A 72,089-nucleotide genomic window follows, 5' to 3' on the forward strand; every position below is an offset into this window, starting at 1 on the left:
GAAGGCCACTTGGAGACAAAACCCAGCTTTTAGGTTCTTTCTGGGGCTCAGGTGTTTTTATCCAGGGAAGCTAGAGATGTATGGAAAATACCAACTACCCCAGATGTTCCCGCACTAGGTTGCACCCCACCTTTTGCACATCTCAGGAGATGAATTAAATAGGCTACAGTTTAAATGAAGTGGAATAGATTTCAATCAGTGTGTGGTTTCATTTTGTCGTTGTTGGTCAGCAATATATGCAAAACTTTGTAATATAGATCTTCATACAAAATTGTCCAAAATATATTAACACATATTTTGAGGGACTATTTTTGTATTTTACTAAAAAAAAAAGTCTAACAACACCCTTTGTAATCTAATTAATCAACCAACATGAATAGATGTAACTGTAAGAATTTGCTGAAGAAAAAAACAGAAAAGCTAATTCTGATTTTCACTAGAATAAATCATATTGGATTCAATAGGGATGAAATTGCCGATTTTAAAAGAAAGAATAGATTCAAAGAATCAGCAACCAGATTCCTTTTGCAAATTTCTTTTTACCAGGTTTCTTCAGACAGCTCAGTTTTCAAAAATGACATTCAGATTAGTATAACTGATATGCAAAAGTTTTCCCGTTTATGATTATTTTGACAAAAGCATAGTGTGCAACAATATTAGGTTGTTAAGGGGGATGTCTAGACCTGGACAGGATTGCCACTGGATTTTGGTAAACTGCCATCCTAGTTCACCAAAGATTTGCTAAGGCAGTACTGAAATGTTCTGTTCTATACTGGCTCAAACAGAACTGAACAGTGTCCTGAACTGAAATGAGTTTACTGTGTTGTCAAAATTTTGCAAAAATAAAAGGAGGATTGAAGTTATTATTGGAAATCCTATCACGCCACCACCCTCTATCCAAATTATGTCCAGTTATGACATATACTCATATGAAGAATAAAGGCAAAAGCCACAATTATTTAACATTTTAAGTATGAAAAAAAAGATTGGATCAGAGGGAAAGAAGCAAAGCTAATTCTAATCAGAATCCAGCCTTCCTAAGAATGAAAGATTCTTCAATAACTTTAATTGACTCTGATCAAATGTTTTTTTCTAATTAGTCATTTTCAAAAAATTTATTTTAAAAAATCAAAACTTTGCAACACTATCAAGCAAACATGGACAAACAATATAGGAGCAGAGCATTGAATACAGTCACTCACTATTGCACCAAGCTAAACATGATTATTAATGAACTAAGACCATCATTAATAAGCTAGAGGTCATATTTAGTCAACAGCTCTCTCTCTCTCTCTCTCTCTCTCTCTCTCTCTCTCTCTCTCTATATATATATATATATATATATATATATATATATATATATGTCAGCTCACCACAGCCGCTCCTGAATGAACACACAAGACTCTCTGTGATATCACCCGAAACTTTTACTGTAGGAAACATGAACATCAGAAAAGCCAAGAATGGGAGGCTCCGGCCAACCATCCTTTATATACCCTCCCCCTCATTTGAAAAGTCTCTTCCCGCTCAGCAAAACCCCGCGCAAATTCCCCGCCAAGTCCAGCAGCCGTTTCTTCTCCGAGTCCTGAGCCGCAGGTGTCTTATCAATGTCAGTGACCCTGAAACTCAGAGCCACATCCAGGCTCTAGTAGCAGGGTTCTGACATGGCGTCCTCCTCCCCTTCGTCCTGGAAGGAAAAGATTAAACACAACTATTGTTCTCCGCTGTCCAGAGTTCCTTTATACTTTTTTAACAGGCTGCAATGGAATACCGGGTGTACCTTTCCTAGGTCCTTGGGTAGCCTCAGCTCATAGGTCACTTCGTTTATTCTTTTTGCTACCCTGAACGGCCCTATATAGCGTGGAGCCAATTTTTTAGATGGGAACCCCAATTTCAGGTTTTTTGTGCTCAGCCAAACCAGATCCCCTTCGCCCAATTTGTCCCCCTCTCGGCGCCTACGATCTGCAAAGAGCTTGTACTTCTTTTGTGTTTCCCGCAATGCCTCCACCACGGTCTGCCACCCTTGCTTAATTTTGGCCGGCCATTCCTTGTCGGTCTGGCCCTCTCCTTCCTTCCACTCGGGTAGCCTGGGGAAAGGTGCCACCTCCTGTCCGTATACTATTTCGAATGGGGCACGACCTGTGGCCGAATGTACGGCCCCGTTAAAAGCCATCTCAGCAAACGGTAGAAGGTCCGCCCAATCGTCCTGTCTATAATTGGTGTACATCCTTAAGAATTGGCACAGTGTCTGTTGGGTACGTTCGACCCCCCCGTTGGTCGCGGGATGAAAGGCCGAGCTCAGGTTCCTTTCTGCTCCTAACAGCTGTAAGAATTTTCCCCAAAATTTTGCAGTAAATTGGACTCCCCGGTCGCTAATTATTTTGTCGGGACACCCATGTAGGCGATATACATGCTTCACATACAAATCAGCAAGTTTTTCAGCTGAAGGGAGTTTCGGCAGGGCCACAAAGTGTGCCTGTTTTGAGAATAGGTCCAATATTGTCCAAATGTATCTGTGGCCTCTGCTGGGGGGTAGTTCGCCTACAAAATCCATGGCCACGCATTCCCATGGCCTCATGGGCTCCACCACCTTCTGCAATAGCCCCTGGGGCTTCCCCGGTGGTGTTTTTCCCTCTGCACATACTTCACACTGCGTGACGTACCCCCTGGCGTCTTTCCTCATTCCGGGCCACCAGCATTGTTTGGCCAACAGTTTAATAGTCCTGGTGGGGCCTAGATGACCCGCACCCTTGTTATCGTGGCACTTCCTTAACATTTCTCGTCTTAAACATTCAGGAATATACAATTTCTTATTTACAAACACCAAATCCCCACACAATTCTCCCTTTTCCTTGTTAGTTTGTAACCATTTGTCCATTCCATACGCTCGCTTCAACTCTTCCTCCCATATTTCTCCTCCCCCCGTGGAAATGGCAGTACGTTTGTTTTCTTTGGCCGCTTGTGCTCGAGTTAGTACTGCCAGGCCCCATTGCTTATCTAGGAACAGGCTCCCTTCAGATTCCTGAATTCCTCCCCCGTGCTGAGGCATCCGAGAGAGAGCGTCAGCGAGTATGTTATGTTTCCCCTGGAAGAATCTGAGTCTGAAATCAAAACGGCTGAAATATTGGGCCCATCTAATTTGCTTCGCCGATAGTTTACGAGGGGATCTTAGATACTGTAAATTTCTATGATCAGTCCACACCTCAAACGGTGTTCCACTTCCTTCCAGAAAGTGTCTCCAGCACTCTAGTGCTTTTAGAATAGCTAAGGCTTCTCTCTCCCAAATTGGCCAGTTTTTTTCTGTATCGCTAAACTTTTTTGACAGATAGCCACATGGCTTCAGGTTCCCCCCCTCGTCTTTCTGTAGCAGAACTGCCCCATATGCCCGGTCTGACGCATCGCAATGTAATACAAAGGCTTTAGACATATCAGGGTGCTGTAGGACAGGCTCCTCAGTAAAACGCTTTTTAAGGGCTTCGAAAGCTTCCTGGCCTTCTATTGTCCAGGTCAGTTTGGCCCCTGGGGCCTTCACTTTGGCTGTTTCTCCCCTGCCTTTAGTCTTTAACAAATCCGTTAATGGCAAAGTGAGGCGCGCAAAGTCCTTGATAAATGTTCTATAGAAGTTTGCGAACCCTAGGAAGGATTGCAGCTGCTTCCGTGTTTTGGGGGCTTCCCACCCCCTCACGTCTTCTACCTTCGCAGGGTCCATCGCCACTCCCTGGGAGGAAATCCTATACCCCAGAAAGTCTATCTGGTCTTTATTGAACTCGCACTTGGCAAGCTTCGCATACAGTTTTGCTTCTCTCAACTTTTGCAGGACTTCCCTGACTAGTTCTATGTGTTGCTCCTTAGTCCGAGATATTATCAATATGTCATCTAAAAAAACAAAGACTCCCTTGTACAACAATGGATGCAACACTTCGTTGATTAATTGCATGAACGCGGCACCTCCGCCGCACAAACCGAAGGGGAGCACACGATAATTGAATAATCCGAATGCACAGGAGAAGGCCGTCTTCCACCTGTCCTCTGGTTTGATCTGCAATTTATGGTACGCTTCAATTAAGTCCAATTTAGTGAATATCTGTCCCTCCGATAACTGGGCGATCAAGTCCTTCACTAAGGGTAGGGGGTATTTATTTACAGAACTGATTGCATTCAGGCCCCTGTAGTCAATGCAGAGCCTCAGCGTTTGGTCCTTTTTCCGCCTGAACAACACAGGCGCCCCTAAAGGGGAATTTGAAGGCTCTATGAAACCCCTCGCTAGGTTTTTATCAATGTATTTTCTCAGTTCCTCCTTTTCCCTAGCCGACATTGGGTATATTTTTGCCTTGGGAAGCTCTGCTCCTGGGACTAGCTCTATCTTCACTTCAACTCTCCGCTTCGGTGGGAAATTGTCTGCTTCCTTCTCATCAAATACGTCCACAAAATCCCGATACTCTGGGGGTAATTTATCTGCCAGTTCTGCTATCCTGATAGAGTCTTCCTCCCCCCTTTTCCCCGGCTCCCTCTCCACTTCCTGGTTCCCTTCTTCCAACTTCATCCTGAAGATCATGCTCTTATCCTCCCAGTTGATTTGCGGGTTGGCCTGCCCCAGCCATGGCATGCCTAGTATAACATTATAGCTGGCTATTTGTGATATCACAAATGACACCTTTCCTTCCCAACTCCCTATCTTACACTTTACATCTTCGGCACTGTACTTAGCTAATGATCCCGATGCTGTGGATCCGTCCAACTGCGAAAAAGCTATTGGGGATTCTAGGTTCGTTCTTTCGCATCCCAATCCCTCGGCTAATTCAGGGGAGATGATGTTCCTGGAACATCCACAATCCACAAATGCTCTGCAGGTTGCTTGTTTGCTGCCACTTTCAAGCTGAATGGGGACCACTATCATGGCTTTGTCCTGACTTACCAACCCCCCCGAGTGGTGCCTCATCGGTGGTTCTTCCTCGGCGCGTTTCCCTGCCACGGCTCTTGGTTTGGGCGGGCCTCCGCCTTCCCCTTTTCTCTGCCAGCACTCGGCAGCCCTGTGGCCCAAACGGCCGCACACGAAGCAGCCCCTCCTGCTGGTGCTCACGTTCCCTGTCGGCTCCGTTCTCCTCCCGGCTGGGGTTGATCCCTCCTTCCGGCTCCCCTCTTTCATCTGCGGCCGTTGCTGTAGCCCTCCTCGGTGCCTCCTCGCCTGGGCCAGCGATGTCTCGATGCGCCCCGCCAGCTGAATCCATCCGCGCAGTGTGTCAGGCTCATCACGATGCACCGCCCAGGAGAGGATCTCCCGCCTGAGCCCCTCTTTGAAGAGTTCTATCTTTGTCACTGCAGACCATTCCGGCACCTTTTCAGCGAGGCATTGGAACTCCTCCGCATACTCAGATACCGACCTCTGCCCCTGGGAGACGGTCTTCAACTTCTCCCTCGCCCGGATCTGCTCCAGTGGATCTCGGAAACGGGTCTCCAGGGCCCCCATAAAGCGTCGGAGTGACCCCAGACATGGGTCGCGCCGCGCGTGCAGTTGAACGTACCAGCTGGCCGCTCCCCTCTTCAACATTGCGCCAATGGCCCGTACCCGGCTGGATTCCGTTCTAAAAGTGTGAGCATTGTCCTCCATATAGCCCCTCACCGTGGTCAGGAAAAAATCCAGTTCAGAGGACTCTCCCCCAAACTCGATCCTTAGTTCCTCTCGTCTCGGTAGGGGTCCCTGTGGTGGCAATCCCCAATTCTCCGCCCGTCGCAAGCCCCCTTGCGGACCAGTGGGCCCCGCTGCTGCTTCCCTTTGCCCTGTGCCACGCCCGGCATTCGCCAGGGGCACCAGGGTCTCAGTTGGGAGCGTAGCCGGGATTCTCGGAGGCTTTTCCCCTTCGTCGTCACTCTCCTCCACCCGCGTCAGGCTTGTTTGGATCTTGGGCCGGGCACCGGGCTCCTTTCGCATTTCCCTTCCCTTCGGTGCTGGGAGGTCTGCAAAGCCCTGGCTGCTTCCCATGCTCACGTCCCACATTGAGCTAGCCCGAAGTTCCCTTCCTCTCTCCGGCTCCGCCAAAACCGCCAGGCGCTCCATCGCCCTCGACATCACTGCCAGGGTGGTCTCCATCGCCGACATCCTCTCCTCCAGAAACACCATCCTTTGCGGGCCTGGGGAAGGTGAACCTTCCTCTCCTCCGGTGCTATCTCCCCGCACCACTCCGCGCCTCTGGGTTACCCCATTTGGCTGGGCATAAGCGGTGGATGACGCCAGGGCCGCCAGCTGGTGGAACTCAGCGTCCGGCTCGGGAGTGGCCCTTTCCGACCTTCCTCCTCCTGCGCCCAAGAGCTCTTCATCCTCCACTTGCATGTTACACCTCACCGCTACAGCGGGATGGTGTCCGTATTCTTGGCTTAGTAGTGTCAGCTCACCACAGCCGCTCCTGAATGAACACACAAGACTCTCTGTGATATCACCCGAAACTTTTACTGTAGGAAACTGTGATGACCCATGGGCCTTGTAGTCCTGCTCAGGACATTGTAATCCCTGATGAAGATGAAAACTTGGGGTTTTTACCTTCCCAGTCTGAACTGGATTCCTCTCAGCCAGATCTTTCCCAGGCCGATCTGGGAACCTTGCACCTGCAAGAAAGTTGTCTCCCAGAAGTATGTCAAACAACCCCAGAGCCTACTTCTCCCGTGTTCTTGCGCCGGGAGTTTTGTAAACAACAGAGAAGTTTGGAATCAGCTTCGCGCAGGAGTGCGAGGATAGCAGCTAAGAATGTGGCCAATTAAGTCTGCTTCTCGTGAGAATCTTTGGGGAGTCTCACATCTGGTCTCAGAGTTTGCTTTCGGTTCTGATTCCCAGAGAACTGCTTCGGCGGGAAAGTTAGTCTCTATTTAGGTGTTTTACCCGCGTAGTAACTTCGCGGAGTCAATTCGTCAGCCTACGGAGCAGGTCGTGTCTGGACAGCGCGCTCCGATTCAAGCCTCGCTCACGCTCAAGCCTTGCCTTGCTATCCAGCCTTCGCCTTGCTTCCCAGCCTTTGTTTACCTACGGACTTTGCCTTGTTTCCCAGGACCAATCCTTGCCTTGTACCACGGATTTTACCAAGTTATTCCACGGACCTTGTTCTTGTTTCTAGTTACCTTGTTCCACGTTTTAAGCCTTGTTTCAAGTATCAAGTTATTTCCTAGCTTTGCTCAATTTTATGGACTAAAGGACCTTGTCATCTCCCCTCACTTTGCTTGGCAAAGTGAGTGTTTCGGTTATTGGATTACAACTTTGGACCTTAATATTTCATATTGGACATTATTTCCTTGGACTAATTTTGACCTTTCCTGGAAGATCTGCTTCTGGACTATCTTTTACATTTGCTTTTACTAACTTTTTATATTTCCTTAATAAAGATATTAGATAGATTCTGGCCTCTGCGTATGGTTATTGGTGCTCTGTAGCCTGGGTCGTGACAGTTTGACTCCGCCGCCCTAAGCACCAATTAACCTCGGCCAGAATGTCTACCGGAGTCGTACCTGGGCCGAGCGGCCAGCCGATTACCTACACCATCGACAAGGAAGAGGTGGACCGAATCCGTGATAAGCTCAATGCACAGGATGGAGAAATAAGGGGTTTGAAGGAACGCGGAATTCGTCTTCCGGCCATGGCGTTGCCAACCAAGTTTACTGGAGAAGCTTCTAAGGTTCATGTCTTCCGTCGCCAATGTCAAGCTTATCTTGAGGCCCGTGCTGCCGAGTTTCCCCAAGAAGACATCAAAGTGGCATGGGTTTACAGTCTTCTAGACGGGCCAGCGGCCAACTGGGCGACGGCACTGTTCGACCAAGCCTCTCCACACCTAAGATCAGCGCAACACTTCTTGGACCACCTCAAGGAGACCTGGGGAATCGAGGACAATTTGGAGGCAGCCGGTCACAAACTCCGTCGCCTTTTCCAAGGAGACAGACCTATGTCTCAATATATAGCCGAGTTCCGAGTGCTGGCCCACAACACCGGCTGGAACGATGTAGCCCTCAGGGGACAATTCCGGGAGGGTCTCAACATTGAAATGCTGGAAGAAATCTCCAAGGTGGATCCTCCCCAGACCCTCGAGGCACTCATTGATCAATGTTTACGGGCTGAAGTCATGATTGCCAACAGGAAACAGTGGGTTCGAGGCCAGGGCAGTAGAGCCGGGGCAAAACCCCCCGCTCCCGCCAGCGTTCAGCCACGTCCGGTGTGGAGACCCCCACCGCCGACCCCATACCCCAGAGGAGGCGAGGAGGTGCCGATGCAGTTGGGCAATGTGCGTCCCAGACTAGACGCCGCCGAGAAGGCCCGTCGCCAACGCTTAAACCTCTGCTGGTACTGCGGGAACGGGGGCCACTTCGCCAGAGAGTGCCCAGCCAAGGGGAAGCCTGCCGCCCGTCTTGCGGCGGCGTCCTCCACGGAGACGAAGGCGTCTGAGCCGACTGGCACACAGCCGGCGGGGGAAGCCAACGACCGGGTGTAGAGAGGCTCGCCAACCCGGTCAAAAAATCCATCCAAGAGCCGCCAACCGGGGTCCTGTTCCTTCTCGTGGTCACATTATGGTCAGCAAAAAGGGGACCCGTCATGATCCACGCCATGATAGACTCTGGAGCTACCAACAATTTCATCGATAGAGAGTATGCCGACTCTCTGGGATTACAATATCATGATTTCAAGAATGCCCGTGTGGTGCAAGCCATAGACGGCCGCCCCCTCAAGACGGGCCCCGTAAGTCAGTGGTCGGAACCCACCAGGATGTGGATAAGGGAACATATGGAAGAGATTTCCTTCTTTGTTACCGAGGTTCCCCATTTCCCTGTGATTTTGGGAATTCCATGGCTGACTCTCCACGACCCTAACATCTCCTGGTCCAACAGAGAACTGCAGTTTGCTTCACCGTACTGCCAAAACCATTGCCTCGTAGCCAAGGTATGCCATGCCACAGACACCGAGCCCATCATCACCTTGCCAAAGAAGTACTCCGAGTACTGGGATGTATTCAATGAGAAAGAAGCCGAAAAATTACCCCCACATAGACCTTATGACTGTGCCATTGACTTGGTGGAGGGGGCCCCGATCCCGCGAGGGCATCTCTACTCCCTGACTGAGCCAGAGCAAGAAGCTCTCAGGGAATTCCTAGAGACAAACCTTCGCAAGGGATTCATCAGACCCTCTCAATCCCCAGCCGCCTCCCCAGTGATGTTTGTGAAGAAGAAGTCAGGGGAACTACGCTTGGTGGTGGACTACAGAGCATTGAACAATATCACCAAGCGGAACAGCTACCCCCTGCCCTTAATCTCGGATCTACTGGATCGGCTTCGAGGAGCCAAGGTTTACACCAAGCTGGATCTCCGGGGGGCTTACAACTTAGTTCGCATCAGGGAAGGGGACGAGTGGAAGACCGCCTTCCAGACCAAATTCGGATTATTCGAGTCCCGAGTTATGAATTTCGGTTTATGCGGAGCCCCCGCAACGTTCCAGCATTTTGTCAATGACATTTTTCAGGACTATCTAGACAGGTTCTTGATAATCTACCTGGACGATTTTTTGGTGTTTTCTAGATCACAATCAGAACATGAGAACCACGTCAAAATGGTGTTACAACGACTGCGGGATCATGGACTTTATGCCAAGCTGGAAAAATGCGCCTTTGATCTACAAGAGGTAGATTTCCTTGGTTACCGCATCTCGCCTCTAGGGCTTTCCATGGATCCAGCCAAGGTTTCAGCAGTATTGGAATGGCGGGCGCCAACTAACAAGAAAGAGGTGCAGCGTTTCTTGGGGTTCGCGAACTATTACCGCAAGTTCATTCCAGATTTTGCCCGCTGGTCCGACCCCATCACTAACTGCATCCGTGGGAAGCAGCCTTTCCGCTGGACTGATCAAGCAGAGAAAGGGTTCCAGCAACTAAAGAAACTATTCACCTCCCAGCCAATTCTACAGCACCCAAATCCTGGAACCCCTTTTGTGGTGCAAGCGGACGCTTCTGATGTGGCAATTGGGGCTGTACTCTTACAACCGGTGGGAGATCACCTCCATCCCTGTGCCTTTTACTCTCGTCAACTAACCACACCAGAGAGGAATTACACCATTTGGGAAAAAGAACTACTGGCCATAAAGGCAGCCTTTGAAACTTGGAGACATTGGCTAGAAGGGGCCAAATTTCCCATTGAAGTCCACACTGATCATCGTAATCTAGAACATCTAAGAACTGCCCGCAAACTAAATCAGAGGCAGCAACGTTGGGCTTTATTCTTTGAACGTTTCAACTTCCAGATCCATTATGTGACCCCAGCCCAAACCAAGCAAGCAGACGCCCTGTCACGTAAACCGGAATACGCCGCAGGACGCAAGGAGACCTTTGAATCCCAACTGCTACAACCCGAGAACTTTGCCACGCTCACGGTGGGGAACACTAAATCCATTCCCATTGGTTCAACTTCCCCTACTCCAGGACCCATCTGTGCTCAAGAAATCAGGGCTAGTCAGCAAGCAGATGCCTGGGCGCAGGACCAACTTCGCCAAGGTCTGCACTTTCCCTTTTCGCTTAAAGATGGGCTGCTCTGCTATAGAAATCATGTTTACATCCCACCCGGACCGGGCAGGGAAAAAACGCTTCGTCTGTGTCATGACTGCAAACCAGCAGGACACTTCGGACTATTTAAAACTATGCATTTGATCCTAAGGGATTTTTGGTGGCCCAGGATCCGCAAGGATGTGGAAAAATACGTCAACACCTGCCCAGTATGCCAGCGCTCCAAGATACGAAGGGAGAAGCCCTCAGGGCTTTTACACCCCCTTCCTACCCCATCTCGCCCATGGGAAATAATTTCCGCGGATTTCATCACTGACCTACCACCTTCCTGTGGATTCACCACGATCTTAGTGGTGGTGGACCTTTTCACCAAGTTAGCCCATTTCATTCCCTGCCAAGGCCTCCCCACGGCCAAGGAAACTGCGGATCTATTTCTTCAACATGTTTTCAGACTACATGGATTGCCCAAGAGTTTAGTCACAGACCGTGGATCTCAATTCACCTCTCGTTTTTGGAAGGCACTACAAAAACTATTGGGCATAGACTCTCGCTTATCTTCAGCCCACCATCCCCAAACAGATGGGCAAACGGAGCGCACCAATGCCACTTTGGAGCAGTATCTTCGCTGTTATGTAAACTACCAACAGGACAATTGGGCTTCTCTGTTACCACTGTCTGAGTTTGCCTACAACAATGGAGTTCAAGCTTCTACAAAAGAAACGCCGTTCTTTGCAAACTACGGCTTCCATCCACGTTTCTTTCCCCCTGTCATTGAAACTTCAGAAGTTCCCGCAGCAGAGGATTGGCTGCAGGAACTCACAGCGGTGCAACAACTTTTGCTCCAGCAACTGGACCAAGCCAAGGAGGACTATAAACGCCACGCTGACAAACATCGCCAGCCGGGCCTCGAAATCAAGGTAGGAGATCGGGTTTTCCTGTCCACTCGCTTTCTGCCCTCCCACCGCCCTTGCCGGAAGTTAGATGCCCGTTTCATTGGCCCCTATCCAGTGGTGGCGCAATTAAACCCCGTGACTTTCAAACTCCAACTTCCGCGTTCAATGCGCATTCACCCAGTGTTTCACCGTTCCCTGCTCCTTCCGGCGGATGGTGTGCGACCTGATACAGACCAACCGGCCCCCCCTCCTGTTTTGATGAATGGGGAGGAGGAGTTCGAGGTTGAGGACATTTTGGATTCTCGCTTTCACCGCCGCCGCCTACAATATCTCATTGACTGGGTGGGTTTTGGCCCTGAGGAACGCTCTTGGGAAGACGCCTCCACAGTCCATGCTCCTGATCTAACCCGTCGCTTTCATCAGACCTATCCCGCCAAGCCGCGACCTCGCGCCTCGGGGAGAGGGCCCCAGTTTGGGAGGGGCCTTGAGGAGGGGGATAGTGTGATGACCCATGGGCCTTGTAGTCCTGCTCAGGACATTGTAATCCCTGATGAAGATGAAAACTTGGGGTTTTTACCTTCCCAGTCTGAACTGGATTCCTCTCAGCCAGATCTTTCCCAGGCCGATCTGGGAACCTTGCACCTGCAAGAAAGTTGTCTCCCAGAAGTATGTCAAACAACCCCAGAGCCTACTTCTCCCGTGTTCTTGCGCCGGGAGTTTTGTAAACAACAGAGAAGTTTGGAATCAGCTTCGCGCAGGAGTGCGAGGATAGCAGCTAAGAATGTGGCCAATTAAGTCTGCTTCTCGTGAGAATCTTTGGGGAGTCTCACATCTGGTCTCAGAGTTTGCTTTCGGTTCTGATTCCCAGAGAACTGCTTCGGCGGGAAAGTTAGTCTCTATTTAGGTGTTTTACCCGCGTAGTAACTTCGCGGAGTCAATTCGTCAGCCTACGGAGCAGGTCGTGTCTGGACAGCGCGCTCCGATTCAAGCCTCGCTCACGCTCAAGCCTTGCCTTGCTATCCAGCCTTCGCCTTGCTTCCCAGCCTTTGTTTACCTACGGACTTTGCCTTGTTTCCCAGGACCAATCCTTGCCTTGTACCACGGATTTTACCAAGTTATTCCACGGACCTTGTTCTTGTTTCTAGTTACCTTGTTCCACGTTTTAAGCCTTGTTTCAAGTATCAAGTTATTTCCTAGCTTTGCTCAATTTTATGGACTAAAGGACCTTGTCATCTCCCCTCACTTTGCTTGGCAAAGTGAGTGTTTCGGTTATTGGATTACAACTTTGGACCTTAATATTTCATATTGGACATTATTTCCTTGGACTAATTTTGACCTTTCCTGGAAGATCTGCTTCTGGACTATCTTTTACATTTGCTTTTACTAACTTTTTATATTTCCTTAATAAAGATATTAGATAGATTCTGGCCTCTGCGTATGGTTATTGGTGCTCTGTAGCCTGGGTCGTGACAGAAACATGAACATCAGAAAAGCCAAGAATGGGAGGCTCCGGCCAACCATCCTTTATATACCCTCCCCCTCATTTGAAAAGTCTCTTCCCGCTCAGCAAAACCCCGCGCAAATTCCCCGCCAAGTCCAGCAGCCGTTTCTTCTCCGAGTCCTGAGCCGCAGGTGTCTTATCAATGTCAGTGACCCTGAAACTCAGAGCCACATCCAGGCTCTAGTAGCAGGGTTCTGACATATATATATATATATATATCTCATAATGATCTGAAAGGGTAGGAATAATTTATCAGTATTTAGTGACAGTGGGATTAATAGGGGGGAAATCTGCTACTGGGCATTATGCCACTGAAGATAAACATGAAGAAATAAAATTAATGTACCTTTTCCTTTCTATCAAAGTCACACAGCCACCTACACATTATTGTAATAAGAAAACAAGCTCTGAATTCAAAGCAAAACTTTTCGAGAGAGAGGGAGACAAGCAATTTAAGGCAAACGAAGCATTCGTGTTCCCAGCCTAGTTGTTTTTCATTTGCATGCTCAATTAGTTTGTAAGCATGCTGTCATATGGAGGTAGTTGCTATATTTCAAATCTATAATGTTCTTATCCATTTTTCTGTGTACATTGGGAGCAGAGTTCCCAGAATGGTTGACTTTAGAGCCAATTCAGGCACACAATGGTATGCTAAACAAAAGGAAACATCACAAGAGAACGAAAGATTGATAACCCATTAAATGGGTAAGAAAACTGAGACAAAGGGATGAATACTTCAGAATCTACTGCAAAATGTATTAAGGTGTCATAGGAAAGTGCTGTTAAAGTGCCACAGGCCAGTGGAGCTTTGATGGCAGCACACTGAATGTCCTTGGGCAAGTTAAGTGTCTCACAACCCCCTTGAGAGAATCATAAATGATAATGCTGACCTACTCAGTGAACAAAATATGTGGAGAAATGAAAAATCAGCCATCTTTAATGAGATTCTCCCCTATCTATGCAAAGTAATGCTTTAGTTCACTGGTTCTCAACCTGGGGTCCCTAGATGTTTGTTGCCTTCAACTCCCAGAAATCCTAATAGCTGGTAAACTGCCTGGGATTTCTGGGAGTTGTAGGCCAAAAACATCTGGGAACTCCAGGTTGAAAACCACTGCTTTAATTAATGAATCATACTAGTGAGATCTATATTTTTTATCAGAGAGAGAGGGGGGGGGAGCACTTACCAGACATATGAATGTCATGTTCATAAATAAGTACATTTTTTTTCAGTGAGAGTTGGACTTGGAATATCTTTCCCATTGAATTCAACAACTGCAGTGTGGTATTAGTCATTCCATGGAATGAACCAATGATGCACAAATTATTCATAAAATGTTATTGTTCACAAGTAACTAATCCAGAAAGATTGAAGGGGTGGAATACATTAAACCTCAAATTGATCTTTCTTCTCCCCAAATTCTCAAAAAGCCCTATAGTAAAATCACAACTCCAAGCATATGGTAGTGGGCCTGATGGGATTACCTATTCTCAGCTTTCCTACACATAGGAAGCTAGTCAGAAATGCACATCAGCTCAACTCATTAAGCTGTTTCCATTACAGAGGCCAACTGAGGAACTAGACTGCCATACCCGAGATCTTTTTTCTTTCTCAATGCAATAACTCTCCTGCTATGCCTTTCAAAGCTTGGAAAGCTGTCTTAAATTACAAGTACAGTAGAGTCTCACTTATCCAACATTCACTTATCCAACATTGTGGATTATCCAACACATTTTTGTAGTCAATGTTTTCAATATATCGTGATATTTTGGTGCTAAATTCGTAAATACAGTAATTACTACATAGCGTTACTGCGTATTGAACTACTTTTTCTGTCAAATTTGTTGTATAACATGATGTTTTGGTGCTTCATTTGTAAAATCATAATCTAACTTGATGTTTAATAAGCTTTTCCTTATTCCCTCCTTATTATCCAATATATTCGCTTGTCCAACATTCTGCCGGCCTGTTTATGTTGGATAAGTGAGACTCTACTGTAGTTACTTCTGGTTATGCAGAAAAGTATTAAGTTATCACAGTAATCACTATAAAATACCTCCTTTACTTTGTATTTGACAAAAGTTAGTAATATGGAATTGATCAATCACTCTGTATTCTCCCTTTGTTAGCAGTCAGTCAGTGACTTTTTATTATTTAGACAGGTTTTCGGCTATTAACTGGTTCAATCTGAAAGATCTCATAACTGAGACATATGCTCTCCATTTGTAGTCACTATATTTTTTAATTCTTACAAACTGTTCTATAGTTCTGAAGTTCTTTTCTTTATTGGGTTTGTACCACGTTTTGATTTAAACTATGTTGTGAGCTATTTTAGTTCCCATATTGGAAGACTGGCACATTGAATAGTTGAATGAATTCAGGGGTTTTTTTTAATGCTAGAAGACTTCAGATGATGGTACAAAACACTCTATCTCACTGTCACCAGAACACTCACAACAGAACACAAGGTATGAGTAACATGAAGAAGCAGCATGAAGTTCAGAATTATATGCTATCCCTCTTCCATGAAACCATAACTATAATAGCAACTAAGAAGTTACAGCTATACTGCAAAAGAAGTGAAATTATTCACTTGTTAACTTACCACTTACATGTGTTATCGGAAAATGGAAATAGGTTAGGTAAAGGTTTCCCCCCGACATTAAGTCTAGTCATGTCCGACTCTAGGAGTTGGTGCTCATCTTCATTTCTAAGCCGTAGAGCCAGCACTGTCCAAAGACACCTCCAAGGTCATGTGGCCGGCATGACTGCATGGAGCACCATTACCTTCCTGCCTGAGCGGTACCTATTGATCTACTCACATTTGCATGTTTTTGAACTGTCAGGTTCACAGAAGCTGGGGCTTACAGCAGGAGCTCACACCACTCCCCAGATTCGAACCTTAAACCTTTTGGACAGCAAGTTCAGTAGCTCAGAGGTTTAATCTGCTGCACCACAGGGGGCTCCAAAATGAAAATAGTTACAGAGGTATGTGTCTAACTTTCAAGAGCTGCTTTCTGCACTGTGCCTAAGGGATTATATGTAGAAGATCTGGCATTTTAGCAACATTTTCTCTGTGGCATCTCAGTTCAAAGCAGATAATATGGGATTTTATTCAGCTATGTGGAAGGGGCCTAAGAGAGCTGTGAACTAAGCAGGATTTGAGAGTTTGAAGATAAATCCTTTTACAAATGGAAAAGCTAGATAAATTGGCTAAGTGAAAAGTGGACTTGGAGTGGCTAATGTGAAATATCCTTTGTGTCTTGGCAGATACCTTCTTGTTCTTGGTTTGTATATGGTTTAAAATAACTACAATTCTCCTAACTGGAGAGGCCATGCAAGGTGGAGCATTTGATGTACCCCTTGCCATGAAGGATGCACTATAGGTATATAAATACCAAGCGAACTGACAGAATTTGATTCTATGATTAACTCTGTGTGTTTTTCTTATGCTTCTCAGCAGAACTGAGTTCATCTCTTTCATTTGTTTAGACATATACTAGACTTGGCAGAAGCTCATCTGTGATAGATCAATCTTGAGATTTTTAATCCTAATGTTAAGCATTCCTTCAGCAGTCTACATTTGAGACTATAAAAAGAATTGTAAGAATGAAATACAACATTTTCTTTCATCTGAGAAAATAAGGGCCCACTCCAGCTTCTAAACAATAATTCTTCAAATCTGTATCTATACCAGTGGTCAAATGGTTACGCTGAAATAAAGTTTCAAGCAGCATGTTTTACTTTTTTCACATGTATTATTGAAGTGTCATTTTGAATTTCTCCAGTCTCCTTCACATCATTGGGCAGGAGGAACTCTAGTTTACAACAAATAAAACTGTAATGCAAAACTCCCAACTGGATAGGTTCTAGCATTTTATACCTCTCTGTTTTTGACTCAGGGCCAAAATCTCAGGATTGAAGCCACACAAAATTCCCAAAACCCAGGATTTTGCAAGGGGAGTGGTTGGCTATATGCCCTCTTGGATCAAGGGCAACACAGGAGGGCATCTAGCCAGTCCTCAGCCTCCCGTTTCCCCTCTAAACTTACTGGAGGGGCCATTTTGATGTGTCATAAACTTTCTCCGAGGGGTCTGAGGATACAGCCAGGCCCCCTTTGGTAAGTTTACAAGGGAAATTGCGGGGGGGACCCCACTCCTTCAGGCTCTTAGAGACTGGATAACTGGGATGACAATGGGGGTTGAACCCTGGGATTATGGAAGATGGTCCCGAGAATCAATCTCCAAAGGCCCAACACATGAAAAGATCCAGACCTTGAAGTAAAGACTGGATCTTTTCAGATTTTTTTTTTAAACCAGAGTAAAGCAGGAAATCCCAGTTTACTCTGCAATTATCTGGATTCATTTGAGGCATCATTTGGATGCCTAAGGTTAACCTAAAGTCCATTAGACATTTTGGGCTTGTGTATTTTTTTCCCTCTGAAGCATTTGTTCTCCTTTCAAAAGTTGCAACAAGACTACCAGTGCAAATAAATAACTTAATAAATCTTCTCAGGGTTTTGTGACATTTCATTTCAGTAACCAGGAAAATGCCATGATTGCATGCAAATTCATGCCCTAAACCTTTTATATTATGCCATTGGGACTAGTTAAGGAATCTGATGATCTTTTCAACATTAAAATGACAATAAAGTCAGAGAAAAGAGAATTTATATTCAAATTACAAGGCATATAAAATGCACTAATCCAAATAATTGTTTCATGTTGATTATATAATCAATATATAGATACATGTAATTAGGCTGAGCACTGCCATGTTTGAAGAAAGCACACTAGAGATTCAGATTTATAAAACCGGAGTATATGCTCACAAACAGGCCCTCTGCTACCTATTAGGCTCACTGGCTATCCAGTATTTTGGGGGTGGTGCAGTCTGAAATATTTCAATATTTATTACACACTGTAAGGCTGATGTTCTCCAGTACAACCTGAACGATCATGAGCCTCAGGAAGATCTTGAACAAAATGCAGTCAAGTAATTCATTCTGGGGAATACTATGCAATATTTCAAGGCTTTGAACTACAGTAGAGTCTCACTAATCCAAGCCTCGCTTATCCAAGCCTCTGGATAATCCAAGCCATTTTTGTAGTCAATGTTTTCAATATATCATGATATTTTGGTGCTAAATTCGTAAATACAGTAATTACAACATAACATTACTGCGTATTGAACTACTTTTTCTGTCAAATTTGTTATATAACATGAAGTTTTGGTGCTTAATTTGTAAAATCATAACCTAATTTGATGTTTAATAGGCTTTTCCTTAATCCCTCTTTATTATCCAAGATATTCGCTTATCCAAGTTTTTGCCGGCCCGTTTAGCTTGGATAAGTGAGACTCTACTGTACCAGGAAAAAAATGCTGAGATTAATTTTCTCCATCAGATATTGTGATATGTTTTTTTAAAATCTGGGAATGTATGATTAGGAATATTTTTCCTTTCCTGTGCTTGTGTAATCCATGTTCTGCCAGTGATTCGTTTTTGGACTCACATGCCAGTAGACCTCCTTCTGGAAGCATAGAAACCTTGTTTTCTCAGCTATATTCTTGTAATTTAATTACTTCCTGACAAATACCTAAGTTACATCCATTTACTCCTAGCACAGGTGGTATATGCTACGGTCAAAGGATTGCTTTGGCACCTAGCCATGCTGCACATCACCATGGCAATGTTTGCCATGACTAGAAGTGTCGTCATATCTTTTCTCATAAATTTTAAAGGCAATTTCTCACTGAAGCAGCATTTCACAGTAAACATAGGTCCCAGAGACTTATTTTTCAATTGAAAAGTAATTTTGGTTGATATTCTTTTCTTGTCTACTGGAGATATGGGGATTTTGGTGACCACTAAGGGGCTGCAAGTTCCTTATGGGCTGCACAATTCCATTTTTTAAAATATGCTTAACATTCATGCCCTGGAAATAAATTCAGTTTTTGCTTTGCTGAGTCCCTGAAGGAAAGGAGACTCAAAAGTCTTGTCCTGGCTATGGCATAATGAAAATGAAATTGTGAGAGTGTCCACAAAAGCTTTTAGAAAACCACATTTAAGCAAAAAGGGAAGAAACAAGTGCACAATTCAGAAGTGGAAGCAATACACAAACAGAATCCTCACCATCTCATTTCCCAAGCAACTCCCATTGATGCCTTTAACTTCTCCTCAAAGACCTGCTATACTAAACTGATTAAATAATATTAGGAACATGATTTCTGCAATTGTGACAAAATACGGGAAACTGGTAGTTTCCTAGGTATAGGGAATTATTTATTTATTTATTTCTCACACCGAAGGGGACTCAGGGTGGCTTACTCTTTCCAATTTTACAACAATGTGTGTTTTTTCATCTCACCCCCATCTCCAAATTCAGTTGTTTGAACATGCAAGGACTTACACTGAGAAGAGATGGGAACATAGGTAAAGGTTTCCCACTGTATCTTTTTTACATGCAATGAAATAACCTGAAAGGGGGTCCTAAACTTGTTCAGTTTCATGCAATCAGATACCTTGTCTTTTCAGAGTTCCCAATTGCATATAAGTTTTTAAAGTATTTTTTTAAAAGACACACCTTTTTGATCTTAATGCACAGAAATCTAAAGCTTGACCATGAACCTTGTCACATGGCCCAATGGGGGGGGTTCAGTCTTGCCGGCTATGGCTGGAGAAAAAGAAGGTGTACAGGGTGACATGTGGTGCCCCACGCACCCTCCTTCCTCCCCTCTTCACACATTTTTCCCATCACATGACAGAAAGGGTGGCAATGCACGGCAATACACATTGCTCCACTGCCCTTTCTGCCATCACACGGGCTTTTGGGGCCAAAAGTGTGGGTGGCTCCACCGGAGCTACCTGAACAACACTTTCCTCCCCATAGTAGAGGGCGAAGCACCTTTCAGAGGAAATGGGCGGGGCCTGCCATGCGTCATGTGATAGTGCACAGCAGACCCCATCAAAACCTTGTATGAAGGTGACAAAATGGGCATTTTTGCCTTGTGTGAAGAGGTTGCATGAAGGTATATTTCAGGGATGATTGATTGCTTGGCTTTAAGCACTTCTGAACATTTTGGTCATGGCCTCTCTGTACCTTCTGTTTTGTAACCAACACAAAATTGAGATATTTGGCTTATCTCTGTATTATTAACAGTGAAATGAAGCATGAAGGACTTTTATTCTAAAATCAACACTTCCATGGACTCACCTGTTGATATGGACAGTTTTAACTGTATTGCCAGGTTAAAATTTTTATAGCAAGACTTTGTATATATTTGATACCTCAAAAGATGTAATATATCAGTTACAATTTGTAAAGTTCTGTACTGTGTTCCATACATCTATATGGAAAAAGTGAATAACTTAGGTGCTTGTAGTTGAATTATTTTTAGACAAAACAATTGATAATTGTAAGAGTCTGAAGGAGAACACAGCTGAGAGCGTATATACTTATCAGGTTTTTAAATGTGAAAGTAATTTCCATAGATTTCCAAATAAAATAGGTGTTTGTGCAATGGTGTGTTAACTTATCTGATGTGACAATTGCCAATGGAGAGAAAACAGATTTTTCAAGAAAAAAACAATAAATAAATCTACAGGCTCTGAAGCCATCTATGTGGATTTGTTCCTTCACATATTGCAGGCCTCAACTCTCAGAGGTGCCAGTCTATGTGGCCAATGTTCAGGGACTTTGGAAGCTAAAGTCCTAAACTTCTGGAAAACAGAAGGTTGAGAACCCACAGATCTAAAATCTATTTTATGCTGGGCTAGCTTAATGCCAGATTTACTCAAGTATAATGCACCATCAAATGTAATGCACACCTCAGTTTTGAAAGTGTATATTGCAAGAAATTGATTTTCCCTGAAATGTAATGTGCCCAACAGCACAGGCATAGCACAACAGGAAGGCAGGCAGTCAGCATTTGCCAGCCTCACACAATTCCCAACTGGCTTTCAAAACCAAGGGGGCAGTCTTGAAGACCTCATAGATGAGGCCATTTGGGAACCCCATGGACTGAACCATGTGGGGAAGGGGGACAAGGAGAGACCTTGAAAGCCACCTGGGAGGCAAATTTCAAATGTCACAGTGATGTCAGGTTGCAGCTGCCACCAGGAACAGCCTCTGGTGCCCCCCCCCCCCCATCTCCTTGTTTGGCCTCCAGGGTTCCAAGTTCCTCCAGGTCTGTTCACGCAAGTGGCTTTATGTGCGCAATCCTAATGTGTCATCAAATCTAATATGAATCTCAATTTTGGCAATGTAATTTAGCCATAAAAAGTGAGCATGAAACTCAAGCAAATACGATATATTGTGCAGGAGGCAATGGTGAGCTGTGTCTAAAAATATTGGTTGACAGGTGACAAAAGGGACCACCCACAACTATAAGGTCGTCATTTAATTTTGTGTGTGTGTGTGTACATATGTGAATAAAAGATACAATTAAAATTATTGCAAAAAGTTTTTTCGTAATTACAGTGTACATATATTGTACATATTACTGGCAGTACACAGTAGATGCTAAATGTAAATGCAGGTTGTTATAATGGAATTTTTAATTTTTTAAATTTGAAACTAACAGTGAATTGTCTAATGTTTAAGGGGCCCCACTTGCCATTGAGCAAGCTGGCACCCTAGCCAGTCCGCCACTAGCAGTGAGATGTCCAGAAAATGTCAAAGGATGAAAACCTTTATAAAGCCCACATTAGTGAACACTTTCTATTTCACAGCTTTTTGGCACCCTATTTTATGTTTTTGTGGTGGAATCTGCCCTTTTTTTAAAAAAAAAAATTCAAATCTCTGTGTGTTTGTGCACACATTCTACATTGTACATAATGCTTGAATAAATCTTCCCACTAATTAAAACATATTTAGTGCACATTTTCAGATATACATCTTTGTTCATCAACTGGAGGATATCAGAGAGCTAACTATGTCAATATTTCACAATTTGTAGACCAAGTCAACATCTCAGACTGGAATCAAATTCCTCACGCAGCAGTATTTTCAAATTGGGTGATATGGACACTCAGCACAGTAGTGCTCAGATCTTTGATCTCCATGGAGGCATCCTTGCTGAAACAACCATCTTCCATGGAGGCCTCATGGCAAATACTTTGAAATAGGCTTGGATTTAATATCTTGGAATTGCAATATAGTTAAAGTATCATTGTTTACAGCCACAAGCTCTTCAATTCCCCCCACAAGCAAGGAAGTATCTTTATCATTCTGTAATGGAATTAATCTTCACCAGACAAGCAGACTTTAAAAGTCCTAAGTAATGTTTGCCTGCCTTGAAGAAATAACATTTCAGTGACATGAAAAACAAGAGCAATATGCTCTCTTCAGCTTATATTGCCTAGCAGTTTACCCAGTTATGATATATTGCCAGCAATATCTTCTTCAACATCCAATCACACAATGAGCAAATTTTTAAGGTTCTCACTAGTGAAAATGAATAAATAGCCAATGTTAAAGAAAAATATGCTGCTTCTATCTATTCTTCTAGTAGGTGGCCAAAACACCTCCTCCAAGTATGTTCACTGCTCATTGGACTTTGTCACACCAGCAATTGCATTGTTTAAGCAGAAACATACTGTTACTGGAATAGTCTTTTTCATACCTCTATGCAATTATACAACGCTGGCATGTTGTTAATGTGTATCCCTGAGTTCAGTCTTCTTGGTAGCCTTGCTTCCTACACATATTTGCCTTATTAGGCATATGTGCACTGTGTTTTGTAAAATTTTTTCTATTCTGTTGCAAGTGCGCTGTAGCAAAGTTTCAACATTATCATAAGACCTTCTACTTCTCAGTACTGTTTTCAAAAGCCTTTGGGACTTATTCATTCAACTCAAGACATTTAAAATTTTAAAACTTAAAAAAATTAAATTAATTGTATTGTTTTAGCATATTCATACTTTCATACTGTTTTACCCTGTTTTACCCATATGAATGCTATTTGTATGACTCCATGAAATAGAATCGGGTAGTAATAATAATAATATATCTAACTATTTCCATTCAGTTAACATAGAAATATAGTACCTTGTGGTGCAATGGAGTTTGGCGGACAAGTGAAGGACTAGATAGTTGCTTGCTTATTCTGCCATTAATTGTGACTGAATATGACATAAGTTTTTTATAGTAATTTTGTGACTTTTCTAATGCTCTACCTGAAAGGGTGGTGCTTATCATATATATGATACTTTTTTAAACATTATTCAGCTACCTATTTACAGTAAAAGGTTTCCTGCAATATCTCATCTTTTCAATTCTCATTTGTACCTGCTCACTCATATTTGTGAAATTTCTTGTCTTCAGCTAGAGGGAGGGAGGGGGAAATCTGTGGGGAAACCCAGAGGCAAAAGAAGGAGCAAAGTAAACTTCTTGATAAAGGAGCATGCTATACTGATATACGTTTTTTATGAAAAGTCTAGGAGATAAGGGTTTGAATCCCTACTCAGCCATAGAAAATTGCTGGAGAATCTTCAACAAGTAAGACTTAGAGAAAGGTAGTGGTAAACTCCAAAGAAAGCTTGCTAAGAACACCTTATGACAGAGCAACCATTGAAAATGGCAGCATCCAGCATTTTCATTTAATACTGGGCTGCTCTAAAAAAGAGAGAAGGCTAGCCAGAGCCGGCCCTATGTATTTTTCAAGTGTAGGCGAACAGAATTTTGGCACAACCCCCCCCCCAAACCAATCACTGAAAAATGAAAGCGCTGGATAAGTGAAAATGTTTGATAATAAGGAGGGATTAAGGAAAAGCCTATTAAACATCAAATTACATTAAATTTTACAAATTAAGCACTAAAACATCATGTTTTACAACAAATCAACAGAAAAAGCAGTTCAATACCTTGCGGAGGCAGGCCGCAGGAGACAGGAGTTGATTCAATGGCGCCCCCCATAAGATGGCGCCACAGGCAACTGTCTAGTTGACCTGGCGGTTGAACTGCCTCTGAGGCTAGCAGACAGTGACAGAGACTGAAGGGTTATTTTAGAGGGTGAGGGCTCTTCTACCCAAGGGCATGAGGCAGGAAACAAGACCTCTCCACCTTCCACAGTTTATGGCCTATTAGATAGAGCTCAGTCTTCAAATACGTATATTGTAAGAATATACTATGTCAAAAGAAATGTCTTTCTCTCACCCACATGCTAGAAAAACAGCCAAACACCACTAGAAATACAGTCAAACATACAATTCAGTAGATTATTCTTTTACTTTCACCTGTCAAAATATAGACTAATTAGCTGGTATCAATTGAATTTATGATTTGTGGTATCTTGGGGCCCTTCTACACTGCTTGATATCCCAAGACCCATTATGAGTTTACCTGAGGTGTCCAAAAACACCTCAGGTAAACTTGGATTAATCTGGAGAAAACTGGGATATCCCAGTTTGCTCTGAATTAATTCAATGCATGCAAAGACCTGGACCTAAAGCTAAAGTTCCAGACTTTAATCTTTGCATGTGCCTGGCTTCTGCAGTCCTGGGAGTGAATCCTCACAGCCATCCCCGTTCTTTGGGTTCCTAGAGCCTGAAGAAGCGAGATGGTGCCCACCCCCTCCTCCCAGCCCCCCATTTCTCCCTCCAAATCTTATGCAAGGGCTACCGGCAGCACAGCCCTCTCTGGAGAATACACCTGACTCACAAAAATGACGCATCAGGAGGGGGAGGGATGGCTGGATGCCATCTTAGGTCAATCTTTGGTTGAAAGGGTATTTTAATTAATGGAAAAATACCACACTTAGAAAAATAATTCTTCTTTTACTTAATTCTAGCACAATGTGGACAAAAGATACGAAAATCTGGAAACAAAAGTAAATTTAAAATCTGCTTATGTAAGTTTATGATGCTTTTTGTAATTTTTTTCAGGTTCCTTTCATTTCAGGTTATGTTGTGAACACTTAGTAAGATTTTCTAAAACATGAAATCAATCTTTTGCAGAATTTTTCATGAAATATATTTGTTTATGTGTTTGTGACAATACATGTTTGAACTCCCCCCCTCTCTCTTTATATATATAGTTAACAAATTTATCATAACACGCAAATGTCTTTACACTGAGCCACACAAAACTGGAAAGAACGTGAATAGACAGTACTACCGGACACAGGAGCAAACTGTCTCGTGGTATTTGACTGTTTTTGTTCAACAAGAAATATCTTCTTTTTTTTCCAAAAATGAAAAAATGCATAAATATTCTGCATAAACCTAACATCAATTTTTAAAGAGAGTTGGTGAATCAGCCAAAGCTATGTGTAAAATAGATGTTAAAATCTAGTCTATGAATAATGCATTGGATGTTGCATCATGTGTTAGGAATTCTGTTTTACATGAATCACATGTCCAGAATAATGGGACTGGCACAGTGTGAGAGGTCATCATCACTTATGCCCTTATAGTTGAATTTAATATGTGTGTGCCTGTTGAAGTGTAAGGAGGAACATCTGTTTCATTTTGTTTTGTATTTTGCTACAGAACATATTTTATGTTAATCAAGTTCATAATGAAAAATAAAATGCTAAAAAAAGAAATCCAGTTGGCATAGATATAGCTGAGCAATTATCTTATGTAACTGCTTGTTTGTATTACCTAGTGATGCAAACAAGCAATGAAGAAATAACATTAAATCAGAGTTCTGATTTCTTGGCATTACGTTTTAAATAATATGAATGTGATTAATTATGGAGGGAAATTTTATTTATATTGAAATTTTCTAGTTTTCAGTGGGGGTGTGGGAAATATATATTCATGTAGTTTTTGTATTACTTTCCAATAGTCACAACCGATCAAAGGCTGGTCTCCTAGTATCCTAGTCCAACATTCAAACCACTGCAAAATGCTCATCTCTGTCTCACTGCAATGGCTGTAGTAAATTTTGTTCCAACTCTCTATGACTGATGCTGGGATAAGATTCTGGCATCCTACAAAAAAACTAAAAAGAATTACAGATGGAAATGTGAGTGGAGCATGTTCAGAAAAACTGGATAAGCAGGGAACTTAACAGTAAAACCCTACATAGCCTTTGATCCTTCAATTCACAGAATACCTTAGAGCAGTAAGAATAGTAAACCAATGATGTAGTAATCCATGATTGTTGGGAATTCTTGAACTTAAAATCCACAATTTGTGGAGAACAAAACATTCTCCTTCATTACTAGATACAAATAACTGGCAGCATAACCTTAGCAGTGTAAGATAAAGATGAAAATAATGCTTTAAAATATTTTTCATATGTTTGAAAATTAATTTTTTAATCATCAAGAAATCCTAGACAGGCAAGAATCTTGAAAGTTCAGGATGTATTTTATGCACCCCCTTCATTTGTATGCACCAAAATATTCCTTTTATAGACAAAAATTGGCACGTTTCCTGCACAGAAAATATGGTAGAATTAGGTGTCCACTTGTGTCTTAAATTCTGACAACTGATCTAGCTGTTGGAAGTCTATCTACAGGTCATTTCACACTCTCGGGTGGTCGATGAAAAGGACCTCTAGGTGACAGTCACCAGTCAGATTCTGGCAGACTAGAACAGATGACCCACAGAGGATGTCAGTGTTCGGGGCTGATTGTAAAGGAGAATGTGATCCTGTAGGTAGCCTGTATCCAAGCCATGCCAGGCTTTAAAGGTCAATACAAACACCTTGTACTTTGCCCAAAAACTAATTGGCAGCCAGTGGAGTGACTTTAGGATATGTGTAATACATTCACTCCTAGATGTTCCTGTTACCAATCTGGCTGCCATATTTTGAACCAACTGGAGTTTCCAAACTTGGTACAAAGGTAGTCCAATGAAAAGTGCACTACAGTGTAAAGTGGAATATAGCCTTATAACAGTATAGTGATTTACTACCTATTTCCCCTTTGCTAATATAAACACCTGCAGTGGATACTATTACAATCTATTTGTTAAAAGCTCTGTGTATAAGAGACTCACTTTTTGTTCTTAAAATCAATATGAAATTTAAAGGGAAGCTAGCATTGGGAGTTTAAAATGGAAGAAAATCATTGAGAGTACTCTTTCTCTAAGTTTGAGAACTGCTGCTTTTCTAAATCAAATGAAGCACACAGTCCCTGTACTGAGACAATGCAAAGTGACTGTAAAGTTAAGGAGCTAAGAATGAAACACTGAGATAACCACAAAGGTGTCCTTAGAAAGCAGCAGAAATCATTGGATTCTAGTCAGCTAGCTAATTTTGTGCATTGCAAATGAGCCACAAGGAATGTCTACACATTGCAGCCACAAGAGTTTGAAAGTTTGCTTGCCTTTGAGAATATTCAAAGTTCCTAAAAGTGTTTGGGAGTCTCAAAGTTTGGCCTGAGGGCAAAGATTTGACTTTGCATTTGCCTGCTTTTTATTGATTGATTTATTAATTTTGCTTTTTACAAACAAAAATAGCATGTATAATAGCATGTAAATTTTATTATGAAAATAAAATTTTCAGGACATTATCACCAAGATCTCCTGAAAGTTATGCCATATTTATTAATATATCAGTTCACTTCAATCTTCTTCTGTCTCTTTTAATTTCCCCAAGTACAAATCTCAGTCACAGTGGTCTTTAGGCAGTCCATCGCCCTGGTCAGATGCGTCGCTTTGCAATCGGTCGGGTTTGAGTGTCTCCACTTGAAGGTGGGTACCCGGGACAGTTTGGGGATTCTGCTGGTGTACCGTCCACCCCGCGACACAGCAGTCTCCCTGCCTGAGCTAGCAGAGGTGGTTTCTAGCATGGTGTTGGGTTCCCAGCGCCTGTTGGTGCTGGGCGACTTCAACATTCACGCTGAGACCACCTTGACAGGTGCAGCTCAGGAATTCATGGCCGCCATGACGACCATGGGTCTGTCCCAAATAATATCGGGTCCCACTCATCAAGCTGGACATACACTCGACCTGGTTTTTGTTGCGGGCGACGGTTTGGTCGGAGTGGAAGAGCAAATTATTCTTCCATTGTCATGGTCCGACCACTATCTGATCAGTTTAAGACTAACTGTCTCTTCCAACCTCCGCAGGGGTGGTGGACCAATTAAGATGGTCCGCCCCAGGAGACTTATGGATCCTGAGAGATTCCTGAGGTGTCTTGGGGATCTGTCTACCATGGAAGCTGACGATCCTGTCGATGCCCTGCAATGTGTGATCCTGAATAGAGCATAAGGAGCCCTGACCGGCAGCCAGGTCTGGCTCTGCAAAAGAAAAACAAAACAAAACAAAAACAACCATGGTGGTGGAGCACTTGCTGTTATGAGCATCTGAAGAAGCCGATCAAGCCAAAGAATCTGAAGGCAAACAGCCAAAACGAATCCGTGCACAAGTCTACTCTGCACCAGTAAAGCTGATTAGCATTGTAATCCACAGATCATTTGAGTTAAACACCTAAAGGCATATTATTTGTCACATTTTCCATGTGGGGGCTGCCAGGCTTTCCAATTTTCTTTTTTGCTGTAACATCTAGGGGCATGCATTTCATGGAATGGATATATCATATGAGTTTCTACAGCCCCAAAATTGGAAGCCAATAACACAGAATCAAAGCAGTTTGAACCACAATATGATAGTCACAGCAATGAATGGGATGATATACCATATGGAGACCATTTCCAATGTCCTCCACCTGGCTGCTAATAGAATTGGAACCACAATGTTACTGTCTGAGAATATGATCTCATTAGACTCAGTTCCAATAATATCCAATAATATTTGTGATATACTCATGAGTAGTGATATGGATATCATAGCTATAGCCATGGCTAAGAATGAAATTTATATGTGCAATTTACACAAGGATTTCAGAGTCTTTATGTTACACTCAGCCGTGCCAAGGTAAATGTTTAGCTTCATTATCAAAACATATGTGCATTGGCACTAGGCTACCAAAAGAAAAGCTCTTTTAAATTAAGCAATTCAGATTCTGAATTCCCCAAGAATTCCACCAATTGAGGTACTAATTAAACATGATTTAAATTCTGGTGATCTAAAGTGTGCCTACTGAATTTTGCAAACATTCCAAGCAGGAACATTTTTAAAAAGCAAGCCCTTCTAGTTCACCTTTTCCAAATATAACAAATTCATTTTCTGGCTGCTCACTTCCCATCCATGCATTTTAGTCTATTTATTTGATACTTCATTTACATAGACATGATGCACCCACTTGTAATGGTTTCCCAGCAATTTGAAAGAGGCTGAGACTGAGAGTTTATTCTGACAACTGGAAAAGACATTTTCATCACCATTTTGGCAGCTGTTTCACTAGCAATTGAAAAATGTACAGTTCTTGCAGAGGTATAAAATAAAGTTATATCAAGCCAAGGATGACTCACAGATGGGGAGAGCAAACCGTGGTATAGGTGCTGCCTTTTTCTCTGAGCTTCTTAAACATAAACAACTGAGCAGTGCTGACCTTAAAATGTCATAGCTGAATTGCTGATCCATGCACTATTAGCATGAGATGAAGAGTAGCAGCTTCTTTACGGGTTGAATCCTAGATCAACTTCCCTCAGATAGATAGCATAAATGGACATTCTTTCAACACTGAGATGTACAACTTACTGGTATTTGTACATTTGAGCTATCTATTGATATATTTAGAGAACTATCTTAAGGTTATCTTAGATATTGTGTCCCTGATTCAAATCTCTCCCCAGCCCCCGCCCCCCGCCTCATTATGGTTCTTTATCTAGGTAACAGAGCCACATAGGTACAGTATCTTTATAGATAAGCAAAGTGTGACTGAGGTTATTGGGGTCAGTGTCACAGAAGAACACCTGCGATCAATGAGAGCAACTCATAGCCAAAACTTTGAGATATTTCTAAGGAAAATATTAAAATCTCAGGGGACCATCTTACTGGGAGGTAAACTAAAGGAAGGCAGAGGCTTCCTGCCTTATCTAAGGGAAAGCTTGGTTGAGGATGGGCAAAATGACTATACTTCCTGTTTCCTTTCAGATCCAAGCCCAAAACTCCATTTGCATTGCGAGTAGGAATGTTTAGATAGTTTGGGCTAGGGAATTGTGTTTCTGTTCACCTCAACTGAATATAACCTAGGCTCGTTTGTAATTTGGAACTTCTCAAGGTAATGTCCAAAAGAGATGGTTTCATGTTGAGATACTCTTCTGGGTGATATAGATTGCTTGCTTGGAATTTTTTTCCATTAAAGATCTCCACCTTGTTTTATTTTCATGCCCCTTTTTAAGATCACAAGAGGCATTCAGTCCAGATCCCTACCAAGCTAGAACACACTATTAAAGCATCCCCGACAGGTGGCCATCTGGTCTTTGCTTACAACCTCTTTTCCTGCATGGAGACTCCACTATGTTCCACTGACAAACAGCTTTTACCCACATTTGTGCCCACATACATAGGATTTTCATTTCCCAAGGGAAGGAGAAGGAAAATCTCTGCAGAGTCAGAGGTGGAGAAGTGAAAGAGCCCTCACTAGCTTTCCGCTGAGTTACTGGGTCAAAATGTGTTAAAATTAGTTGGTTGCAGCAGCTTAAATGATCTCATGATAAGTTTTATATATTAAACACATTTAGCTTAACTGAGCACTATAAGTGCATACACATCTACCTCTGCTTTTGGTGTGACTTGAAGAACAATCACCTTGTTAGACATATTTTATAGATGACCAGGGGCAAGGATAGATAATGGCTGCGATAAAATTGTTATAAAATTGTTATAAAACTAAAGCAAGGATTTAGATAGTCATGAGACATTGTCCCAGAAACCTGGTAAAGTTCCATTTGCCTACACAAGAAACTTTTTTCTTCTATTTTCCTCCATCAGGTAAGACATGGTTTTCAAAATGTTTAGCACTTTTATGAAGGAGAGTTCATATCATTAGGTAATCCAGTACAGCTTGACTCAGAGTGGCTTTTAAGGATTTTGGTATGAGTAGAGAAAATTTGCTAGCAATTTGATAGCAGTGATTGTTCTAAAAAAAAAAAAAACACCTAGTGCATTTCTGGTATGTGCTGTGCCACTGAACAAATGTCTACAAGGATTTTTGGCATTCCTTCAGATGCCAGGGTCATACTGCAAAACCAGAACTACACTAAAATGTTAGTGTAAAACCATTTAAGCTGATTAAAAATATCATTTTTTCACCAAGTTTCAGTGTATAATGTCCAAAATCACTACTAATAGCTCAATTTATTTCCGACTACAATTAAGTGTTTCCATTTAAAATGCCTCACAATAGAGCACATATTTTAATGTCAAGAGAGGAAAAAAACAGATGGAATATGTACAAACATATCTCAGTTTAGTGTGTTGTTGAAGGCTTTCATGGTTGGGATCACAGGGTTGTTGTATGTTTTCCGGGCTGTATGGCCATGTTCCAGAAGTATTCTCTCCTGACGTTTCGCCCACACCTATGGCAGGCATTCCTGGATTAAAGAGCCACATCAACTGACAGTCCCAAGGGCTGTGATAAAAACTAGAGAATAGAGAAAGGAAGGGTGGACCACTGGCTAGAAACAACTGGTGAAGACTGGCCAAATGCCCCAGATTTAAAGGGCTGTGGTCAACCTGAGTGAAAACTTTGTGTGTGTGTGTGTGTGTGTGTGTGTGTGTGTGTGTGTGTTTTCCATGCAGCCCACTGCTGTCAAACAAATCAAATCTAAGCAGGAATGCCTGCCTTGACCGTCTTGCCATTTCCGTGTCCCCCAGTGTTCAGGGTATGCTGGAAAGGGGCGAATCCAGATGGCGATTTTGCACTGCCCCAGTAACTCAACCCCTCACCCTGGAACAATTCCAGATGCCGTAAGGTCTCTGGGTCCACTTGTTATTGTATTTCATAGAACATATTAGGGATAGTGACACATTCAGCAATAACAGCAATGATAATTTGCATGTTTTTTTATGCTAATACAATTAGCAGTTTCTGCTGGTGGAACTTCATTTCCATTCATCTCCCTCTTGAAATTCAAACACTGATTTATTGCTTGTTATCTATGTATTATAACACACTCTTCACAACAATATTTTATTTGAATGGACATACACACTTCTACAGAATTGACATGAATCTAAATGTAATCTGTGCATTTTAAATTTGCAGTGCATTCCATACAATCTGTATACATTAATATGTTTTTGAAAAATATGCAGTAAACATTGCATATGTTTCTGAAAACTGCTCCAACAAACTTTAGACAATGGGAGTGTGCACTCACATGTCCAATGACGAATAATTTGCTTAAGAATATATTGAACATATAGTGGTCTAAGAAACAAAAGAGCCAGCCTAGAAAAGATGAAAACAGAAATCACTTTAGAAAGTGTTTTGTTCAATTCTTGCAAGAAGTTCAATATTCCCTTCACAAAAATCTATAGTTTCATGGAATAGATCTAACACACAAAGGTATTCTAAATAACCTCTTCTTTTTAGCATTAAATACTGACATGGAGAAAAGGTTTTGTGTTCTGAATGCTATATAAAAGTTTGACGGAATGTGTATAATATTTACAAGTGATTTAGAGGTTTTAAAATGTTTGAATTTGTGAACTGCATATAATTCCTACTTTGGAAAAATCAATATTTTTGGTTGATATTAGCATAGAAATTAGCTGAATGATTTACAGCTTTATTTATTTATTTATTATTCAAACTTATATGCTGCCACTCCCCTAGGGCTCAGAGCGGCTTACAAAACAGACTAAAATCTAAATCAATTTTAAAAACAGCAATAACAGAAATCAATATGCTATCTAGACTTAGAAATGTATATTAAGGGAATACTGAAAACTAGTCACATAGCAAAGTATTTGTGTTGGATGCAAAGTTATGCCAGTATCAAAGTTGGGAAGCCTTTAGTTCTTCATATGGGTTGAACATCAACTCCTAGATATCCCAACGAGCATAGCCAATGTTAAGGGAATGAAGAGCAATGTAAAGAACCAAAAGCATATCTTTGTCTAAAAAATTAAGGCATTCTGACACTGAGTTGAAATTGACTTAGTATACCCCAGAGCTAATATATCTTAGATACAATGGGATATAGCAGGAATTTGTGTTTGGTGCCTTTCCAACTGGCTACCTTGATAGAGGACAAGCAGGGTGGAAATCAGAGTTGCTGAGGAGGATTGAAGTATTATTGAAAATCTGGCAATTCAATTATCACTTCCTTTGCAAAGGACCACTCTCCAATTAATATAGATGTGAGAAAAGCAAGGTAGGCTTTAATCAGTCAAAAAGATTTAATACTGGGTGACAGTACACTCTGTTAGCGCTAATTTTATGCTGGATGTTAGAAATTGTTTTTGCCAAGAGTGGATCATTCAAATCCCTTAAGAAGCATAATATTAATCACACATCTTCCTTTCTAGTTCTCTTTACAAAATAATAAAATAAAATAAAAGTGACTTGCAGGTAATACAGGCAGCTGGGCTGAATATTTCATTAAGGCTAGAAATTAAACTCTGTCCCTACTTTCCTGTTCCAAATCATCAGCGTTACCAGAAGATACGATTATCTCTGCTGTGTCTCCTGGTGTTATCTGCTGTGTCTAGTTAAAGCAAAGGCTTTATCATCAAGGTGCAGCATAAAGAAATCTAAAAAGGATCCAAACCACCATGAGCAACATCACAGAACCATACAAGACACACAGTGGGAGAAACCCAAAGGTATCTGACAGGGAACGGCTGGACAAGATTATTCAGAATGTCTCCAGTGACCAAAAATAACAAAGCAAAGTTAAAGCAAATGCAAAGTGACATTCCACAATAGCTGTAGATAAAATCATATGGATTAAAAGCTTAGACAGCATGATATAGATTGAATTCTCTCTCTCTCCCTCTCTCACAGGCAATTTTGATTCACTTACTATAAATATGAAAAAAAAATCCCAAAGATTTAACAGGTAACATTTGTAAGGCTCACTTGCATTTTAAGCATACAAAGGGAAAAGGGAAGGGGGGGTAATAAATGTTAAAATACCTTAACTTTTTTATTTTCACAAGAGGTGTTATGAAAACAAAAAACTTTAAGGTATTTTTACATTTATTACCCCTCTTACCTTTTTCTTTTATATGCTTAAAATGCAAGTGAGCCAGGAGATCATGCTCCCCTCTTGTTAAAATTAGGAAACCCAGAAAGGAAGCCCCCAAGGAAATGGATATTCAACCCAAAGGTAACATTTAATGAAAAGGATAAACAGGTCATTAAACAACAGATTCAATCAGATTAATCTAAATAGTACAATAACTAAAACAGAAATTGAACAAACAATAGGAAGCCTAAAAATACATTTATCACCTGGGCCAGATGGCTTTACAACAAACTTTTATAAAATATTTAAAGACGAAATTACTCCCAATCTTGGTACACTGTTTAATGAAATAATGCAGAAACAAAAAGTACCAAATTCCTGGAAATTCTCTGAAATTCTCACAATCCTAAAACCAAATAAGGATGAAATGAATCCTAACTCTTATAGACCAATATCCCTAAGCAATGTGGACTACAAAGTATTCACTGAAATATTAGCAATCAGACTGAAGGATATAATACCAGATATAATTCACGAAGACCAATACGGATTTGTAAAAAACAGGAAATTAGCGGACCCTATAAGGAATATTTTGAACATTTTGAACCATGCCACAGAGAAAAAATCTAAAGTACTCATATTAAAATTGGACTTTTGCAAAGCATTCGACTCAATAGATCACAAATATTTGAACAGTCTCTGTGAGGAATGTAATATGGGGGGAAAGTGTGTAAAGTAATAAAAGAATTATGTAGTGAAAACAAAGCAACTATCTCAGTAAATGGGGCACAAATTAGACAAATAAATATTAACAGGGGAACTAAATAGGGACGCTCCCTTTCCCCAGCCCTATTTTCACTGACCATTGAACCCTTAGCAAACTTAGTAAGGAACAACTCGGTCATTAAAGGTTATAAGGTGTGCAAGGAAGACATTAAGATCAATCTATACACTGATGATGTTATGATAATTTTAGGGGAGGTGGAGGAATCACTATAATCATTAGTCAAAACAGTCAAAGGCTTTGGAAAAACTTTGGGCCTCACAATAAATTTAGGAAAATCAGAAATATTACATAAAAATTTAACATGGGAAGAACTCAAGAAGGTTCAAAACATTATGGGAGTAAAATTGGGGAAAAAGAAGATGAAATACCTGGGAGTGGATATACCAAAACAACAACAACAACAACAACAACAACAACAACAACAACAACAACAACAATATCATACTCCGAACTCAAGAATGGGAAACAGAATGTTGGTGTGCAGGAAAAGAGATTTAAAGATGGGCTCAAAGTCAACCTTAAAAACTGTGGCATAGACACTGAGAACTGGGAAGCCCTGGCCCTTGAGCGCTCTAATTGAAGGTCAGCTGTGACCAGCAGTGCTGTGGAGTTCAAAGAGGCACAAACGGAGGGCCTAAGGGTGAAACGTGCCAAGAGGAAGGAGCGTCAAGCTAACCCCGACCGGGACCGCCTTCCACCTGGAAACCGATGTCCTCACTGCGGGAGAATATGCGGGCCAAGAATTGGTCTCTTCAGCCACCTAAGAACCCACCCCCAAGATGGAAGACAATCGTCCTCGAGCTACGAGGGATCGCCTAAGGAAGGAAGGAAGGTATGATAATTTTAGGGGAGGTGGAGGAATCACTATAATCATTAGTCAAAACAGTCAAAGGCTTTGGAAAAACTTTGGGCCTCACAATAAATTTAGGAAAATCAGAAATATTACATAAAAATTTAACATGGGAAGAACTCAAGAAGGTTCAAAACATTATGGGAGTAAAATTGGGGAAAAAGAAGATGAAATACCTGGGAGTAGATATACCAAAAAAAAACAAAAAACAATAACAACAATATACCAATGAACTACAGTTACCTATGGAAAAAATAAGCAAACAAATTATCACATGGGGAAAGAAATTTCAAGATATATCTACAAGGCTAAAAATCTATAAGACGAAGATCTTGCCCAAATTTTTATTCTTTTCCAAACCCTCCCGGTAAATATTCCTACCAATTTGTTGATGAAGTGGGATAACTCTATCAAACAATGGGTAGTGGGAGGAAACAAAAACAGAATTGCCAACTTTCTGTATTATAGTAAACAAGAAATGGGTGGTTGGGGAGTTCCCTCTTTGGGAATATACTATTAGGCAAGCCAGTTAGCGAGGTTATTAGAATTTGAATTGGAAGGGTAAAAAAATGGGTGCAAATAGAAAAGGAAGCAAATAGATGGCAAAGGGGAACATCATTGGGAGAGAGAATAGACAGAAATGACTTAAAGAATTTAAAAGCAGGCCCTGTTTATCAATGTTGCTAATCTGGAAAAAAAAGGGCAAAATAAATTACAAATAAATAAAATTGACCCTTTCCCATTAGAAACAATAGAAAATAAGGACAAGACATTCACAAATCTAATTAGGGCACTGAAGGAAAATGGTATCAAAGGGATTGGGGACATCATGGATCCCAATGGAGAAATATTAAAGTGGGATAAAATAAAAGACAAATGTGGTCAAGGGAACTGGATAGCATGGTTAGGTCTGTCCAGTAAAGCTCAGGCCATGAAAAGAAGAGAAGTAGCTGAAACCCTACTGGATATAATAATTAAAAGGAAAATAGAAATAGATAAAGGGATGACTGAGCTACTGTATGAGGAACTAACCACCTTAACTTACAACAAAAAAAACAACTTATAGAGAACTGGAAACAGGAAAAAAACATTACTGAAAGGTGGAACTGGGTGACTCCTTTCAACTCCCTGGCCATTAGCCTGTGGGGTCCTTCAGGGTTTAATTCTGTCCCTCATGCTGTTCAATATTTACATGAAACTGCAGAGAGATATCATCCGGAGGTTTGGAATTCGGTGTCAAATTTATGTGGATGGCACCCAACTCTATTACACTTTTCCACTTAATACCAAGGATGTCGTCCTTGTTTTATGGATTGAATGTTTGCCATTGTATATTGGAATCTGCCCTGAGTCCCCTTGGGGAGATAGGGTGGAATACAAATAAAGTTGTTGTTGTTGTTGTTGTTGTTGTTGTTGTTGTTGTTGTTGTTGTTGTTATAAATTCACTGGTTATTACTAATAAAAAATTAAATTTGCTCTAGAAAGCAGCTGTTCTGTCCTAAAGAACATTTTTTGCACAGAAAAAAAAGAAATGTGTTTATAGAATGAACAGCAGTGTGCCCATGGCCAGAGGAGAAAGTTAGGAACCATATCAATGTTTTCAAACCTAATGTCACTTTAGGTGGGTATTTTATATGATTTAACAGAGGGGATCAAGGAAAGATCTGGCCATCCTGCTCCACATGTTCAATGCAATGCCTGAAGGGAGTACTCACCGTCTCTGTAGATCTTTGTGTGTGATGCTCCTTCAGGCATCCTATGAACATAGATAGAAGAGGAGACCTTCGTGCCATTGAATCCATGTGTTTCCTATTCACATGTCAAGAATGCTTCAAAAGGGTCCTTGAGTGTTGTCAGTCAGTACATAGAAGTGTTCAAATGATGTGAAATCTCTGAAAATGCTTTAATCAATTTGTGACTGTCACTGGTTTTACCTTTTCTATTTGCACATTAATTGGTATGACCTTTTACAATGTGCGCTGACAATGTGATTGAACTCCAGTACAAAATATTTTGAAAGAGAAACAAACAAACATACAAACCCTTTGTGCTTTCCCCCCATCCTCCCCCCCCCCTCCCCTGTTTGAATGTTGCTCAGTCTCTGACAATAAATCTCACTCAGGCTAAAGAAAATACTTCTAGCCTTTCTCTTTTGCATGCTGCTGTTACCATTTGACAGGGTTTTTTTAATGGAATTAGTCTTCATATTTTTCCAGAGATATGTTGTAAATAATTATAGTTGACAATTTAACTCAGGAAAGCTCAAAACTGAGAGACTCACAACTGTACAAGCAAATGGATGATTGCACATGTGTGTGTGTGTGTGGGAGTGGACTGGCATAGGGAAACATAAACCAAGATAGCAATTTCCTCACCACCCCCAAACCTATCTCTTCCATTCACCTTGTATCCCATTATTCTGTGCTGCTTTTCATGTTGATATGCAGGAGCACATCTCTCGACAGGTACGTTCTATTTATTGGAATGTTATTTTAGAACAACTTTATTAAAGATGCGCTGCATTGATACAATATAATGTGGCACAGAGTGGCTTGTATCCCAGAAAGCATTATAGAATTAAATAACAGAAAACAGCAGGAAGGGTATGGTATGAATTACACAAAGAGAGCAAGGCAAAAGAACTTGGTGGAGAATAAGTTAAGGTATTTAGTCATACAGCTGGGAACACAGGGGGAAACTGTGAGAAACAGCTAGACCTGGAGTCAGAGGAATACATATATGAGGAGACAGTGGTCAGGGAAAAATAGAGAAAATGGTAGAAATCATCATCCTGGCAGAAACCGCTTCTACCAGGTTTTGCATGGAGCTGTACAGTTGGAGAGATGGGAGAAGAAAATATTATTAACATCTTATTTAGATGATACCATCATTATGTGTAGTGCTTTACAGGGAAACAAAGCATGATGGAAATGGAGGTCTTTATCTTGAGAAGTACACCAGTAAATGAGATGGAGAAACAATATATATATTCACAATATTTCTTATCTTCAGAAATGGGAAAGAATGACCGCAGAAGACATATCTTGCTATATTAAGACACATCTTATATCCTCCATCTTTGCAGAATATTTGAGCAGGAAGGTAACACTTTTGATTAGTAATACCACTACATTTTCAAAATAGAAACACATGTTGTGTAAAAAAAAACATTGTACTTTGCAGAAAAACTAAATATTTGAACAAAGGAGTGGGCTATATATATATTTAAAAATGAACAAACAGTTATATAATTGCTCCATGCTTCAAAGCATCCAAATATTGTTCATGAAAATGAAATAAATAAACATTTACATCTCTTCTGACAGAAGATGCGATGGGAAAGAGATCCCCAGCCACTTGCCTCTTGTGTAGAACAATGGTTTGTCTGCGCCCCCTGAAGTAATTTGCTAAAGCCAAATGCTATGCATGATGTGGCTGCATTTCCAACATCAAACAGAGAGTATCTTGTTTTTCCTCAGATAGCAATTCTTTGGCCAACTCTAGGATGAGTGAAGGGGGTGATCTATTAACGTCACAAAAGATATGAGTTTGAAGGAAGAATCAGAAAGAAGAAAGACTTCTGGCACTATAGATGAGTACTGCCCACCATTACCACATTAGGTACTGAGTGAATAAATTATAGAAAACTTGTACTTCATTCTATTTTAATACACTTGAAAACCAAACACGTTCTTTACCAAATTTTACACTTGGAATACAAGTGTTTCCAGAACATTCATCCTGGAATCAATATAGTATTTGTAAAAACTTATACTGCACATTCTTGGTTTTTAGTAATTGAATGCATGTAACTGAAAGGGGTTTAACACAGATATAACTCTACAAAAGATAAAACTAAAGAGGTGGAACCTGATTGTTTTGTAGTAGGATAAATATTGCTTCCTCCATGATGGGAAAATAGATCTTGGTTGTTGAGAAACTCTACCAAAATGAACCCTGGATTGATGAGATTCTTTACAATTTGTGATTTATTCAGTACAAAATTTGCAAGTGGTTGTTCTGCACAAAAACACCACTATTTGCACAGGGAGGAGCATTTTCTGCAGAATAAGTGTTGCTTTCTGTAGAAAAAACACTTTTCTGTGCAAAACAACCATGCATAGTTTTGCACACAATATTCTGAATTGTAAATAGGCTTTGAAACATGTGACATTTTCAAAGACTTTCTTATATTTGAAAGAAACTTGTTAAAAATATTTGTTGTGTCCTTTGAGAAGAAATTTAGGCCCCTTCTACACTGCCATATAAAATCCAGATTACCTGTTTTGAACTGTATTATATGGCAGTGTAGATTCATATAATCCAGTTCAAAGCAGATAATATGGATTATCCCATTTGATAATCTGGATTATATAGCTGTGTAGAAGGGGCTTTATTGAAGAATTACATCCCTACTTACTTTTGAGAGTAACTTGTCAGTTGAATCAGTAAAATAATTGCTGCTTAGCAATTCTAACAGAAAAAAAGACAGCCAGTGTTTGTGGATATAAATTTTAGTCAAATATAGGCAGCAGTTCAATATGAAGGAAAAGACAATAGCCATTGTCAGCATAGTAATCAGTCCAAAAAACCCAAGAAACAAAATTTGAAACTAAAAACACAGAGCCAAATACTGAAAGACATTCATTTGTCATAATACATCAATGTCCCCAACCATGGGTGTGGAATTTAGTAAACATTGTTTTCTGATTGGTCAGTGGAAAATGAGCTTGTTTTATAAGTACCGATTAGGCATGTGTGATCCATTAAAAATGGTTCAAAAGTCAGTACAAAACTGGGGGGTGTTGGCGTTTCATTTCTAAAGTGTTTCTAAAGTATAGGGTTGTTGTATGTCTTTCAGGCTGTGTGGCCATGTTCCAGAAGTATTCTCTCCTGATGTTTCGCCCACATCTATGGCAGGCATCCTCAGAGGTTGTGAGGTACCTCACAACCTCTGAGGATGCCTGCCATAGATGTGGGCAAAATGTCAGGAGAGAATACTTCTGGAACATGGCCACACAGCCTGAAAGACATACAACAACCCTGTGATCCCGGCCATGAAAGCTTTCGACAACACATTTCTAAAGTATAGTTAGTCAAAATTTCTTCTCAGTGGAGCACAGATATTTACTTACTAGAAGTATCAATCAATCTTAGTCCTCCTCTTTGCAGATTCCACCATTTATTACAACTCTGGCTGGCTGGCTGCTACTACTGAAGGACACATCTCTCCCCTATCCTGATTGGGGCTTTCTGATGCGAGCAGAGTTCTGGGAAATGGAGTTTAGGGCAGGGCCTTTTGCATGCTCTGCCATAGGGTTCCTTGCCTTCCCAAACTACATTTCCCAGAGTTCTGTGCTTTCTTTCCCAGCGAATACTGCTCCATGCTTTCCCTCTCCTACTGGAGAGGTGCCATTAATTTACAGAGGAATGGGAGACTTTTTGGCTTTGCTTTGTTCACTTGCCATGAAAATGAAGCTGACTTTGGGAAGGGGCTTTTTGAGATTTACAAAAATAAAAATAAAGTTAAGTTTTAGGCACAGGCCATGCCCACGTGTCAAAAATTACTTCGGAAGTACAGATTTTATGAATTTTAATCCAACTTTAGAAACTTTAGAAACTTTTGCACCAGCCTAGTACTGATAGAAATCCTGTTGAAAGGGACAGAAAGTTTTAATTCCTCCTTGTTTTTGCCTTGTTTGTAAATATTTTATAAGTCTTTTAAATTTTAGAAGAGAATAACTCATATATAAAATAGCTTCATCTCATTACTTATGTGTACAGATAGATAAACAAACTTTTCTAACACCCTACTGTTCTGGACTATTTACTAATCAATTGCTTCTCGTGATGGTGCTTTGTAATGATTTTTTTAAAAAACTTCATATGCAGAACAGAGTAAACAATCTTATATTATCTGTCTAGAAAGGAGCTTTAGTTCAATATGCATTAAAAACACAGTAATGTTCTAAGTGGGAAAATAATCATTCATACAATTGTTTGGAATTTTGTAGATTTTGTAAGACATTATATTTTAATCACAGAGTGGCACCCAGAAAGCCATTGCTCACCCTTAGGAAATAGAGCTAAAACTGACTTTATGTAATTGTTATGCTTTTCTGTCTCAAGAACAGGTTTTCTCTGTGAATATTGTTTCAGAACAAACTCTTAAAAACATATCTTACATGTCAAAGGAAAAATCATCACACAGAAATAGGAAGAAGTATGTTAAGGAACTATTAAAAAGGTATCTAGAGGCAAACGTTAGATAAACAACAAGCAGCAGGAAAAACACACTGAGGGCTAAAAGTTTTAGAACATAGTGTGTGATGGGTATGTGTGTGTCCATGCATTCCAGGAAGACATAAGTGAATTGTGTATGCAAGGGTTAAAATTCAGTTGGTGACAGACTGGTTGTGCCTGCATACCTTCCTTCCTTCCCACATTACAGAAGAAGGCATTCTGTATCTCCTTGAGCAACATTCCTAGCCCTGGAGTGGATATCTAACAGCAGCTGTTCATTGACACAGCTCCATCCTCTTGGCCATTGGACATTGCAGGGGTGTGCCTGTCCACATTCCAGTTCCCCTTGAATATCCATGGAAATGGGTACAGCTGTATAATGGGAAATGAACACTGCCCCTGGTTGCACATATATGGCTGCTAACCTGTAACCTAATAATAAATGAAGGGACAAAACTGTATGCATAAACTTCTCAGCTGTTGTTGTGATCCTGGAGGAAGAAGTCATCAAAAGAGAACACCCTCTTCTTTCCCTGTCCCTCCAACATCTTAAATTTCTTCAGTGTGTTTATCGGATCTCAAACTACGTCTACCCTGATATCATTGTGACTGCTTCCTAAACAATATCCTCTGTATGTTTAGAAAATGTCAGAAAGGATTTACCTGTATGCCCATGTAGGTGAGCTGTTTCACTTATTAAAATTTAAAGCTCTCTTTCTCTCTCTCGTGCCTTGGCTGTTGCAAAGTTGATCTTTCAGTTTGCCCATTGAAAAAGTCTTTGGAAGGCCACAGAAATGGAGAAAGGAATATTAGAACTGATTGTGCTACATAATGTTGAGTTTTGAGCATAGTGATGTGGCCATGCGAGCTGCATAGGTCATGGAAGCTGATCTAGGAATACTTGTGTGTTTCAGTTCTGACATGACAGTTCTGTTGGGAATGTCAGTGATTTATGAAGATTATAAATGTTGTTTCTGAATTCCAGGATGCTAAATAGCAAAATCACCACCAATCAGGATCTTGGCTTGCATTATAGAAATCTGAATTTGGCAAAAGCATTCTGTTAGCTTCTTCCAGCTTTGCCCAGGTGCACATCCATTTGATTATCTTAGAGCAGGTGTTGTCATAATTCATCCAAGGCAAACAAGGACTCATATTTACTACCCTATCATTTTCCATTTTATCTCAGAACATAGAATGATTGAGCCCACTTAGTACTAGGGAATACCATGGGTATCCATGTACAGCTAGGAAATTTTGGACAGCCACTGTCAATCCAACCTAATGAAATAAAATTGTGATTTGACTCAGTATAACAATAATGCATTTATTTATTTATTTACAGTATTTATATTCCACTCTTCTCACCCCGAAGGGGATTCAGGGCGGCTCACAATGTACATATATATGTCAAATATTCAATCCCATTAGACAAACTACACACAGACAGGCACAGAGGCTATTTGACATTTCCAGCTTCTGGCTTTGTGAGGGTATGCTCGATTCTGGCTACAGGAGGAGCTGCTGCTTCATCATCAACTGTGACACCGAGTCTTTTGATGGAGTACTTTCTCATCCAGCACGCATGCTTCTGGACATTTTTATGGTGTTGTAAATTAGTTAAATTAGCCTCCCCATATAAGCGGTCCCTAAATTTTCCTACTTGACAGATGCAATTGTCTTTCAGGTTGCTTAGGTAAACAAGGAGCTGGGGTATTTAACAGTCAGGCACTCAATCTGACTCGGGCTTTGAACTCATGACCTCTCAGTCAGTAGCGATTTATTACTACTGCACCACAGCCCGGCCCCTATGTTTCCAAACTGTGTCTGTCCCAATCTACAATACCTAGCTCTGAGGAAAGTCCTCTCAGAATGCATTTGAAAGACAGAGGTAGATATTAGTGTCAGCACTGGTGTGTAGAGAGCAGCATCTGCTATGTTGTACTATTGTATTTGGTGTAACTGGCACAACATACATGGAGACCATGTTCACACCTTGATCAGTGATGTGTCATTGAAGTTGAAATGATTTCAAAGTGATTGTAAACATGTTTTGTTATGGTCATATTTTCCATATTTAGAATGTATACTTTAAAAACACATTTAAAGCACATATTTATGTTATCCCTCAGGATAACATAAATATCCATAGGTGGAAATACACTATACAAGCTCTAGGCAGAACAGCAAAAAATGTGCAACACATTCCAGTGACAGGGTGGACCCACTACTGCAAATGGCAAAGCACAATCATAATGCACATAATTTCTCTGCACAACATACCAAATATCTCATAATGCCATTTATGCATGCATCTGTCACTACAGAAGGCTATCTACACTCTAAGATACCACTTCAAAGAGATTTTGAATCAGGATGCCATGAAGTCAGAATGCACATACCAGACTGGTAGTTATCACCAGTCTTTAATCTCTTTTCTACCAGGTATAATTCTTTTGATAACTTTACAACTGCTATTCTTGCTACTTCTTTGAGAATGCAACCATTTCTCATTCAATCTCATTCTACTTTGAATCCCAGAGCAGCTGGACCTTTGTGGTCTGGATCACTCCCCCCCCCCCCTTCTTTTCTCACTGTTAAGAAGGATCAACAACAGTCTAGGTTTTTGTACAGGACAGAGAGCAAGGACAAGTGAAGAACCCACTGTACCCTATCCCCAAAGGGACATACACATTATACACATAACAGAATGCCAACCATTCAGTGCAATAGCAATGACATCAGAGCACTGAAAAATTATAATGAGATAGTAAAATTAGAGTTAATCCTCCCAAAACTTTTCAAAAATATGGGAAGTCTTTCAGATAGTTTGTGTTTCACTGTATTTAGAGCTCTAGGATTCTGCTGCATATGAAATACTTTATCTTCTCATTACTGCACAGAATTTAACAAAACTCAGGCAGATGGTTTCAATCTATCACTTGTTGTGATGATCATTAGAGTTAGATGTTCCTCTCCCATCTATTTTTTCTGAGTTTTGTTTCTTTCCTGTTATAATGCAGAATTAGGGCAAGATATAGCTGGCAGTACTTTTTCAAAACCATTATATGAGCAGACATTAGTAGGCAAAGGTAAAGGTTTTCCCCTGACATTAAGTCTAGCCGGGTCTGACTCTGGAGGTTCGTGCTCATCTCCATTCTTAAGCCAAAGAGCAACGTTGCCCATAGACCCCTCCAAGGTCATGTGGCTGGCATGACTGCATGGAGTGCCATTACCTTCCTGCCGGAGCAGTACCTATTGGTCTACTCACATTTTCATGTTTTCGAAATGCTAGTTTGGCAGACGCTTGGGCTAACAGCGAAAGCTCATCCTATCTACTCTCCAGATTTAAACCGCCAACCTTTTGGTCATCAGGCTCAGCTGTTTAACCCGTTGTGCTACTGTGGGCACTAAGGTATCAAAAATATGCCCACTATAGATTTCCATTTCCTAAGGCCAAAATGCAGGAGACACTAAATCATCAGTGCCAGCACCAGCACGACCAGCATCAGCATCAGCATCATCACCAGTATCATCATCTCCATCATTATTATCACCATCATCACTGTCATTGTTGCTACTGTTTCCACTGCATCTTCCCATACTGTGTCCAAAGCAAACAATGTGTTATGAGCTGAACTTTTGTGCTGCTGTTGTTTGAGGTAAAAAAGCTACCTATAAACTTTTTTTAAAAAAAGAAAAATAAAGTTCATTTTCAGAGAAGTGTTTGAAATTTTAGGTCATTTATAAGAAGTTGAGGTTGCTCTGTGCAAATAGGTGCTGTTAAAAGCAAAGAAGCCATAAGGCATGGCCTTTTAGTTTGCTGTTATGCGCCCTTGGAATCCGTTTACACACAATGCACTGACTATGATCAAAGAGTGAAGTACCCAAATACTGACTTCTTTCTACTACAATAACATAAAGAAAGCTCCTGATGCTAGTTAGGGGCGGAAAATTATGAGAATGTAATTGAATCTGTACTTTAATTTGACTTTAGATCTTTCAAAGAACCATAGCGAACCTAAGCAGAAATCTAATTTCTCTGTAGTCTTTTCCAAACACTTATGAAGCTCTTACAGGTGATTGTATTTATTTTAGCCCTTCTGTGCTAGTCTCTTTCTTCACGTTGACCCCCAGACAATAGTGAACCCACTACAGTCAGCACCTGGAATAACACCAAACCTGCCAGCCACTATCACACTATCACACTATCACAGCCCCACTGGTTTTGACAAATCCAGATGGTTTGGCACATATCTGCATATAAAAGTAATTAAAAGCATCCAGTGTGCTTGGCTTCCCCGAAAAGTACCCGTTACATTTTGAATCAAATGTTTGATCTAGGACTCCTCAGACACTGCACATTTTTTCAATAATATCATCAAAGTGTCAGTGTATTATGTTGAACAAAGCCCATTTATGCCTTTTCCATCCCTATATTCAGGTCAGATTTATTTTGAAAATTTCCTTTCTTTCATTTATAATTGTTTCCATAAAAGCCTTTGTTGATATATCTTGGTTTCATATAGCACACTACCTTAATGACAATTAAAGATGCTACAGTTATCTAAAACAAAATCAAACAAAGCTACCAGGCATTTAACAGTCTGGTTCCAAGTGGACAGATGTTCACATCACATGAACTGCCATCTAAATTGTTACTTAACTGGTGTCCTTGTTAGGACATTCAGCATTTTCACCCAGTAGTGAATTTGTATTAGAATTTCAGTTGAAATATGTTTGGCAAGAAAAATAGCATGCAGAACAGAGGTGGGTTTTTTAAAAAAGTAAACAAGTAGGATGCCTTGCTCAACAGTAGTAAAAGAGCAAACAGAACCAAATTGTAAGAGGAGTTAACAGTACTGTCACGACCCAGGCTGCAGAGCACCAATAACCATACACAGAGGCCAGAATCTATCTAATATCTTTATTAAGGAAATATATAAAGCCAATAAAAATAAGTGTAGAATGTAGTTCAGAAGAAGACCTTTCAGGAAAGGTCAATTATAGTCCAGGAAAACAATGTCCAATATAAAATATTAAGGTCCAAAGTTGTAATCCAATAACCGAAACACTCACTTTGCCAAGCAAAGTGAGGGGAGATGACAAGGTTCTTAGTCCAAGGAACTTGAGGCAAGGCTAGGAAGTAAACTTGATTCTTGGAACACAAGGCTTGATACAAGGCAGCAAGGAACGAGGAACAAGGACAAGATCCGTGGTAAATACTTGGCAAGGTCCGGGAAGCAAGGCAAGGTTGGAAACGTGAACGAAGGCTTGGAAACAGGAACGAGGCTTGGAAACAGGAACGAAGGCTTGGAAACGGGAACGAGGCTTGGAAACAGGAACGAAGGCTTGGAAACGGGAGTAGCGCTGTCCACACACAATCTACTCCAGTTGCTGACGAATTGACTCCGCAAGATTCCTTTGGGGCAAGGAACCTAAATAGGGTCTCGTTTTCCCACCAAAGAACACTTCTCTGGGGAATCAGAACCGAAAGTCAATCTCTGTGTCCAGATGCATGACTCCCTAGAATTTCTCATGGAAGCAGTCTTAATCAGCTGAATGCTTGGCTGCGATTCTCAGGCTTCTGCGATTAGCCTGCTGAACTCCTTTTTGTTGTTGATAATAACTACGGCGAGAAAATGGGGGAGATTCTGACTCAGGGCTTGTTTGGCAGATTTCTGGAAGGCAAACCTCTTGCAGGTGCAAGGGCTCCAAATCAGGCTGGGAAAGTTCCAATTCTGGCTGAAATGGTGGAAAACCCAAGTTTTCCTCTTCATCTGCCACAACAGCGCTAGGAACGGGACTACATGGCCCATGAGTCATCACACTATCCCCCTCCTCAAGCCCCCTCTCAAAATAGGGCTCTCTCCCCGAGGCGCGAGTCCGCGGCTTGGTGGGGTAGGTCTGATGGAAGCGGCGGGTTAAATCGGGGGCATGGACTGTGGAAGCGTCTTCCCATGAGCGTTCCTCGGGGCCAAAACCCACCCAGTCAATGAGATATTGCAGGCGGCGGCGGTGGAAGCGAGACTCCAAAATGTCCTGAACCTCGAACTCCTCCTCCCCATCCACCAAAACAGGAGGGGGGGCCGGCCGGTCTGCATCAGGGCGCACACCACCCGCCGGAAGGAGCAGGGAGCGATGGAACACTGGATGAATGCGCATAGAGCGCGGAAGTTGGAGTTTAAAAGTCACGGGGTTAAGTTGTGCCACCACCGGATAGGGACCAATGAAACGGGCATCTAACTTCCGGCAAGGGCGATGGGAGGGCAAAAAGCGAGTGGACAGAAGAACCCGGTCTCCTACCTTGATTTCGGGGCCCGGCTGGCGATGTTTGTCAGCGTGGCGTTTATAGTTCTCCTTGGCTTGGTCTAGTTGCTGGAGCAAAAGTTGTTGCACTGCTTTGAGTTCCTGCAGCCAGTCCTCTGCTGCGGGAACTTCTGAGGTTTCAACAATAGAAGGGAAGAAACGTGGATGGAAGCCGTAGTTTGCAAAGAACGGGGTTTCTTTAGTTGAAGCCTGGACACCATTGTTATAGGCAAACTCTGACAGCGGTAACAGGGAAGCCCAATTGTCCTGCTGATAGTTTACATAACAGCGAAGGTATTGTTCCAGAGTGGCATTGGTGCGCTCAGTTTGCCCATCCGTTTGGGGATGGTGAGCCGAAGATAAACGAGAGTCTATGCCCAATAGTTTTTGTAGTGCTTTCCAGAAACGAGAGGTGAATTGAGACCCACGGTCTGTGACCAAACTCTTGGGCAAACCATGCAATCTGAAAACATGCTGAAGGAAATAATCTGCAGTCTCCTTGGCCGTGGGGAGGCCATCGCAGGGAATGAAATGGGCTAGCTTGGTAAAAAGATCCACCACCACTAGGATCGTGGTGAATCCACAGGAAGGTGGTAGATCAGTGATAAAATCCGCAGAGATTATTTCCCATGGGCGAGATGGGGTAGGAAGGGGTTGCAGAAGCCCTGAGGGCTTCTCTCTTCTTGTCTTGGAGCGCTGGCATACTGGGCAGGAATTGACATATTTTTCCACATCCTTGCGGATCTTGGGCCACCAGAAATCTCTTAGGATCAAATGCATGGTTTTAAATAGTCCGAAATGCCCTGCTGGCTTGCAGTCGTGACACAGACGAAGTGCCTTTTCCCTGCCCGGTCCTGGAGGGATGTAGACATGGTTTCTATAGCAAAGTAACCCATCCTTAAGCGAGAAGGGAAACTGTAGTCCTTGGCGAAGTTGGTCCTGAGCCCAGGCATCTGCTTGTTGACTGGCCCTGATTTCCTGAGCACAATGGGGCCCTGGAGTAGAGGGAGCTGAATCAATTAGAGTGGATTTGGTATTTCCCACAGTGAGCGTGGCAAAGTTCTCGGGCTGCAGCAGTTGGGATTCAAAGGTCTCTTTGCGCCCTGCAGCATATTCCGGTTTCCGTGACAGTGCATCTGCTTGCTTGGTCTGGGCTGGGGTTACATAGTGGATTTGGAAGTTGAAACGCTCAAAGAATAAAGCCCAGCGTTGTTGCCTCTGATTTAGCTTGCGGCAGTTCTTAGATGCTCTAGATTCCGATGATCAGTATGGACCTCAATGGGAAATTTGGCCCCTTCTAACCAATGTCTCCAAGTTTCAAAGGCTGCCTTTATGGCCAAAAGTTCCTTTTCCCAAATAGTATAATTTCTCTCTGGTGCGGTCAGTTGACGGGAGTAAAAGGCACAAGGGTGAAGATGATCTCCCACTGGTTGTAAGAGTACAGCCCCAATTGCCACATCGGAGGCGTCCGCCTGTACGACAAAAGGGGTTTCAGGATCTGGGTGTTGAAGGATTGGCTGGGACGTGAATAATTTCTTTAGCTGCTGGAATCCTTTCTCTGCTTGCTCTGTCCAGCGGAAAGGCTGCTTCCCACGGATGCAGCTGGTGATTGGATCAGACCAGCGGGCAAAGTCTGGAATGAACTTGCGGTAGTAGTTCGCGAACCCCAAGAAACGTTGCACCTCTTTCTTGTTGGTTGGCGCCCGCCATTCCAATACTGCTGAAACTTTTGCCGGGTCCATGGTGAGCCCTAGTGGCGAGACACGATATCCCAGGAAATCTACCTCTTGTAGATCAAAAGTGCATTTTTCCAGCTTGGCATAAAGTCCATGATCCCGCAATCGTTGTAACACCATTCTAACGTGGTTCTCATGTTCTGATTGTGATCTAGAAAACACCAAAAAATCGTCCAGGTAGATAATCAAGAACCGGTCTAGATAATCCTGAAAGATATCGTTGACAAAATGTTGAAACGTTGCGGGAGCTCCACACAAACCGAAATTCATGACCAGGGTTTCGAATAAACTGAATTTAGTCTGGAAGGCGGTCTTCCACTCGTCCCCTTCCCTGATGCGAACTAGATTATAAGCTCCTCGAAGATCCAGTTTGGTGTAAACCTTGGCCCCTCGAAGCCGGTCTAATAGGTCCGAGATCAAGGGCAGGGGATACCGGTTTCGCTTAGTGATATTGTTCAATGCTCTATAGTCCACCACCAAGCGTAGGTCCCCTGACTTCTTTTTTACAAACATCACTGGGGAAGCGGCTGGGGATTGAGAGGGTCTAATAAACCCCTTGCGGAGGTTTGTCTCTAAAAACTCCCTGAGAGCTTCTTGCTCCGGTTCAGTCAGGGAGTAGAGGTGTCCTCGCGGGATCGGGGCCCCCTCCACCAAGTCAATGGCACAGTCATAAGGTCTATGCGGGGGTAGTCTCTCGGCTTCTTTTTCATTGAATACGTCCCAATACTCTGAGTACTTCTTGGGCAAGGTGATGATGGGTTCAGCGTCTGTGGCATGGCAGACCTTGGCTACAAGACAATGGTTTTGGCAATATTTTGAAGCAAACTGCAGTTCTCTGTTGGACCAGGAGATGTTTGGGTCGTGGAGTGTCAGCCATGGGATTCCCAAAATCACAGGGAAGTGGGGAACCTCGGTAACAAAGAAGGAAATCTCTTCCATGTGTTCCCTTATCCACATTCTGGTGGGTTCTGACCACTGGCTTACTGGACCTGTCTTGAGGGGGCGGCCGTCTATGGCCTGCACCACACGGGCGTTCTTGAAATCGTGATATTGTAATCCCAGAGAGTCGGCATACTCTCTATCAATGAAATTGTTTGTGGCTCCTGAGTCTATCATGGCATGGATCATGACGGGTCCTTTTTTCGCTGACCACAAGGTGACCACTAGGAGAAATAGGACCCCGGTTGGCGGCTCTTGAGTGGGGTTTTTGACCGGGTTGGCGAGCCTCTCTACGCCCGGTCGCTGGCTTCCCCCGCCGGCTTCACGCCAGCCGCCTCAGACGCCTTCGTCTCCGTGGAGGACGCCGCCGCCAGACGGGCGGCGGGCTTCCCTTTGGCTGGGCACTCTCTGGCAAAGTGGCCCCCGTTCCCGCAGTACCAACAGAGATTTAGGCGTTGGCGGCGGGCCTTCTCGGCAGCATCTAATCTGGGTCGCACATTGCCCAGCTGCATCGGCACCTCCTCGCTTCCTCTGGGGTATGGGGCTGGTGGCGGGGGTCTCCACACTGGACGCGGCTGGACGCCGGTGGGAGCGGGAGGTTTCGCTCCAGCCCTGCCGCTCTGGCCTCGGATCCATTGCTTCCTGTTGGCAAGCATGACTTCAGCCCGTAAACATTGTTCAATGAGTCCTTCAAGGGAGTGTGGAGGATCCACCTTGGAGATTTCCTCCAGCATCTCGATGTTGAGACCCTCCCGAAATTGTCCTCTGAGGGCTATGTCGTTCCAGCCGGTGTTATGGGCCAGCACTCGGAACTCGGCTATGTACTGGGACAAGGGTCTGTCCCCTTGGGAGAGGCGCCGGAGTTTGTGGCCGGCTGCCTCCAAATTGTCTTCGATCCCCCAAGTCGCCTTAATGTGATCCAAGAAGTGTTGCGCTGATCTTAGATGTGGGGAGACTTGGTCAAACAGTGCCGTCGCCCAGTTGGCCGCTGGCCCGTCTAGGAGACTGTAGATCCACGCCACCTTGATGTCTTCTTGGGGAAACTCGGCATTACGGGCCTCTATATAAGCCTGGCATTGGCGACGGAAAACATGAACCTTAGAAGCTTCTCCAGAAAACTTGGTTGGCAACGCCAGGGCCGGGAGACGGATTCCGCGTTCCTTCAATCCCCTTATTTCTCCCTCCTGCGCATTGAGCTTATCACGGATGCGGTCCACTTCATCCTTGTCGATGGTGTAGCTGAGTGGCTGGGCCCCCGGTCCGGCTCCGGTAGACATTCTGGCCTAGGTTAATTGGTGCTTAGGGTGGCGGAGTCAAACTGTCACAACCCAGGCTGCAGAGCACCAATAACCATACACAGAGGACAGAATCTATCTAATATCTTTATTAAGGAAATATATAAAGCCAATAAAAATAAGTGTAGAATGTAGTTCAGAAGAAGACCTTTCAGGAAAGGTCAATTATAGTCCAGGAAAACAATGTCCAATATAAAATATTAAGGTCCAAAGTTGTAATCCAATAACCGAAACACTCACTTTGCCAAGCAAAGTGAGGGGAGATGACAAGGTTCTTAGTCCAAGGAACTTGAGGCAAGGCTAGGAAGTAAACTTGATTCTTGGAACACAAGGCTTGATACAAGGCAGCAAGGAACGAGGAACAAGGACAAGATCCGTGGTAAATACTTGGCAAGGTCCGGGAAGCAAGGCAAGGTTGGAAACGTGAACGAAGGCTTGGAAACAGGAACGAGGCTTGGAAACAGGAACGAAGGCTTGGAAACGGGAACGAGGCTTGGAAACAGGAACGAAGGCTTGGAAACGGGAGTAGCGCTGTCCACACACAATCTACTCCAGTTGCTGACGAATTGACTCCGCAAGATTCCTTTGGGGCAAGGAACCTAAATAGGGTCTCGTTTTCCCACCAAAGAACACTTCTCTGGGGAATCAGAACCGAAAGTCAATCTCTGTGTCCAGATGCATGACTCCCTAGAATTTCTCATGGAAGCAGTCTTAATCAGCTGAATACTTGGCTGCGATTCTCAGGCTTCTGCGATTAGCCTGCTGAACTCCTTTTTGTTGTTGATAATAACTACGGCGAGAAAATGGGGGAGATTCTGACTCAGGGCTTGTTTGGCAGATTTCTGGAAGGCAAACCTCTTGCAGGTGCAAGGGCTCCAAATCAGGCTGGGAAAGTTCCAATTCTGGCTGAAATGGTGGAAAACCCAAGTTTTCCTCTTCATCTGCCACAACAGCGCTAGGAACGGGACTACATGGCCCATGAGTCATCACAAGTACTTTCCTCAGTGCTAAGTTTACAGGTTGAAAGAACACATAAAGCAAAGTTAGATTTTTTTTAATATTTACTGCATGTACACTAAATTCGTATTCTTATCTTCCTTGCTTACATAGACTGAACATAGACTGAGAGTGAAACATTGACTGATCCCAACATTTAATCTACAGAGACTTTAGATTTCACCACCCATTCCAAATTGGATTGCTGGCAAGGGGTTGTGGGGCTTACAGTCCAAAATATCTGTAAATCCAGAAAATCACTGTCTGTCTTTTAAGCAGAAAGTGATAATGGTAGCTACAATAACTACAACATGCATATAGGTTTTGTACTTGTGACAGAACACTGATTGCACCAGGACTGTTCTTCACAGGGACTGTGCTAATTTAATTTTCCCATATGAGAAAAGAGAGATATAAAACTCTCCATGCCATAGACAATGCTAGATTATAAGAATCTTTTGTGCCTGTTTTTTCATTATTTGGGGATTTGTATTAAAAAACACACACACAATAACTTTTCACACCAAAAAAAAGTATCTGTGAAAACATTTTTGGGTTTTGCAGAACAAAAAATGCTATTACCACTGTAACCCCCCCCCCCCCACACACACACACACACAAACCTTGTTTCTCATGTGCATACTCAGTATGTAAATGTTGTAAACATGCAGCTATTTCATTCTATTTCACGGCTCAGGTCCAGACTACTTGACCAAAAGTATTTACCCTTACAAACCAGCTGGGGCCCTGCCGTCATCGGAGGAGGCCCTGCTCTCCTCTGCTGGAAATCACGTCTGGAAATCCTTCCCTAAAGAAACAAGGAAGAGGATTAGATAATGAGAGATCACTACCAGGCCCCTGGCTGAGAACTATATCGTATTTGGACTTTCCTAGTTCACACCAGCCCAATGACCATCATTTGACTACACTGACAGTTGAAATTGAGATAAATCACCTCTCTTACCTCAATTCTCCTTCAACCTTTCAGGCCACTTGCCTGAAAAGCAGGAATACACTGGACCCTTTGGTTCAACTTTCAAAGTGGCTCTTTACTTTATTTCAAAATATACAATATGTACAAAGGAGATCGGAGAATCATCAGTCACGTCCTTTCACCGCAAAGCATACTGCAAATAGCACATTCCAATCTTATCAGCCCTCCATCGGCTTGTACAGGAACCTCCCAAAGTTACACTGTAGCAATACATCACAACTATGAATTAACTCATTCGTTACTTAACCACACAGTTTAAACTATAAGCAACATTTCACTTCATATAAAACCATATACTGACATACACAACCAACCCACGCTGTTTTGTGAACTCTAGTTGGCTGTAAATTAATGTGGATGTTTGTTTAGATTTTATGTTATTATATAATTTTGTTTGACTACGTATAGTTTAATTTATTGATGTTAGGCTTTAATTTGATGTTGGGTTTTAATTTTATTTTCATATACAGGGTTTCTCTGGGATTTTATGTCAGCATTTGTTTGTTTTATAGAGGCATTGAATGTTTTCCATTATATGTTGGAATCCGTCCTGAGTCCCCTTGAGGAGATAAAGTAGAATACAAATAAAGTTTTATTATCAACATCATCATCATCATCATGACAATGAATAATTTCAATTGTTTTCTCTCTACTACAGTAAAAAAAAGTTTTTTTCTACGCAGTTCCCACCCAGTATTCATACATTCAGAAGTGTTATGAGAAATTATGGAAATGATGGAGCGTAGCACACAAACATGCAATATTCCCAATTTTTCCTCCTACTCTTTGAAGCTTTGACCTCTCTAGTTTCCATTCTCTTCAGTTCCTCTGATCCTCTCAAAAATCTATCCCAGATAATTGTATCCCTCTGCATTGCTAATTTTCACTTCGAGTTCCACCTTTGGCTCCAGTTCAGTCAATACTCAACAGTGTTGTTGTATGTTTTCCGGGCTGTATGGCCATGTTCCAGTCAATACTCAACAGTCCTATTTTGGCCATTTCTGACAGTCATCACCTTTAGAATGCCTCATTAGACTTGAGCGTTGACCTGATCTTTTAAACTCTAAGCATTCCCTGCTTCATTACACTATATGCAGCCTATATCAGCAGAACCTTTTTCATCCATTATGTTGTAGAACAGTGTGTATTTTGTTTCAGTTGCTTAAAGGATAGCCCCTCAAATGACATGCATTGCTGGGCCTGGTCTCAACAGCAGATTTCCCTCAGTACTGAAATATAACTTTAAACCACTTTTAGCTTTATGATTCTATGATCTTAATGTATTTTGGACAAAAAGGACAATGTACCATGATGTTTATGTTCATCAAGACAGTAAAGCAAAAGAAGTGTCTGCTTTAATTCTCAAGTGAATGACACGGGAAGCATGGTAAAAGCTTTGTGGTGGATTTCAGGGTGCTGTCTTAATTGAACTATCAGTGGTTTGTTCCACCTAATTGACTCGACTTTCAGTAATTACTCTGTGAAGTTCTTTATGACATTGTACAAACTCTCTTGACACCTTAAACAGCTCCTTAACCTCATCTGCTATGTATGGCATTTTCAGCCACATTTGACTGGAACTGAATCACCTCCCAATAGGGCTGTAAAGAACATTTCCAAATGTTCTTACCCTAAGTGAACAAACATCCCATCCAAATTAGAAAAAAATGTCAACCTACACCAAGTATTGTGCATGAGCAAAGAGACCTGCATCTTTTATTTTCTGTCTAGTCTTTTTTTTTTAGCACAAAAACATTTGTTCCAACAATACAAAGTTTTATGCATATCTTGATGAACTTTTTACAATAAGATCTGCACATTTTAAAAAGTTCACAAATGCATTTAATTGGGAGAAAACCTACACATTTCCTTGCATTTATGTGAGAGAACAAAGTAAATTAAAAAGTGCATTCTAGTCTAGCAATTCTAATTTGAGGTCCTGATGATTCATTGTTTTTCAAAACACTGCAAATAATTTCATCTCTGACATTTTCTGTTTTCTCAGTGAGAGAGTCCTTGGATGGAAAAGCACAATATGAATGGTGTGTCCTTAGGGGCAATGCATTCATGACACATTTCCATTTTCACACCTTTTATTTGTACCACCCAACAGGACTTTTTAAGGGATAATATTAAGAAAAGGGAGGCAAGAGAGAAGTATTCTGATGTATTGCAAATTCCAATCATTGATTTGTTTACCATTTTTTGTCTTCACAGAAGGATCATTAATATTTCAGAAACAAGAAGATAAATAATATTGACCTTTTCCCCATTTTAAAATTATTATCCTGTTATTTGGCTCATGATGATTACAATCTGAATTTTTCAGTACATCCACTCCAGTTTGCCTCAACTGCTGAGATAAGAGAGATGGTAATGGAATGACCTCCATTGCACTGAAGAAATTTCCATCGAACACTTCCATAATTTAAAACTGGGGGGAGGGGGGTTTAAATCCAGTATAAGATTCCATGATGTTTAAATTGCATGCATACGTGTAAAATGACAAGTGATCAAATATCTTTTTTAAAATCTATTTTTTTTCTTTTCAGTCTTCATTACCTTATATAAATATTATTGTGGCCAATCGTCTGACTAGTCAAAACATTCATTAACTCATGCAAAATTTTGCAGTTGAAAAGTTTGTATGTGTAGAAAGAAGTCTGTGGCATATATCATGCACATTTTTCTTGTTTTCAAGATGACAGAATCATCTCTGATTTGGCGTTAGTGAGATAGGTTCAGTGGCCTCTTCCTCACCATATGAGAAAAATCTTCTAAATCATATCCATTCTTTTTCTTGTATCTTTGGTGCTATTCATTGTCACTAGGGAGGGAGTTCCACAGCCGAGGAGCCACCACAGAGAAGGCCCTGTCTCTCGTCCCCACCAGCCGCACTTGTGAGGCAGGTGGGATCAAGAGCAGGGCCTCCCTGGATGATCTTAAGGTTCTCATGGGCTGATAGGAAGAGATGCATTCGGACAGGTAAGTTGGACCAGAACCGTTTAGGGCTTTGTAGGTCAAAACCAGCACTTTAAGTTGGGCTCAGTAGCATATCGGCAGCCAATGAAGCTGGCTTAAGCCGCCCCAGTTATTAGTCTCATGTTCTCATTTATTCATTCATTCACTAATGCCCTTGAATTCAATTCAGTAAGTGATTGAATACTGGCAAAGTTGAATAAGTATTTGTCATTTCACTCAGCTGTAAGCTCATGGCTGGTTATGGACTTCACTATGACACTTGTGTTGATGAGACATTCAGCAACAGCACTTTTAGGCTTAGATGTTAGGATACATGCCATGGCAGTTGTCACATTTTTGTATTCTTTTGATAATGCAAGTCAATGCACCAACTGGAGAAATGTTGTCTTGTGGGCTTCATCAGTGCTGTCAAGCTGAAACATCTGATCATATTCCAGTTAAAGTTTTGTCAGGCTGAAATCTGTAGCTAGCAACTTGTGAAGTGCTCCCAGGTGTACGGAAGGTTGCAAAATGGAAAATGACTTCATAACCAGCAATAAATCAACATCTGTGTCAAAGTGCTGATTCAACAACTGAATAGGTGAACCAATACACAAAACCAGGGGTCCTCAAACTTTTTAAGCCGAGGGCCGGTCCACAATCCTTCAGACTGTTGAGGGGCCGGATTATCATTTGAAAAAAAATACAAACAAATTCCGATGTACACTGCATATGTCTTATTTGTAGTGCAAAAACAACAACAACAATGAAAGAACAATACAACATTTAAAAATAAAAACAATTTTAACCAACATACATTTATCAGGATTTCAATGGGAAGTGTGGTCCTGCTTCTGGCCAATGAGATAGTCAAGTTAATTAGGGTTGTTGTTGTGTGCCTTCAAGTCATTTCAGACTTTGGGCGAGCCTAAGTCTAAAATTTATTTATTTATTATTTACTGCATTTATTTACTACATTTGTATCACACCCTTCTCACCCCAAAGGGGATTCAGAGTGGCTTACAAATTACAGTAGAGTCTCACTTATCCAAGCTAAACGGGCCGGCAGAAGCTTGGATAAGCGAATAACTTGGATAATAAGGAGGGATTAAGGAAAAGCCTATTACACATCAAATTAGGTTATGAATTTACAAATTAAGCACCAAAACATCACGTTATACAACAAATTGGACAGAAAAGGTAGTTCAATACGCAGTAATGTTATGTTGTAATTACTGTATTTACGAATTTAGCACCAAAGTATCATGATATATTGAAAACATTGACTACAAAAATGGCTTGGATTATCCAGAGGCTTGGATAAGCGAGGCTTGGATTAGTGAGACTCTACTGTATATGTACATACAATATATTATATTATTAGCATAGCACAATATTAGCATTATATATTACTATATTAAACTATATCACTATACTGTAATATAATTAGTAATATTATATGTAATATAGAATATATAATTAATATTATTATATGGTATTATTATTAGTGTTATATTGTATTACATTATAATATTATTATCAATATTATATGTATATACAATATATTATATTATAAAACTGAGGGCGGGGGCCAGGTAAATGACCTCAGAGGGCCACATCTGGCCCCCGGGCCTTAGTTTGGGGACCCCTGCACAAAACTCTCTAAAAGCATCATCCTTAAAAAACAAAACAAAACCTTGACTCAGGTACAATAACAATTAGATTTTTGTTTCGTTTTAATATTGCATCATCCGTTCCTATTGCACATGCTGTAAAATGATGTATTTATAAGGAATCTCCAAGATCATCTATCCCAATCCACTGTCAAATGAATCAGTCCGTAATTAACATCTCTAATTACCTTATCACATTGGGATATAATCTGCTTCTGAGACACTTTGAAATAATTATTCCTGGCATATTTTGAAGAACACACAGTTATATGCACAATTGTAACTCAACAAGTGAATCAATAAATATGGTTTATCTTTCAAATAGTTAGAGGCATAGAATTCCTATATGATTCAGAATCTGCATGTTTCTGGTGATGTGTTTCCTTCGCTTTCTCTTGTTTTCATATCATTAGCTCCTTCATATCAGTCTCTTGGGTCCTATCTACACTAGCTAGACAATGAACGTTGACAAAAGCCCATGAAAGAAAGCCCTTAATGCAGTGGTTTCCAACCTGGGGTCCCCAGATGTTTTTGGCTTACAACTCCCAGAAATCCCAGCCAGTTTACCAGTTGTTAGGATTTCTGGGAGTTGAAGGCCATAAACATCTGGGGACTCCAGGTTGAGAACCACTGCATTAATGCTCATCAGTGCTCTGTAGTTTGTGTCATCACCATCCAGGCCTCAAACTGGTTCCAGGATTTCCTATGTAATCAACAGCACTGTGAAACTACTTTCTTCAATACTGGTTTGAAAATGACTTAAATGGGCAGAATAGACGTGTCCTTAGTTTCTCAAGTTATTCCAATTTGCAATCCATACAGGTATCTGCTCAATCCAGTCAGTGACTGACTCAATATGAGAACACTTAGACTAAAGAACACTTACATGGGATTATATTGAAACACTTTGCTCTTAGCAGTAAAGTGCTCACTTCAAATTACTGCTCAATCATAAACATTATGGTTGGATGTCCTTAGGCAGACTATTATACCAACATCTTCTTTCTAGAACTTGAAAAAGACAATTATTGAGCAATTATGAGTCAGATGGGAATCACAGAGCAACTTTCACCAGCCCAGTCCACTATAGCCAATGTGAATAATACTGGGTGTTATATTCAATATCTGGATAGCTACATGATTCAACCTGTTTTACAAAACAGTTCAACAGTTAACACTTTAACGTAACAGTAGCAGTATTAAAGTTAGATTTTTATTTTTAAAAATGTGTATTACCAAATGAAATATTCATTTTAAAGATATGCATATTTACTATTTTTCTTCTGTTCAGTGGGGCCTCCAAGAAAACATAGTACAGTAGAGTCTCACTTATCCAACACTCACTTATCCAATGTTCTGGATTATCCAACGCATTTTTGTAGTCAATGTTTTCAATACATCATGATATTTTGGTGCTAAATTCGTAAATACAGTAATTACTACGTAGCATTACTGCGTATTGAACTACTTTTTCAGTGAAATTTGTTGTTAAACATGTTTTGGTACTTAATTTGTAAAATCATAACCTAATTTGATGTGTAATAGACCTTTCCTTAATCCCTCCTTGTTATCCAACATATTCGCTTATCCAACGTTCTGTTGGCCCATTTATGTTGGATAAGTGAGACTCTACTGTACTTAAAAATAATAAGTGAGCAAGCAATCTTTAAGACATACAGAAACAATAAAACTTTTTAAACTCTTGGGATTTTGCTAGATAAAGCAGTCTGTGTGAGTTGTTAAGATGAGACTAAGTTAGCCTCTTTAAGAAATGGACTTCTGAAACTGAAAATGCCATATTCTATATCCCCACCAATCTAATGCTCATTCGTGATAGAATATAATATGGACTCTGAAGAATGTTGTAAAAATTGATAATTTTATGAGCCTTGAGATATAACTCTTTCCTGATCCCAATTAGATCTTTATAGGTTAATCAATACCCTTGCTTGAGACAAAAACTAAATTGGGTGTCAGTGCAATTGGTATAAGAATATAGAAAATATACATTCCTCTAGGACAAGTTCATTAATCTGTTGCATTTCATGACAAAATTGCTCTGTTTATTTATGTATTTATTTTATTTATACCCAACTTTCTTCCTGTGGGGACTCTTTATTCCATTTAATATCACATTAATATAAATACTTATCTGAATAATTAACATAATATTTAATGTTATACAAATATAGCATTATTATTAGCAGTGAGTTAACCTACTTCTAAGGGTTAATGTTAAATTGCCATAACTGATACAACAGGGTAGAAATTATTCATTTTAAAGGGGAAAGGGGGAGAATGAATACAGAGACACCTTTAAAACTACCGCTTTTATGTTAGCATGAGCTTTTGTGGATATAAATCCACTTCTTTAAACCCAATACAAAACGATATCCAGACCTCACATGGAAAGAACAAGTCATAGAATAATAGAATAGTAGAGTTGGAAGAGACTTCATGGGCCATCCAGTCCAACCCCCTGCCAAGAAGCAGGAAATCGCATTCAAAGCACCCCTGACAGATGGCCATCCAGCCTCTGCTTAAAGGCCTCCAAAGAAGGAGCCTCCACCACAGTCCAGGGGAGAAAGTTCCACTGCCGAACAGCTCTCACAGTGAGGAAGTTCTTCCTGTTCAGATGGAATCTCCTTTCCTGTAGTTTAAAGCCATTGTTCCATAGTCTCCAGGGCAGCAGAAAACAAGCTTGCTCCCTCCTCCTTATGACTTCTCCTCACATATTTATACATGGCTATCATGTCTCCTTTCAGCCTTCTCTTCTGCAGGCTAAACATGCCCAGTTCTTTATAGGGCTTGTTCTCCAGACCCTTGATCATTTTAGTTGTCCTCCTCTGGACACATTCCAGCTTGTCAACATCACCCTTCAACTGCGGTGCTCAGAATTGGACACAGTATTCCAGGTGTGGTCTGACCAAGGCAGAATAGAGGGGGGGGCATGACTTCCCTGGATCTAGACACTATACTTCTTGGTATGTTAAGAATTTTAGAAAAGCAATTAGTGTCAGCTTCAATTTTTTTACTGTGGTATCCTGATTTTTTCCCATTTAATGCTCCTTCTAAAACTTATAAAATGGGCAAATCACATTAACTGTGTCAAATTTCACCAAATTGTTGTTAAAGAAAATAGCAATCAAGCTTGTCAGGCAGAGCTTGTAATACACAGAAGAATTGTTCCTGTTCCCTACCATTATTGCTGAAACAATTGGTTTGTAGATTACAATAGTTAAGAAGGCTGCTGGGAAGTATTTGTTCTGATTATTGTGTAAGATGACTTATCTAACCTGTAACATACTTATAGTAGCTATTACTAAATAATACATTAACCTTGAGGAAGTAGGACACTTCTGTCAAACCAGAGATGGGAAAATCTGTTTAGTTTATTTTCTGTAATGATCTGGTCTCATAGGATTTGTTTTGCATTGTACTTACCATAAGCCCATTTCATGTAAGTATTCTAAAGAGATGAAAATGTTAATGTAGGTTGTAAATTATGGTGCAGGATGGACATCCTGACAACAGGGTTGCATTTTAGGTATACATGTGAAATGTTCCACATGTGCCTGTGTAGAATTATCCTAACTCTGACAGACTGACATCAAACACAAATGAAATACAGAAGGCTGGATAATCACAAAAATCTTCATTTTTAATTTCAATCTGGTTACTCTTCGGAAAGACAACCATGACCTCATCCTGAATCACATTTGGCTGTTTAACTAAAGGTTTAAAGCAAGCAATATTGGAGCTTGTACAATGTCGACAAAGTTTGGGTACTTAATCATGCCAATCAGACAGAATGTGCGTATACAAACATAAAATTAACTTATTAATCTTTGTCTCAGTTACGAGCATATAATAGCTTTGGCAGATCAGATCCAGAGTCTGTTATACATATGGAAATTATGAACAGCTATATTAATACAGCAAGCCAGCTAATTACAAATTTCAAAGTCTCATATGTTACAACTCATTTCTCACTATAAAAATATGACAAGATTCCCACTGATTTTCTAGGTGCTGGATAGTCACTACATTTTGTCAGTAAGTGCTCCCTAAAACTAGCTCATCATTTTATAGCATTGCGTTCTGAAAGCATTAAGGGAATGACAGTTGTGCAAGATAGTATAACGATTTCTTATATATGAGTAAGATAGTATAATGATTTCTTTCTTAAGAGAAATGTATCTAATGTCCCAAAGCTATAATGTCCAAGCAGGCAGCTCCTGCAAATCAAATCATAAATTTGGCTGGGAGCTAGGGATAGTTTCATTTGCTTAAAAATTAACTCATGATGAACAAAGCCCTGAATAAAGAAAACATCACTTCCCGTTTGTATTTTATTCATTTCTTTATTAATGAAAACCTTGCATCCAGCCATTGTGTCAAAGATAGTGGCTCACAGTATCAATTTTTAATATAAAAATGGAACACAGAATGCATCTACACTGCAGAAGGAAGGCAGTTTGACACCACTTTTAACTGCCACAGCTCAATGGTATGGAATCATAGGGGTCACAGTTTTACAAGGTCTTTAATTTTTTCTGCCAAACAGTGTTTGTGTCTCCCCAAAGCCTGATTTAGCTCAGATGGTCTCTGCAATCTGGAAATGATTTGTCATTCTCACATACAGAACTGCTATTGTATGTACGTAGATCTTGAATGTGGTACACTACTTGAGAGTGTGTAATTTTGGGATTATCTACTGGTGGCACAGTGTGTTAAAGCGCTGAGCTGCTGAACTTGCGGACCAAAAGGTCCCAGGTTCAAATCCCGGGAGCAGAGTGAGCGCCCGCTGTTAGCCCCAGCTCCTGCCAACCTAGCAGTTCGAAAACATGCAAATATGAGTAGATCAATAGGTACCGCTCCAGCGGGAAGGTAACGGTGCTCCATGCAGTCATGCCAGCCACATGACCTTGGTGGTGTCTACGGACAACGCCGGCTCTTCAGCTTAGAAATGGAGATGAGCACCAACCCCCAGAGTCGGTCACGACTGGACTTAACGGCAGGGAAAAACCTTTTAACCTTTCAGAGTTAAGTGAATTTTCCTGCTTAAAAGTTTGGGGAAACAAGAAGTTTGTGAAAGGAAAAGTATTGGCTTTATAATCTCTCAGTCTGTTCTTCCATTTTGTTTCAGATTCAGAGTTAAGTTAGATTGAAATTATCAGTTTATGTAAGACTAACATCAAAAGATCGATAGGAGTTTAAAGAGAGTGCATAGCTTTCCCTCTCTGAGTCTGCCATTGATCTAAGCCTCCTGGGCAGAAGATATTCATCTTCTCTAGCTCCTCTCAGGTGTTGGAGACCTTGTGGGTGTTTCAGAGTTTCAGCACAGCTGTGAGAGTTTTGTTTTCTTACTTTCCTTAGCAGGGTCAGACCCGGATCTCTTCCAGGTCTTCTAAAAATACGTGCGAGTTCAGAATTAGTCAGGAGAAAATAACTTAATTGAGATAATAATTATAATTTAGAATAGCTGCTTTCAGTACATCAGAGGTTGCCTCTTTAAGGCCTCAAAATAATGAATCTGACAGATCTTGCTCACTCTGCCACCCTGTGCAAGGTTGCTTAGCAACCACAAAATGTGGAGTAGAGAAGGTTGCAGAAGTCAGATGTGGAAAAAATAGAGAGGAAGATCATTAGCTCTACATATTCTGAGTTACTAAGGCTCCATTCACATACGGACGAATCCAGTTGCCTAGTACTCTTTATTTATTTTTGGACATGAGTCCTATACATAAATTACATAAGTAAATCTGTGGTCTCATCAGCTTAAATATTTATACCATATACTAATCCTAATGTGTGTTTCTGGCTCAGATATTTTGAACATTCATGATTCATTCGACTGTTAAAAAAACCTCATAAAAAACATTTTCTAATGAAATCTATAAACTATCCTGCAGCACCATACATGTATTATTGGGTTATTTATTTTATATCATGTCTTTCTCCTTTCACAGATCATATGCTGGTTTATAACATGATTTAAAATCAAACTAAGCTAAAACCAATCATTTCCACTGTCTGAGAAAAATTTGAAAGCAATTAAATAAACTGTAATAGAAAAACAAATAATATTTTTTTAAGTTTTGTTAAAACAAGACCATATTTGGAGGGGGGGGAGACTACAATACACCTCCATTGTAAGACCCTGAACAAGTGGTAAATGGCCAAAAGCTTGTCTAAATAAAAATATATTAATCTGCTGGTGAGAGGATAAGACAGAGGAGATCAGCACAGACTCCCATAGCAGGAAATTCATCCTTGGGAGAAGCCAACAACAAGGCCCTCTTCTTGTCTATGGCCCTTACCACACAGCTGAATAAAATCCCACATTTTCTGCTTTGAACTGGAATATATGGAAGTGTGGACTCAGGGCCCTTCCACATAGCCATATAATCCAGAATATTAAGGCAGAAAATCCCACAATATCTGCTTTGAACTGGGTTATCTGAATCCACATTGCCATATATTCCAGTTCAAAGCAGATAATGCAGGATTTTTTCAGCTGTGTGGAAAGGGCCTCAGATAACCCAGGCCAAAGCAGATATTGTGGGATTTTCAGCCTTGATATTATGAGTTATATTTTTGTTTGGAAGGGCTCTTGGTGGTTGGGCCAAGAGAAATCTTTTCACAGATAACTGGAAAAAGCTCATACACAAAGATTTTTCCTTCAAATGGTACACATCCAAATTTTATAAGGCTATATGGGGCTTTATCTATATATATAAAAGGGTAATGAAATTTGGACCATGAGCAAAACAACAAAACTACACCTCACAGAACCTTGAAACTTGGCAACACAACCCACCATCCTTGCCCGTAGGTTCCGACAACAAAAAGAAAAGAAAAATAAAGTCCTAATTAAAGGGAGAGAAATAATTGTTTTTATCCAATTGCTGCCAGTTAGAAGGCTAAGCTCCACCCACTTGGTCTCCTAGCAACCCACTCAGACCAGGCCCTCTTCAATCAGGCTTCTTCCCCGCTGCCTATAAAATACAGATTATCTGATTTGAACTGGATTAAATGGCAGTGTAGACTCAAGGCCCTTCGACACAGCTGTATAACCCATTAATAATCTTATATTATTAATAAACTTATCTTATATCTGCTTTGAAATGGATTATCTTGAGTCCACACTGCCATATAATCCACTTCAGTGTGCATTTTATACAGCTGTGAAGAAGGAGCCTCATATAATCCAGTTCTAAGCAGATAATATAAGATTATAAATATACAGTAGAGTCTCACTTATCCACATAAACAAGCCGGCAGAATGCTGGATAAGTGAATATGTTGGATAATAAGAAGGGATTCAGGAAAAGCCTATTAAACATCAATCATTATACAAATTAAGCACCAAAACATCATGTTATACAACAAATTTGACAGAAAAGGTAGTTCAATGTGCAGTAATGCTACATAGTAATTGCTGTATTTACAAATTTACCACCAAAATATCACAATGAATTTAAAACATTGACTACAACAACATTGAGTATCCTCCCCAAGGATCTCAGACAGGCCCCTACATTGGCAGTCTTCAGAAAGAACTTGAAGACCTGGCTGTTCCAATGTGCCTTCCCAGAAATGGAAATCTCCAATACCAAGTCCCATAAGCACTTTATTAGAACTAAGATCGTATATCGCACTCTGCACTTGCCCTATAAGCCTTATATATCACCTGTCACATCAGCACTTTTAATCTTGTACCCATTACTCTGGCCCGGCCCAGTTTTATTGTGTTTTAGCGTATTGTTTATTGCTTGTTGTTTATACTGTTTTGTTTTTAATTTGCCTTTTGTTTTGTATTGTTATATTGTGTGTTGAGGCCTTGGCCTTTGTAAGCCGCATCGAGTCCTTCGGGAGATGCTAGCGGGGTACAAATAAAGTTTAATAATAATAATAATAATAATAATAATAATAATAAAAGGCACATTGCGTTGGATAATCCAGAACATTGGATAAGCGAATGTTGGATAAGTGAGATTCTACTGTAATATGAAATAATTACTGTGGTAGAATAATACAGAATAATATAATCTCAAAAACCAGGACAGTAAATAAAGAGCAACACTCTGAGAGCAGGTGTTATCGAGACCGTAATTAGCCCAGATCTGCCCTATGAGGGAGATCTATGAGGGAACGAGTCTTGGCGAGCCGTTAGGGAGGCAGAAAATAACCCGGAATATAAATTTACCTGAGACCGAAAGGAAAAGACTCTGCCAAGTTGAAGGAAAAAACTGTCAAAGTGTTTATTAAAACAATTCAATTGAAAAGGACATCCGCCGCGATAGATCGACATGTGAGATGTAATTTTACATTGAGAAATAAAGCCATTTTATACATTTTCAAGTTTGAAGTCTGTTTGAACTTCCCGCCCAGTCCCTCCGCTCATCTGGCTGCTGATTGGGCAAGGACGCCGCACTAGGCGGGAGTTGGGCTTCCCGCTCTGTGGCCGAGCCAATGAGGAGCAACCCTCGCCTCTGTCAGGGCCAATCAGATTGGGGGAGGCGGGAGTCAGCTAGACAATGGGTTCTGGTGAATGAATCATTGGAGTTATCTTATGCAAAGCGATCACCCGAGGCTAACGCCTTCCAGGATAATCTTAAGATTATTGCTGTTTTTGAGTAGGGTCATTTGGGATGTCCGGGGTCCTTTACGCACGTACACAGTTCATGAATACCGTGAGGTATGGCGGAGATTTGTCAGTTTATATTGACACTATGAGATTACAGAAACCGGACCAGTGGGGAGTCTTCCTTTGGCTCCCCAGGGGTCCAGGATGGGATTGTGGTCAACATTACCATATGAGATACAATCACCCGTGGGGCTGCTCCGATCTAAGGTGACAATCTCTAGCTATGGGTCATGCAGATGCAAATAGATAAAGTTTTATGGTGACAGTTTTACCCTTCTTTGTGTGTGGAGCTCAAGGTTCAAGAAGAGAGAGGGAGGAATTTCTGGGTTCAGCTAGAGTTCAGACTGTGCCTTCATTGTTTAAATCATACTAGGGGATATAGAGAATCATATTATAGCCATTTTACCCCAAAACTACCAGAAGAAGTATTAAATATTAACACTTATAGCTCATTTTCCCTTCCTGCGTTAATAGCGCTGATCGGGGAGGCTATTTACGCAAAGAGAGCGATTTGACAGTCAGCTGTTGAGCCGAGAAAAAGTGGTCCAAGGTGGTTTCTGCTGGTTGTATTTTTAAAGACTAGACAATTATAGGCATAAATATGAAAAAGGGTATTTTTTGGTGTGAAATTGAGCGAGTTCTGAGTGGAAATATAGGCTGGGGGGGGTGTGGGTAAACAATCTGGCCATATCGCGGGTTTCCTAGGGACCGGGAGGAAATTCAGATTCCCTCCGGCTTTAAAGCAGAGAGTAAACCAGGTTTCCTTTTTTTGTAATATAATATATAAAAAAGGGAAATATATGAATTTGGGAATCTTCCAGGGGACCTATAGACCAAGTGACATTTGGCTAGACAGTAAATAAAGAATTGATTCCAATATTTCATAAACATATAAGCATACAATTCATGAAAAGTTCATAAACAGCTCAGGCAATTGCAAGTTCATAAAAATAATAAAGTGAAAGAATTCCTGTTGATCTCTGTTCTTGGTAGCCCGGCGATTCATAGAGCTGAAGGCAAGTATATGAATGAGAAGTCCGGTCATTCATAAAAATGAAGATGAATGAATAGAAGAAATTCATCCAGGAGCCCTTTCCGCAGTAGAGATCACAGCTGGTCCTTGAGGAAACTACATTTCCCTTCCAGGGGAGATGACAGTCCACTATCAGCAGCCCTGGGAGAAGCTTGTGTCCCTGCAGAGGCAATCCGCTCGCCGCGGGAGCCGGGAAGCGGCTGTGGCTGTAAAGGAGCGATCAGAGCCGGCTTTTTGACAGTCAGCTGATCCGAAGTTTTAAACTGGACCGATTCTGGCGCTGTTGGTGGTCCCGGAACCAGGGGCTTCCAAAAGTGTTAGATATAAAAGATGGGCATGCTTGCAGTATTTTTGGTAAAGTTATGGGTCAATTTGTTCTGTTCGCCATGTTGCGCAATGGCAGGGAGAGCTCAGGAGGCTTCCCGCCAGAGTTTGGACGGTGGCTGGGTTAGTGGAAGATAGAAAAAGGTTTTGCATGCGGAGAGGCCAGAAAAAGGGATACAAAATAACCACTGGAGGGCGCTTCGAGTTAAAAGAAAGGATACTTTTATTGGGGGATTAGTTACAATGTTAGGACTGGGGGGAAAGTGATAAAAGGAATTAATAATAATTCGTTGTGGTCCGTGCACTCTCCCGCTCCGCTGGTGATCCCGATCTGTGGAACTCCCCGCAGCAGGTCAGATGAATTTAAAAGCGGGGGTCTCGGTCATCACAGGGAAATTGGGAATTCCACAAAGGAAACAATCAGGGCCAGCTAACACCTCCCAAGAAAGGATTCTTCCAGAAAGGAAGCTGAGAAGGGACTGAAGCAATGTGCATTACCAAAGTCATTATTATTATTATTATTATTATTGTGTTGCTGTGAACTGTGAAAATGAACACTATCTGGCTCCAAGTATTCAAAAGATTTATACGATCTGAAGAGAAACCAGAGTATTGCTGCTCATCGACTGTATATATATATATATATATATATATATATATATATATATATTCAAAAACACTAAAATCAGAATATATAAAAATTACTGTGGTATAATAAAACAGAACAATACAATCTCTAAAATCAGAACACTAAATAAAGAACAACACTCTGAAAACAGGGGAATTCCACAAAGGAAACAATCAGGACCAGCTGACACCTCCCAACAAAGTATTCCCATTACCACAGTCTGGCAAATCCTCTGTTGTGTGAGGGCTGCAGACTTTTTTTAAAAATTTTGGACTGTGTGAGCTCAAGCACGGCATATGGGTACTTCTTCATCTACACAGACAGTAGAAGCATATAAAATATCGCAAAGAACAACACTCTGAAAACAAGGGAAATTCAGACAGGAAACAATCAGGACCAGTTAACAACTCCCAACAAAGAAATCCCTCAGGGAGGAAGCAGCCAGGCTTTAAAGCTGCAAGGCCATTATATGCTAATCATATTGCCTAATTGCAGCATTCATACTTAATCTCCATCAGACAAAAAAAAAGAACAAACAGAAATATTGTATATTCACAACCTTTAGGAAATAATATCCCCTGATGGCACAGCGTGTTAAAGCGCTGACCTGCTGAACTTGTGGACCAAAAGGTCGCAGGTTTGAATTGGGGGACCGGAGTAAGCCCTCACTGTTAGCCCCAGCTTGTGCCAACCCAGAAGTTTGAAAACACGCAAATGTGAGTACATCAATAGGTACTGTTCCGGCGGGAAGGTAACGGTGCTCCATGTAGTCATGCCACATGACCTTGGAGGAGTCTACGGACAACGCCAGCTCTTCGGCTTACAAATGGAGATAAGCACCAACCCCCAGAGTCAGACGCGACTAGACTTAATGTCAGAGGAAAACCTTTACATTTTACCTTAACTACCAACAATTCCTCAATACTTCATTTCCCATACCACCATACTTCGCCACAGCAACGCGTGGCCGGGCACAGCTAGTAGGTCATAAACCTTTGTATGGCACCTAGAGCCCTTCCACACATAGAATATCAGGGCAGAATATCCATCAGTATCTGCTTTGAACTGGGTTATCTGAGTCCACATAGTCATATATACCAGTTCAAAGCAGATAATGTGAGATTTTATTCAGCTGTGTGGAAGGGGCCCCAGAAACAGACCAGTTGCTACTGAAATTGTAAAAAAAACTTTTTGAGTTCACTCTTTTAGGGTTTCTGTATTCTATTCAAAAAATTTGAGACTTCATGGTGTAACTGCATCCACCAAGGCAACTAAAACAGTTTCTACCAGGTCTGAAGTAATAATAATAATAATAAAACTTTATTTATACCCCGCCACCATCTCCCCTATGGGGACTCGAATTGACTTTCGGAATCGATTTGACTTTGAAGTCAAATTGTAATTGATCTAGACAGCCTGCATCACTGAAGAACCGCAAAAGGTGGATGGCCACAACATCATCTGTTGCTTCTACAAACACAAAATACTGAAAACTGGCCAGCAATTGTCTACTATGACAGGATGTAGATAGGACATCTTCAAGTCACATCTTACTGTCTCCTTTTTTAGGCATGCTGAAAATCTAACATTATAAAGCAGTGGTTCTCAACCTGTAAGTCCCCAGGTGTTTTGGCCTACAACTCCCATAAATCCCTGCCAGTTTACCAGCTGTTAGGATTTCTGGGAGTTGAAGGCCAAAACATCTGGGGACCCACAGGTTGAGTACTACTGCTGTAAGGCAAGTCTACAATCCTGTGGCCTTCCCGGTGTTTTGGACTTCACTTCTCAGAATTCTTGACACCTAGAGGGCCACAGGTTGTGAAGGCCTGCTGTAAAAAGATGCTGTGGTCTTTATCCACTTGTGAAAACTCCAGGAGTTTTTGAATGAATCAAGAAAAGCAAGGATGCAATACACATATGGTGTCTCTCCTCTCCAAAGATCCTGCCCACACCCTAAGGCTGCACAACGTGAAACATACCTCATAGCACAGGACAAACAGAGTTCACATTTACACTCCTTGGATCTGTGACAATTACAGCATTCAAGTCGAAGTGGATCTGAGCAATTTTGTCTGCAAGGTGCCATGGAAATTCTTCACACTGGATTGCTGAGTTGTCTGCATTCACTCCTTTTGGGCCAGGATATAAAAGATCATTGAATGCATCCAAGTAATTTTTAAGTGTTTAAATCTTACTCGAATTCCAGAATAATATCCAAACCACTGGTAAAACTGGCTTCACTTCTACAGAAAGGAGAACAATGAAACAATCAATGTGATTATTTCAACACTGACACATATTCATTTGAAACCACCTGAAATACTTATCCAGAAAAATATTGGGAAAGTCTTTCAAACTAGGGCTGGAAAGTAAATTAAAATATGCATTAATACAGAAATAGATCTTGAATTGCAGTTCTCAGCATCCACTACTACTGGCTGTTGTTTGCACTGAAGGGAGATTTAGTCCAACCATGTCTGTGGATCTGCACAGTTTCATCTGCTGTATTAATTCAAAACCTATTCAGAAGAGCATGAATATATTCAGTGAAGTTATAAGTAAATACTGATTGAAGCAAATGTATATGCAATGCTATTTTTTCTATTTGTTTTGTTTTTCCATTTTTTCTTAAATGTGTTAAGTACTGAATTTCAGCACTGGCAGAACTTGGGTAGACAGTATTAATATAAATGTATATAATGCTATACTGAAGCCACCTATAAAGAATAATGGGGTGATGCTCTGTCTCTTGGGGGATT

At 41.2% G+C, this 72,089-nt stretch overlaps 1 long non-coding RNA gene across 1 annotated transcript; it reads right to left on the bottom strand.

The window, feature by feature from the left end:
- Nucleotides 1–28,040: 28,040 nt before the first annotated feature.
- Nucleotides 28,041–55,298, bottom strand: LOC103281923 (uncharacterized). The gene is made up of 3 exons (XR_507781.3): nt 54,029–55,298; nt 53,791–53,872; nt 28,041–28,104 (listed from the first exon to the last, which is right to left on the bottom strand). It is a non-coding gene; the product is annotated as an uncharacterized LOC103281923 (long non-coding RNA).
- Nucleotides 55,299–72,089: the final 16,791 nt, after the last annotated feature.

This window comes from Anolis carolinensis, chromosome 3 (assembly GCF_035594765.1).
Source record: "Anolis carolinensis isolate JA03-04 chromosome 3, rAnoCar3.1.pri, whole genome shotgun sequence".
Classification (NCBI taxonomy): domain Eukaryota; kingdom Metazoa; phylum Chordata; class Lepidosauria; order Squamata; family Dactyloidae; genus Anolis; species Anolis carolinensis.